At 36.6% G+C, this 72,089-nt stretch overlaps 1 protein-coding gene and 2 pseudogenes across 1 annotated transcript; all 3 read right to left on the bottom strand.

Annotated features, from left to right (window-relative positions):
• Positions 1 to 11,754: 11,754 nt before the first annotated feature.
• Znf300 (zinc finger protein 300) lies at positions 11,755 to 21,475 on the bottom strand. The gene is made up of 6 exons (XM_076856696.2): positions 21,392 to 21,475; positions 20,640 to 20,765; positions 20,037 to 20,077; positions 15,283 to 15,409; positions 14,918 to 15,044; positions 11,755 to 13,771 (listed from the first exon to the last, which is right to left on the bottom strand). The coding sequence occupies exons 2-6, from the start codon at positions 20,671 to 20,673 to the stop codon at positions 12,226 to 12,228; spliced, it is 1,875 nt and encodes a 624-aa protein (XP_076712811.1). The 5' UTR covers positions 20,674 to 20,765; positions 21,392 to 21,475; the 3' UTR covers positions 11,755 to 12,225.
• Positions 21,476 to 29,042: 7,567 nt separating this feature from the next.
• LOC143400394 (uncharacterized) lies at positions 29,043 to 49,516 on the bottom strand (annotated as a pseudogene).
• Positions 49,517 to 62,050: 12,534 nt separating this feature from the next.
• On the bottom strand, positions 62,051 to 63,474 carry LOC143400393 (putative elongation factor 1-alpha-like 3 pseudogene; annotated as a pseudogene).
• Positions 63,475 to 72,089: the final 8,615 nt, after the last annotated feature.

Below are 72,089 nucleotides of genomic sequence, written 5' to 3'. Positions count from 1 at the left end.
GAATAATGGAATAAATATAACCCAAATCAACATAGAATGTCACATTATTAATACTGGATGTCTGCTGCTTGCTTAGATTGGAGAGATTGAGAAATGGGTTCCACCTCTCATTTTTTTTTCCTTTCAGTGGCAGGAAGAGAAACAAAGCGAGAGCTTTCAAAGATTTCACTATTCAATCCAGGGCTCTCCCAGAGATAATCATATGTTTCTCTTTATAAGGTCTCAGTTACAGAATTGCTGAGGGTGTCAGTTCCTAAAGTTAATCTTCAAAAAACCCAGCCCTTTGAGGGGAGGCCTTCAGAAAGTAAACCAGAATCGGGGACACTTCTCATTCTCAAGGGAATTCTTCAATCCTGATGGAGATGGGCAATGGCTCTTGCCAGTGAGGTGGTGGTGGTGACATTAAGTAGAAGCATAGGTTATCGTGGAGGCAAATTGTGGGTTTTGACTTTGTACAAGTTAACTTCCCTAATTTTCAGACTCATCCTTTGAAAGAGCATCTGGCTTGCTACCCTCTGTTGTGATAATCTCCTGTGCATGGAATCCTTTTCTAATGAAACAGCCTTATACATATGTTAGCCTTACTATTGTCATTAACTTTCTGATAGTAAGTGCTAATTCCTGGGAGGTTCTCAGGGACAAATTTCGAAATGGTCTTTTCCTAGTTGAACATTCTACAGAGACTCCTTAAAGATCCCTTGTTACTTTCTTCAACCCATTCGTTATTTCCCTAATAAGAGCTTTCCTGAAAAGCATCAAAATGGCCCTAGACCAACTTTCTCTTCAGAAATGATGATTAAATCTCTACAATTTCCCCTCATATCACACTTCCAGGATTGCTCCTTGGAATTCCAGGATCTCATAGCAGCCTAGGGGATGGCATGAAAAGGAGACCCACGGGTAGGGGGGGCGGAGTGAATTATGAAAGGAAGCCTGGAGTGGAGGGATAATTGGAGTATCATGAAGTCAGGAAGGTGTAGAAATGTACATTGTCAGACCTCAAGGCAAAACCGTCCCCACTCTCTCCTGGATGCCCTTTTTTACCTTGTCTTTTATAGGCACCTACACAAGCTCTCTTGAGGGTAGCTTTCCAGAGCAGTTAGAACAAGATCCATTTCCAAGGATCTTGAGCAAAACTATGGAAGCAGACATTCTGTTGTAGGAGGATCTGGGGAAAATGCTGTTCTCATTCTCATCTTTGGGATTCACTGAGTTGTGATTCACTCTGGTCTCCAATCACCTACTAGAATGAACCATCTTACTTTTCTTGTTTTCACTGTCCATCCTGGGTGCCTTTCTTCCATCAGAACTGCATTCAACATTGTTCGTGTGCCCTGTCACACTACCTCCTGATTTTTCCTCCTATATCCCTAAAGACTACTCAATTACTGGATCTTATTCCTCAACTAGTCCTCTTTTCTCTCTGGGCTTTAACTCCTCACTTGGTCCTACATTTTCCCAGTACACTTTTCCTCTTTGGGTATGCATATTGCAAAGGCAGACTTCATGGATGGGGCCTCATATCTCCTTGAAGAAAACCCTTAAGGGAGGATATCAGAAGAAAAATTCAGTATCTGGCCTGCGTAGGTCACTTCCCAAATCCTTTTCTCTGTGTTAAGAAGGATGTATGAACATAAAGTCATTGTCCTAAATTTTTTCTCATACCTCATAGTCTCAGGATAAAGAGGAGAGTAAACAGGATAAGAATCTATCGCCAATTTAAGAGAGAAAGGACCATAAAACCTCAGGTGACCTGAGCTAAAGCATGTCAAATAGGGAATGCAAGATTGGAGATCTTCTACCTAAAAAAGATTCTTCTTCTTAGGGGAGACTGTCAGAAGAGAACCCTGTAAATAAGTCACCCTGGTTCTTACTATAGGACCTTCAAAAGAGCACTTAAGAAATAGAAGTGTTTGTTGCAGTGCCTTCATCCATTATAAAGAGTGAAGAGACAAGAAGATCATGGCACGAAACCAAGACTGCTGCTGTGCAGAGCTCAGATCCCCTAGAAATCAGACTTGCCTCATTGGACAAAGGGGACATTGAAACTCAGAAGAACAAGCCCAGTCATTGGCCAGATCTTCCAGGAGAAAACCAGTTTAGGTATGAAATCAATGTAAAGAAAGCAAGTCCACCTGAGGAGGAGCTTAAGACTAAGGCAAATTTCAACCATACATTTTCCCGTGATTACCAGGTTTGCTACATTCTTGAGGAAAGGGCTGCAGATGACATCTTGACACCTTCAAGTATACTCTTAAGCTTCTGAACAGTCTAAACAATACTAGACAGATAACAGAATAATTAAACCTATGAAAAATAAAGGTTACAGGATGAGATACTATGACTGAAGCAACCCAACTTCATTTTCTTCAGGGAGGTTTCTTCTGGGTAAAGTCTTCCTTCACTCCCACAAACCCAGCAAAATTCTCACATTAACACTCTTCTGAAGAAGATGGGTTTGGTTTCAAATAATAAGCAGTTTTGTTCTTCTCAAATATATTTTTTCCACTAAAAGGAGAATGATGGCTTTGTTGTATTTGGGGGGAAGTTTAGAGTACCCCAAGCACTGGGGCTTAGAGGGAAAAAGGTAAGTTTGTTTCTAGAGCTGGCTTCGACTTCTTGTGGATGAGGATTAAGGAAAGCAAGTTTGCTCCATTTTCTGTCTGAGGAAATCCTATTTAAATTGGTCATGAGCATGCTGTTCTTATAGAAACAAAAAACCCCATAAATTTAAAACTGATTAAAGAATATACCCCTGGAACTGGATTCTTAGTCTTTCCCCTGTTTCATCATAGTTTTGAAGTGTACACCACCCTAGGTTTGAATAGCTGGAGTAGAGTTACACAGGCATCATAGGGCCAAAATTTCCCACGGAGTCAAGAAACTTTTCACATATCTCAACAATTGATAATGGAGTTTGAGCATCTTGGGGTCTTTAGTACAGGAAAGTAAGGGCAATTCTCCATGACCACAAATTTTGGAAGAGAATAACTTCCATCTCTTCCCACGATCCCCTGACATTTTTGATGGTAGCTGGAAGAATGAGCACTGCTACTGAATTTGTGGCTTTTCCTTAAAGAAAATGTAAAAGTCACAACTGTTCCTTCCTCTGTCTATGACAAGCTCTGGATTAGGAGGAGACAAAGAACCCTTGGCTGTGTTTTAGTGGGTAGGGGACAACAGGCTTGACAGAAGGGTTAGGGTCTTAGAAAACCTGAGTTGAACATATTTTTATTAGGCTAGAAAAGAATTTTCCATGTATCTTTTAATTTGTTCTCAGTTCTCCCTCCAGCCAGTTCAGAGCTGAGGCATAAAAGTTGATCCATATTGGGTTACCTTTTCCCATCCGGCAAAAGATAACATCCCTCTGAAAGCACCTGGGAATAAGAGTTTTCCAAAAAGCTGTGGATATGAGTGTTAGAAAAAGTGGCTTCTGTCCATTGGACATAGAGCTGGATGACCTTCAAGGTGGCAGATGTTTGGGAGCTATACTGAGGTAGACCCATCAAATGGATGTGGCAAGACCAAAATATGTAAGCACTAGTTAAGGAGCTACTGTGTCTATGGGGTTCAGTGATCTTGAAATAAAATTTGAACTCAATTCTCCTTGATGAGTGTGTATTATGGGAAAGGGAACTCCCTCTCCCATTGTGCCTGATTTAATGACATTATTTCAGGGCAAAGGGATTGCACCATTTTTCATGATGTGATGGTTCAAGTACAGCCACTTAGCATCTACAGGAAAATGAGATCAAGAGTTGGGAAAGGTTGGGGACTGAGAGGGAAAGGAGGAAAGTCAGTGAGAAAGGGAAAGAGTAACCCAGCTAGTGGGAAGGAAGGAAAGAGAATGTTTCCATTATCAGTAAACATGGTACTCTCTACCTGCCCCACCCAAACTAATCTATTTGTTTCAGACTCTACAGGGTGTGCCTCAGAATAGTTTCCATATTATAGAAGGTCACACACAGCAGCCCTTCCTGAGTGTTCTGCTTTCACAAAGATGATATGTCCACACAAAGGGAGCTGTGGCACAGTATTTTTCAGTTTTTGATGTACTGATTCCAACTCTGCAGAGATATGTGACATGGTCAGAGAAAATTTTATGCTGCCTAGTATAGATGCCTTCTCTGAATTTCAGTAGGACTGAAGCCCATGGTCCACATGAATTTCTCTTGGATTTTCGTACTGTGCAACCATTCCACAGGTCAATAATAGACCTGATACTTGTACAAAGTTGGGCACTCAAAGGCTCCTGAGTTGAAAGCCTTCAAGGAGTCTGTGTGGAAATGGATTTGGAACATGACCTTACTGGGGGTTGCTGGGTCCCCCTCGCTGTATTGGCTCTGGACCCCTCACCACCAGAGTTCCTTGCTTGCCATTCCAGGAATGCCAGAATAGGTGACCTGCTCTTATTAAAGCTTCCATTAGCTTTCAGAATGGTCATCACTGGCCTCCCAATGACTACATCTGGACCAGGATGTCTTTCCTTTGCACGGTGGCCTTTGTGAATTGTGCCTGGGGAAGCCATGTTCATCTCTGCTCAACTTGGGAGGCCAATTCTCATTTGTGTCAAAACGCCTTCCCAGATTCCCCTTCCTTAAAAGACGTTGAGGACAGAAGCACTTTTTTTTTGAGAGAAAAGAGTTTTTTAATATTTTTTTTTTGTTTTCGGCGGACACAACATCTTTGTATGTGGTGCTGAGGACCAAATCCGGGCCATACGCATGCCAGGCGAGCGCGCTACCGCTTGAGCCACATCCCCAGCCCAAACACTATTCTTAAGATGACAGACAATGGTCACAAATGGCTCCTGGAATAAAACCACTGTTGAGAGGAGGGCTAGAGGTGTGTTCTCCTGGTCTTCCTCACTGAGGTCTTCTATCCTGAAAAGACACTTCTGTCCACTGGCTATGAGTTTCTGGCTTGGGGGCAGGACAGTGGAATGAGTTGGTCTAGCCAACTCAGGGAGGTTCTTTTTTATAGGTCCTATGGCCATTGAGGACATTGTCCACAGGTTGAGCAGAAGATTGAGGGACAGTCTAAAAGGCCCCTTGAGTGGCCCTCAGGTGATCCTCAAGGTCCTGGAGAGCATCGATTTTTTGATGGCCATGATGAACACATGAAAGAAAACCCATGTAACCATACCCAGACTTTATAAGAACATGAATATATTTAAAACTGGGACAAAATTCACAGAAGGACAGGAGGATAGGGAGGAGAAGGGATGGGGAGGAAATAGGGGCCTTGCAAACCTAATAAATATCAGCAAGGACTCCAGAATAACTCATGGTTCAGTCTGTGGCTTATTGGCCAAATGAAAAATGTTAGGGGAAAAAAGGAAAAATACAACTACCACGTCTATAGAAAAGTTTTATACTATAAGAAAAGTTTATCATCAAAGTAAAACTTGACTACATGTGTTTGGTTTTTGCTACTCATATTCTTCTGGAATTTCTAGTTCTCCCAATTACATGAGGTGTAAGAGTATGGTATTTTCCAAAATAAATGAAAACAGTGAAATTTAAAACAATGAAATGAAGTCACAGTATACTGTCACACAAATCCCTTCTTCCTAAATTAAAAAGCACACTTATTGAGTTAAATATAGACAAGCATATTTTTTAAATACCCATGTGAGAATTCCGATAAATTCATTATTAGCAACATTCACCATATTTATTTATATTTCTCAAGCTGGAGTCAACAGAAAGCTTAACAGCCAAAGAAGACAACTTTTGAAAATAAAATCCTCAATAGTTTGTTTTAAATAAACATCTTGAAATTCTCAACTGTCTTCTGGGGACAGTGGATGACAAGGATTTTTAAAAAGACTTTTACACTGGAAATTTTAATTTTCATACAACTTTGTTACCCTAGAAACCAAATCAAATATATAGCTAAACAAAACAAGGCAAAACAAAAAACTCCTAGGCATTCACAAGATATTTTCTCTCCATCCCAAAGCCTTATTCTTCTCTTAAGGACAGAGTGGGCAAACATGTTAGAGTCATTGCTTGGTACTCTAAGAAAGTGAGTGTATAATTTTTTTTTTTTTTTTGGAAATCAAGTGTCTTTGGACAGGTCTTCTGGTCTCCACTGACACAAACTTTCCATGATGCTAGTGGTCCTGAAAACCTGCACACAATGAAACTATTTCCAAAGAATTGTATGAGCAGCCACTCACAGGGGAAGCCCTGCATGGCAAAGAGGGAAGCTCAGGCAGTGTGTCTAGACCAACCAGAGCAGCAGCTGCTCAGTGTGAGGACAAGGAGGGGCACAGATCTGACAAATGTTCTTCTCTGCCCTCAACACTCCCAACTAAAACAATCTCATACCTCATCCCCAGAAACAAGATCCATACTATGGTATCGCAGCTATGGTATCAGCTTCACACTCCTGGGCCAATGACTCTTATGTGGGTAAATCACATCATTAAATAGTTCATGTTTATTGGGACTTACACTGTGATGGACCAAATAAATGCTCATTATAGCCACAACACTGTGATAAAATGACTTATCATAATGAAAGAGTAAAAAGATTGCTCACAATTACAGGTGTCACATCAACATTATGGTTTACACTGACCATTTACTGGAAGCCAGACATTGTGGTGAGAGCTATGCAGGATTAATTTGGTCTTACAACAATTCCACAAGTAGGTGTTATTATTATCCCCTTTTCAGAGATGAAATGACTTCACAGAGAGGGGGAGGAGCCTGTCCAAGGTCATACAGGCTTGAAGTCAGTGGCATCTGATGAGAGGTTGCAAAACCTGTAGGGCTGTGGCTTCACTCTGCTACCCATGAAGTGCTTTGAATGATTACCTCATTATTTTTAGAATTTCAGGAGTGATGTGAATAATCATTGTGTGGGGATTTTCTCTTCCACTTAGCACTTTTGCATAGTTCTAGCTTTTGAGTCTTTAAATTTCATTTGCTCTTTTTTTGTTGATTTGTTTAAATCAATTTAGCTTCTTATGAAAAATAAGCCTAGTTTTTCTCAGAGCCCTGGAAATCAACAAGTATATTCATATCAATAGCTAATATCAGTAGCTACTTATTTCTTGTTTGTTGAAAGGATCCTGAGAGTAAAACAAAAGAAATACAGGCCAGGTCTGCAAATCCTAGCAAAATCAAGGCTCAGTTTAGGTGAGAAAAATGCCACTGATTTTAGGAGGCTTAATATTTTGAAATAGCAAACTTTTTTAACAACCTTTCCTTATTATGTGAGGCAAGAGAGTAAAAAGAGTAATCACTGCCTCTATGATTCAGCTTCCTGATCTGTAAAATGACAGTAGTAATACGTTGTGGGGAGACATATGTAAAGAACTTGAAAAGGGTTCTCTGTGTTTGTTATGAATTTTTCACCATCATTATCATCTTCAGTAGTGAATGATCCTCCCTTTCTTCCCCTTTCCTTCTGTTCCTTTTCCATTTTCTTTTTTCTTCCCCATTATTCTTCTCATCTTTTAATTAATTTTTTTTTTTTTACCGTAGTTTGGATCTAATGTTCCCCCCCAAAACCCCTGTGTTAAAGGCTTGTTTCCCAGCCCATAGTCCTCCTGGGAGGTAGTAGTCAAGTTAACTTGGCTATGCTTGGGGGTAAACGTGACCACATAAAGCTGGCAATAAGAAAACAAATATGATGCCTAGAATATGAAAGCTTCAAATTAGGAATCAACACAGGGAAATAAGCCAAAGATTCACTTGCAAAGATGACTTAAAGACAGGATATTGGGGTTGGAAAGAAGAGGAAGTTGAGCTTTCACAGAACATCCGATCTATATGCTACACTTTTTTGAACTTACATATTTGTGTTTGAGCTTGTTAATGTTATCATTTTCAACTTGGTTGAATTTTTATAGTCATTCAACATATGATTTGATTTTTTAAATTTGTTTTTGTTTACTGTTACCCTAATATTGACAATCTGAGTTTGATTAGGTATAAGATAAAATAACTATATATTTGCTAATGCGAGTGGGAATCATTTTGTTTGATACCAAAGTTATACTTGCAAAGAATCAAAGATTTTATGAAAAATATGAATAGGAGAGATCAAAATAACCTCATAATTTATGATATATGGTCAGAGTCCTCAACCTGTCCTTTGGAGGTGGCCTATATGCAGTGATATCCCTTCAGTTGTGAACACCCAAATACCTTTCAAATACCTTTGCCCACCAAGAGTAGCAGTGTTCCATGGAGAAATGACTGATTCTGTGTCTGACAGAAAGGCTATGAAGGACAAATCCAGAGTATTTCAACTTCATAACAGTTTATTTTGAAAAGCAGACATAATCATAATGAACCAATTTTCAATGCTTTGTGGCTTTTGGTCTTGTGTGAAAAGACAAAGCCACAGTTTTCTTCTGGATCTTTGTAGTTTCTAGCTTCATATTTATGTCCATGATCTATTTCAATTTGCATACCGCATGAGTGAAGGGTTAAATTTAAATTTATTTTGGTATATGGAAACTCTCACATAGCTGTTTTTCCATTTTTCTAAAATTATTTGTTGAACAGACTACCTCTTGCCAATTAGATTGTTAAAAATCAGTTGCTATATACGTATAGCTTGTCTCTTCTTATGCCAAACTAAACTTGGTTATTGTAGCTTTATAAGCTACAGGTAATGTGAATTTTTCAACTTTGATCTTTGTTTTTAAAAATTGTTCTCTCTATTCTAGGTATTTTGTATTTACATATGAATTTTTAAAACAGCTTGTCAACCTTCACAAAAATGCTTTTTTTGTGTGTGTGTGTGAATTTAGTATACAGATCAATTTGACAGAAATTGACATCTTAACAATACTGAACCTTTTAGTATTTAAAGAGTTTGTCTCTCCATTTCTTTGGATATTTTGCAAAACCTGCTAATTAGGTCTAGTAAGACTTTTTGTAGAGTTCTTGGGATCTATGAAGAAGAATATGGTGTCTATAATTAAGGACACTTTTATCTCTTCCTTTCTAGATTGCAGGATCTGCCAACTATCTATCTTTTTGCTTTCCTTATTGTACTGGCAAAGACTACCAGTATAATGTTAATTAGAAATAGTGAAAGTAGAGTAGATACTCTTGCCTTTTCTCCAATTGGCAACAAGCATTTAGTATTATTAAATATGATATTGATTATAGATTGTCTACATAAGCCTTTTAACAGTGTAAAGAAAGCTGCCTTTTGTCCCTAGTTTGAGTTTTTACTAAAAATACATGTTGAATTTTTGTCAACTATTTCCTGCTTCTATTGAAATAGTTAAATGATTACTTTGTTTCAGGCTACTGATATCATGAATTATACTCACTGATTTTGTATGTTGAACAAACCTTCATTCCTGATCTATTAGGTCATAATGTATCTACTTTCAAAATAGAGCTGGGTTTATCTGCAATATTCTTTTAAGATTAGTGTCCATGTCTAAGAAAAAAGTTTGGTCATTAGGATTTTTTTTCCATATAATGTTTCTGACTGTTTTAGCCTCAATATAATCCTCTTCTCTTTCCTGGAAGAGACATTGTAGAATTAGTATTTCTTTTACTTAAATATTTGGTTGTACTCAAGTCTTCCTAATGTCTTTTAAGTATCTTTAGACTGAGCATGTTCTCCTTCATTGCTTGTATTAGGCATTCATATTTTTCATTATTATGTACCTAAACTTTATTTATTTTGATGTGTATTATCATGGGATTACTAATTACATTATTTTTTGAATCAACATTTCTGTTTTGTGGGTTCCTCCCCCCACCCCATTTCTTCATCTTGTTATCTTTTCTTATCATTTTATTTTTACTTTCTTGGAGTTTTATTCACAATTTTGTATTCTCATCTATTGAGAAAGATGCTTTGATATTTTCAGGCTTTCATTTTACCCGATCTCTACTATTGCTATATATTTTCCTTTATTAGAGATTTAAGTGAAATTGATTTTATAAATGATATGTGATAAATTTAAGATTTTTTTCCTTTGTTTTACATAGATAAATTGAGTCAGAAATAGTATGGAAAAGACTACTGTTCTCCTACTGCTCTAGAGTGTATCTTTATCATAATTCAAGTGTCTACGGCTAAGAGTTTTTCTAGATTCTCTTTTACCCTTGGTGTATTTGAGTACTCATACATAATACCACATTTTCTTAAATGCTATCATTTTATAGTAAGTCTTAGTCTGATAAATTCCTCAATTTGTCCTTCAAAAGTGTCTTGAATATTCTTGCCATAGACTGTTTCTATACATAATTTTACAATCAAATTTTAAGATAAAGAAAGCCTATTGGGATTTGGTATGGAATGAATTAAATATTGTAGGAAACTAAATTGATCTAACTTTACTGAGGACTGATAAGGGACATGACAAAGCATATGTGTTAGATACACTGTCAGGAGCAACAACAACGTGTGTTGATAAAGAAAGATGAAAAGCATTATATGTTATACAAAACAGAATATCAGAGTAAACTCAATGTAACTACTGGCAAAAATGAATATGTGCTATTTGCTAACTAATAGCAGATTTATAAAAATTACAGCTTTAATTCCATATAACCACAGTTTATTGGAATTTGGTATGGGATACATCAAATATTGAGAGAAACTAAACCAATCTAAATTATTTGAGAAATGTTGAGGGATATGATTAATCATATCCACTAGAACTTTGCAGCCAGATGCTGGCTACCTGATAGCTATATGATATTTTTATTATTCAGTAATAAAATTAACTAATTCTATATAAGTGGGCTGTTCCTTTGGATTTTCTGTCTCCACCTTTAACAATAAATACTTAGGGGGAAAACTAACACCCTTAACATTGAGTTTCTATACCCATCATTTAAACCTGCCCTTTATGGAGGTTCTCACCCAGACAAGTCCAACTTTTTCATCAGACATTTCAGCCATGGGGATCAGCTGGGCTGGAAATGTGAAGAATGTAAGCAGAATTGTACACAGATACTGGCCTAACCCAAAGACCATTTCATCTTTGCCAAAACTGCTCTCCTGCAGGTGACCTTCAGCAGGGATGCTTGTCTAAAGCTGCTCAAGAAGGCTAAGAGTTAGGTAGGAGATATTTGAGAGCTATCAAGTTCTCCAGGCTAGGTAGGCACATCTCTTCTCTTACCCCAAGATTTTTTTTTCCCTGTGAACTGTCCTCAGTTCCCAGGTAAGACAATTGGGACTGCAGGGTAAGGGTGAAAAAGGAGCTAAAGAGACACAAGAATAGTTTTTATGTTCAATCACTATGTTAATGTAGAAAATAAGTGTATTTTAAAATACCAATATATCATAGCAAGAACATAGCCAACAGGGTCAGAGACAGTAAAATGAACCAGTTGCAGAGGTGGGCAATCAAAAGTGGAGTGTTGAAAGTGTAGAGCAAGTTCAAATGTGAAGATGCACATTTGTCTTAGTATTCTGTTGTGTGGGAATAGAAAAAACAAAAATTAACTGAAAATGTATTCTACATTGTACTTTTATTTGCTGATAAGAATAACATCCAGACAAGTGAAGTAAGCTTGTCTGAATTCACATAAACTGTGAGCAGCTGAGTCAGGACTAAAACCCAAGACTGTATGGCTTCAGTACAAAAGTCTTTCACCAAACTAACTTCCCAGTTAGGGAGAGTAAAGGGGAGAACTTGTAAAAATCCAAGACTTGGGGTCCTTTCAGAGATTCAGTTCAAATTATATGCTTGAGATAGAAAATGCATAAATGTCAACATTACTGAATCAACTCAACCTACCTCTGTACTTTTATACAGGAGTTTTACATGCAGCTTTAGGGCTTACACAAGTTAATATAATACAGGTTCTAGGAATTGATGTTTTGTGTTATTCTTTTTTACTCAAATTTTCTTTCATGTCCTTTATAAAGAATTACTATATGGTCACAATTATGCCAACGAGATATTAATGATTTCAATTTCTGATTACATTATGTGGTATAATAAGGAATATGTAAATTGATGCTATTCTGTATACATACTTTATTCTACTGATCAATGAGTTCATATCTTCAAAAAATTTTCACACCATATTAAAAATGCCTTCCCATATATAATTATGTTTGTTGAAAAAGGCATCACCATACTAGAAACATTTATTCCCTAGGAAAATTTTATCTATAAAGATGCTATAAAGATGTTGTCCCATACTCATCAAGTTAATCAGGTTCCTGGTTATTATTAAGGCTAAAGCTAATACTGAAGGCTTTTCTGTGGTAAGTTCATTAAGATTTTATGGCTGTATGAATTCTCTGATGTACAGTGAGTTGTGACTTCTGAATGAAGGCTTTCCCACATATCACACATTGATAGGGTCTTTCCCCAGTATGGATTCTCTGATGTAAAACAAGGTCCGACTTCTGGGAAAAGGCCTTTCCACATTCAGCACACATATAAGGTTTCTCCCCTGTATGAATTCTCTGATGTCCTGGGAGGTGAGACTTCTGAGAGAAGGCTTTCCCACATTCATTGCACACATAGGGTTTTTCTCCAGTGTGAATTCTCTGATGTCCAATGAGATGTGATTTCTGACAGAAGGCTTTACCACATTCACTACACGTATAGGGTTTCTCTCCAGTATGTGTTCTCTGGTGTATGATGAGCTGTGACTTCCGGGAGAAAGTCTTCCCACATTCAGTACATTCATAGGGCTTCTCCCCAGTATGAATTAACTGATGTGTAATGAGTTCTGTCTTTCTGCTGAAGGCTTCTTCACATTGAGCACACTTGTAGGGTTTCTCACCAGTGTGAATTCTTTTATGTATAATGAGGTGGGACTTCTCACAGAAGGCTTTTCCACATTCAGTACACTCATATGGTTTCTCTCCAGTATGAGCTCTATGATGTATAATAAGTTGTGACTTTTGGGAAAATGCTTTCCCACATTCTCTACATTTATAAGGTTTCTCTCCAGTGTGAATTCTCTGATGTATAATAAGGGGTGATTTCTGGGAGAAGGCTTTCCCACATTCACTGCACTCATATGGTTTTTCCCCAGTGTGAACTCTCTGATGTATAATGAGGGATGATTTCTGAGAGAAGGCTTTCCCACATTCAGAACATTCATAAGGTTTCTCCCCAGTGTGAGTTCTCTGGTGTACAATGAGATGAAACTTTTCACTGAAGGCCTTTCCACATGCACCACAATCATATGGTTTCTTTCCAGTATGAATTCTTTGATGTACAATAAGCTGTGACTTCTTAGCAAATGCTTTTCCACATGTAATACAGACACAGGTTTTCTCCTTAGTTTCAACATTCTGATATTGGATAAGGGATTGTTTATTGCTGAAAATGTTTTCACACTGATCATCGTCACAGAGTATTACCCCATTGTGAATTCTCTCAAGATCAGAATTGGACACACTGTGACTAGATAATTTTCCAAAACCCAAACTCTCATTAAGGTTTTTTCTTGAATTACCCTTATAAAAATTTGGTAGGCCAATATTTGGTTTTAAGTTCTTTTCAAATGTATTATATTTGTGGAGTTTTTGTTCTGATGTATCTTGTTCTATGTACTCATCAAATACTCTTCCAAATGCATTATATTTATGACCCGATGCCTCAGTTGCTATATTGCTACTGACAAATGTGACTTGCCTGAAAAGTTTGTCTTGATTTCCCTGACAACTCTGCAGCTGGCTATCACGTTGGCAGACTTTTAATATGGAGTAAAATGATCCATCTTTTGTGACTCCTTTCAGTATCTTATTATGGAAGGAAACAGTCTTCAAAATATATGATTGGGAGTTATGAGGGTTACTCTTCCTTTCTAAAAGAAGGAAAGATAAAATCAAAAAGTCATAAAGAACAATTAAAAGAGTCAAAGTAGCAGAACAAATGTATAATCCAACATAATTGATGAATTTAGACTATGAGTTCATGGTCTGGCATCTCAGAAAATAGTCCAGCACATAATGATTGGGTGAATAGATAAAGTATTGAAGAGAAAGTATTCATATAAAACCTAGACTTGAAGGAGATAGAAAAGAGACTTTGACCTTGAATTATTCTTCCAAGATATTCCTATTTCCCCTGCTTTCTGAATAGAAATTATTTTCACTTTTTGTATTCTTTTTCTTATCAACTATTTGTTATTTATAAATTAACCATTATTCTGCCACCACTTCAAAGAAACCAGGTCTCTTATGTATTTAAAATACTTTAACTCGCCTCAGTTTTCCTGACTAACAACTAAAACAAACAACAGACAAACCCAAGTACTGCTATAGATTCAGTATCAGATTCATACCAAGAATACACATGGAATTTAACTACTCCCAATAAAATGCCTACTATATGCATCAAGTAAAACTAGCAAAGTTCTCCCAGAAAAGCCGTATCTTATTAATTCCAAGGTTTTATGAACAGCTCTCTTCCACAGTTTCCCTTCATCCTCTTCCTTCAATCTCAGCACTTATGTCATTCAGAGCAATCATAGCTGCATACTCAAAAAATGCCTTTTCAAATTCTGCCACATCTCTTTAGATTCTAAATTTTTTCTGAGCCTTAAAATATAGTAGGTGTATTTGTTGTTTAATTGTGTGTTCACGTACCCAGAAGTCTTACCTCTTAAAGTACTTAAACTACTCTTATGTATTTGTAAGGGCTGTTTTCTGTTGCCTTTATAGCTCTTTCACATCATAAAAGGCATAATTACATAATTTACACACAAATACACAAATAACCATATACATATTTATAAATATAGGGGGAATTAAAGAAGAAATAGCTTTCCACTGAAAGGCTCACAATTACTTTTAGTAATTTCTTAAATGCTTACTAAATGCCTATAATTATTGGTTGAGTAAATATTAAATTCTCAGCATAGGAGCTGAGAAAAGATTTCAATAAGAATAATATATAAGCCTCAGGCACCAAACGATTAAAAAACAAAACAAACTGATATTGCACTTTCCTTGTCTCTCATGTGCATGATTTCCATCTGGATAGATCCAATTTGGTATTTCTCTCTTTATGATCCATGGATCTTCTCCTTGTTCCAACTTTGAGATGACATCTGGTTTGGAAACTGGATATCCTATTAAATGGAAATCAGGAAGGAACTGGATTGACTGCACTGAAGGAAGAAAAGAAGGTACAATTTCAGGTGTTCTAAAATGAAGTTGTCTATTTAGCCCTTAACAAAGGGATGACCTCCATTTGCAAACATATGAAGGTCATGAAATTCATATGTATCAGGAACCAACTAAACACAGTAACTGATAAAGAAAGGCACTTGATTATACAACTGAATTATACAGGGAAGCCATATTTACCCATTGAGACCAGATGGCTGAAGTTCTCTAGCATCACATCCCTATACAGGGTCCTCTGAGCAGGATCCAATTGCTGCCACTCCTCCTGGGTGAAATCCACAGCCACATCTTTGAATGATACTAACCCCTGTAACAGTACATTCCTATTCAATGTGAAGCGTTCATTTTCATCATTACTACTATAGTATACAAAACTATACCCACATCATAGTTTTTGAGAGAAACAATGTAAAGCTCTATTTTTAGCAAGAAAATTCAGAACAGGAAAATGAAGAGATAAACCATAAAATGCCTATCTAATATATATGGTAATTTAATAAATGATAAAGATAGCATTCAAGTAACTGGGAAGAAAAAAGATTATTCCATGAATGCTACTGAAATGACTGGTACAGTCAATAGAATAATATTAAAGCAATATGTTATTGGTTGAAATGTTTTTCCTAAAAATAGATATGCTGAACTAACCCCTAATACCGCAGAACATGGCTTTACTTAGAAACAGAGTCCTAGTAGATATAACTAACTATATGAAGTCATTAGGGTTGGATCCTAAACCAATATATTTTATGTCCTTGTCAGAAGGAGAAATTTGAGCAGACAAGGACAAAGGGAAGATGATGCAAAGAGATGCAGAAAAAAAAAGTGGCCATGAAAAAGTAAAGGAAAGAAACCTGGAATAGATTCTTCCTTCACAGTCACATAAGGAAATAACCCTGAAGACATCTTGATTTTGGACTCCAAGCCTCTCAAACTAAGGCAATAAATTTATGTTATTTAAGTCAACCAGTGTGTGGTGTTCTGATATGGCAGCCCAGGCAAACTAATACATTATATCTTATACCTTAGAAAAGATAATAAAATAAATTGTGATGGAAAAAAAAATTTAAACTCTAAGATGTCCTAGAGATCATAAAGTCAGAAAAAAGAAATCCTTTTTATTTATAAGTATAGGGCAGAGAAGTCCTTTTGAAATACCAACATTAAAAAAAAAAAAACAGAAAATAAAAGAAAAACTACATTTACAGAATCATAGAAGACCAGTGCACTAGAAACTAATTAACTGACTCTCATTTTTGTGAGAAAAAGATCTTAGCTTCCTCCAAACCTAACTGCTCTTTTATAGACATGCAACAGCTAGCAATATAATGAAATATACCAATTACAATAGTAACAAAAGATAAGAAATCTCAAATAACAGGTACAACAAGAAATGTGCAGAAAACATTTATGAAGAAAACTACAACAAAGTTGCATGCCATCAAAATAAATGATTTGGGTAAGTAGAGAGCAACATAGTGTCTCTGGAGGAAAAACTGTCGGTGACTTATGTCACCATTATTTTCACAATAGTTTGTCATCTAATAGTGAAAAATAATCTCATAGTGGAATGATTTGTTATTATTTTAAGCAACTTTCAGGATATTTCCTAAATATTTATTTTCTAAATACTCCATTGTTATTAAATGTTGCTTTCAGAATGAAAACAAATGAAGTATTGTTTCAAATATCAACACTTCCCTTCTTCAAAGCCTCCGTGGTTTCCCTCCTGGCACACAGAATTAGTCTCATCTCAGCCATCTCAGTTGTAAACTTTCTCTCCTCCCACATCTGGTTCCCTATGCACACCGCCAAGCCGCCAAGCACTTTGCCCCTGACAGCCCCATTTAGTTTCCTATTGTACATATGAGAAAACTGAGAACTGTAGTCATTAAGAAACTACTGGCCAAAGATTATATACAGAAAATATGATTGATTAATTTTCAGATTTATAAGATTTACTCTGAGTCACCAGCTTGGTTCTTTACTACTCACTTCAGACTGCCTCCTTGATATGGAAATCACGGTCTTTCAAGTTCTATCACTTTAGTCCCATGCATAGGCAATCTCTCCATGCAGCACTTACCTCTTTAGTTTTCCTCAAATCCTCAGCTTTCCTAAAATTATTTTGTACCTGCTACTTTTACAAATGCTGCCTCCCATCCTCACCCTATTTCCTTCATAACCCAGAGGTCAATAATCTTTTAAGCCTCTTTCCTGCCTCCTTACAAAGCTGTTGGCCCCTCCTCTCTGTGATAACAGCACACTGCTTCCCTGCTGTTACAGAGCTTTTCTGTGTTAAACATCTCTTCATGCCACTTTCTTAGCAGTGCTCTCAGTAAAGAAGAATGCCTAAATTTTCTTGAGATATTCAACAGCTACCCAGTGCCTATGGCATAAATTGAGTGCTTGAGAAAAAATGTGCTTAAAATGAATGAAGATTATAAAATTTAAAATAACTAAAACTCATGGTCAGTTAAAAGTAGTTTTGGGGCTGGGACTGTAGCTCAGTGGTAGCGCACTTGCCTCACATGCATGACCCTGGGTTTTATCCTCAGCACCACATAAAAATAAATAATAAAAATAAAGATATTGTGTCCATCTCCTACTAAAAAAAAAAAATTTAAAAAAGTAGTTTTGTACAGCAGTTGGTCATATTCTTTTGATCTGAAAAGTAGTAACATGAGAAAGATAATTAATGTAGAATGTAGAGGAAATACATTCTTATAGCAAAATGTATGTTATAATTCTAGCATTCTGATTGTGCTTTATTAATGTAATTCAAGTGCTTAATATACTAAATAGATATATATTTTGTTAATTCTGAGAAAAATATGGTGTACAATCGGTGAAAATTTATACTTTTGTCATCTGTAAATAATTTTTACAGCTTGGGTGGCTGGGAGAATGGAAATGCCATTTAGAGAAGAAAAGTGACAGAGAATTGGGGCAAGTGTTAGAGGGAGAAAGGAAGGGGAGAGGCAGAAGCAATGCCTTCACTTCTGGATGGTACAGAAGATGAAGCCCTCTTCCTGAAGGAACAAGCATTTATTCAGCAAATTAGCCAGGGTAGTTGGATTTATTGGGCTAATAAAAAAAATCTATTCTTATTCTTTAAAGCAGTGCTAACTAAAAGGAATATAAAACTAAAGAGAAAAACTATTTTAGATTTTCTAGAAGTTACATCCAAAAAGTTATTTTTAATAGTATATATTTATCCCTGTATACTGCCTCAAATATCATTTCAATATATAATTAGCTTTAAAAACTATTAAGTAGGTTTTCTGGAATTTTATCTTCAAATTTCAGTACATACTTAACACTAAAGCATTTTAATTCAGACTAGCCAGTTTCAAGTGCTCAATACCACATGTAGCCACTAATGGCTACTATATTGACCAATAAAACTCACTGCTCCTGACATCTAGGAAGGAAAATTAACTCATCTTTTTGCAACAGAACTCAGTTGAACTTAACAATATGCAAAAGGACTACTAATGTAAAAGCTGATTTCAAGATTTGATAATCACAATGATGAGATAACAGCTAATGCACACAGTAGAAACCATGTCCCAGTTATAGTTCCAAGCATGCTGCCTGCTCACTTAATTCTCACAACAACCCCATGAGGACTACCATCTCCATCGTTATAAATGAGGAAAAAGTTCCAGTCAACCAGGTCAGAAGAAATATTATGCATTTGATAAAACAACAAAGAAGAATGCTATGTACTGACATGGGCAGATAAACAAAATGTATGTGAAAATCTTATACTGGACAGTAAGTCGAAAACCAGGTTGTGAACAAAATGTTCGTTCACTATAACATCATTTTACCAAAAGGAACATACAAGAAAATAGGAGGCATTAAGATTTGCAGGGTTAGAAATAATAACACTGAATATCTCAGGGAAAGGAGGCATTAAGTTAAATAGACTCTGTTTTTAATTTTTATTTTCTTATACAGTTTAAAATTTTTATACCATGCATAAGGCGAATGTGGATTAAAAAAAACACATATTTTTAAAAATGGAAGAGCAGAAAAGAAACAATCAAACTGGAGAGTAATCCTACAAATTCTGAAATCACAACAAAGAACACAGAGCACAGGGAGTTTTGCCCTCCAAACCTCTGTCAGTTAAATACAATTTAAGAACTATTTTTTTTTTTTTTTTTTTGAGAGACGTAGGTATTTTGGAAGAACGTTCAAAATGTGTCTATCTTAAATTATCTAGATTCTACCTCTGGATAAAGTTAGCCTCTAGACAGTCTTTATAATCATTTTCTCCTCTAAGGCAGGTGTTGACAAATTTTTTTGGTAAAGATAACATTTGTGACATTGTAGGCTATCTAGTCTCTGTTGTAACTACTCAACCCCACCACTGCAGCTGGAAAATAGGTATGGATAATATGTCAACAAATATGACTGTGCCTCAGTAAGACTTTGTTTGCAAAAACTTTGGAGAACTGGATTTGGCCACAAAATAAAATCCAAGTGTTTGGCTAAAAAATTATCATATACCTCCCATTCTAAAAAACATAATTTTAAGACACATGTACTGGTGCATTTACCAAAGGAGTGTTGAACACTGTGTACCTATAGACAGACCCCAAAATAGCCTTTTTTTCCCCCTTCTTTTTGTCTTATTCAGCAAGAAATATTTTCTTCCCATAGGAAATTGATCTGCTTTAGGGAAATGCAAATCATGAAATCATATAACTTATGATGTCTATTTCTGTAAGAAGGGTCAGAAAAATTGATATGAATTTAGAAAAACAGTTTTGAGCCAGGTTTCTACATATTACTCAGCAGCTCTTTCTAGGTCTTGATCTTTATTATTCCTACCTTTACCCTAAGCTAAATTTTAAATACTTGTGCTTTTCCATTTGACTGTGTAGAAAACCAAGGTGGTAAATGTTTAAAAAGCAACTTACCTGGGACTTCATTTTCTGCTGTCTTCCACAAGAGCAGATGCCTGAAAAAACAAAACTGGTGATCAGAGTCAAAATTTCACAGTCCAAATCCAGAATGTTGCACCGCATTCAGCATTCTAGAAACCACCACACCATGTGAAGTCAGGTGGGTAATGGTCCACCTTGTGGGAGAAGTTTGAGAAGGTTATTTGAACCTTACAGAACTATCAGCAAACACCATTTAGAGAAAGTATCAACCATTAACTTTTATTTGTTTTGTGTCTTTAATATGATCACAAAAAACTCAAGACAAATTTTTTTCTTTTTTAAACTTTGATTCATGTAAGGATATGTGTTCAGTTGATTTACTAAGAGCATATTGTTCCCCCTGGAAACCAGCAATTCTACTTAATAATCATGGTTAGTTATCTCCTAAGGGTTCAGATATTTTTCCCAAACCCAGCAAACTCTCTTGCCAAATCAATATTGATGAACTAAAATGTTAATTTGAAGACATTTTCTGCTGAAATTTTTATTGCTGATTTTCAACAGTGTGTACAAAAATGGTAATAAGTTGAATCCACCGATAAAAGGAAATATTCCACAATTCAGGATGGTACAAACCTGGTAAATATATATCAGTCCCAGGAAGAGTCATGAGTGCAGGGCTAAACTGGTTCAGAGCAAGTGGGGCTTCTATGAGAGGGAGACTATTTTATATAGGGTATCCCAGGCTTTATCAAAACAGACCTGGAAGGAAACAAGACAGTTATTCATATCCTGAAACTCAATGTCTCTTGAGTAAAATATAAGATGATTTCAATGAAAGAGGGGGGCTGAAATTACACTTTTCATAATAATCCTCTCTCTTTAGGTTTATTTGGTTTCTCTAAACGATCATTTCTGAGGAAAGGCATGAGGTTATGGGGGACAATGGGAGATTGAGAAGATGCGACCAGAGCTTGACTTCTACTCAACAGCTGCCTATGACTGGAAATTTAATGTAAAGGAGAGCCTTTCTTAGTAAATCGCGGCTACTGGGTCGCCCTGACTCTATCATTGTTTCTTCCAAATTTGAACCCCAAGCAATCACATGCTCCATATGGACTCCCCCATCCTTTAGTCCATAGCCCCCCACCAAACAGATTCCTCAGAGCGTTCTAAGTCATTGTACCCTGTTAGCCCTCCTTCACAGCATTCCTGACCCCATAGACACCCCGTCATCCCCCAATTGTTAATCAAACAGCTCATCCATCCCTGACTCAGAAATGAACCCAACACTAACCGTACGCACCTCCCACCCTGTGATTTCATAAACCTCCCATCACAGACCCGGACTGACGCGTCCCTTCCCATTATCAATCCCACCGACTCACTCATCACTGGACACGTTCCTTTTCTGACCCCCAGCTCGATTATCAGGTCCCGAAACGCTCATCACGGCTTAACCCGGATGGCTGTCACATCCAAAGTAGCAACTCTCCCGCTTCCTGTCGGTGAGCACCTAGCCGGGCTCCCGAGCCTGCGCCTTTCCGTACCAGGCGGCTTTGTTCAGCAAGCAATATGGCTGCCCCCAATTGCTCTTTGTCAGGGAGCCGCCATCATGAAAGTCGGATCGGTTCCGTACAGACACCGGATTGGCCTGGAACTGGGCTCTACCACCACGCTAGAGAAGTGGGGGAAGAGGGTGAAGATTACCATAAGAACAAAAGAACTGCGCATTTTTGCAGAGAGATTTTAAGCGGAGACTAGGAAGGAGTTTGATTCTTTTGTTGAAAGAGGAATAATTTGGAACGTTAAAATATTTTCTTTAGCGCATCTACACACACGTGTTTGGTGAAGTCCTCTCCCGGGTGATAACACATTTGGGACCAATATCTGGGTGGAGAAGGGATAAATAGTCTCATCAAGACTTTGGTTATTCTAATACTAATGATAGAAAATTGTTCTAGGGGAAATTCCAAGTGCAATTTATAGTTATATATTTATTTATCATAATAAAATTTGGGGGGCAGAATGAAGGAGAGAGAGGATACTTGAGAGTTAGGGAAGAAGAGGCTGAAAAACTAGGGCAAGGAGAAGCAGAGAATTTGACTAATCAGCAAAGGAGAGGCAGGCTAAGAACAGACTGGCAATGGGTTGGGGGGAGGGAGAGAAGAGAGAGGAGAGAGGAGGAGAGAAGAGAGAGAAGAGAGAGAAGAGAGATATGCAGGGCAAGAAGAAATAAAAGGTGTAGTAGATAGATATGCAGGGCAAAAAGATATAAGAGGTGTAGGAACAGAAATGGGAAGCTAAGGAAACAGACTGCAGGAGACTGGGAGAGAGATTGTGATACAAAATAGACAGTACAAAATAGGGAAAGAAAATGAAGGGAAGTATTGTTGAGAATTTTAACAAAATTTTTAGAAAATGTGATTAAAAAAAGAAATGAAACACTTGATGCAAAAAGAAAATATTAAAATTGTTATCTTCACCTTTAGTCCTTACATAGAGCATTTATACGTTTTAGAGATTCACTGTTAGGGGACAGATAGGTGAGGACGGTGGGAACATGAGATTAAAAGAATAATTTCATAAAATGGGCCTGCTATGCTGACCCCTGCATGCTTTCTTTTCTAAGAAGCAATCAACCTGCAGCCCTGCCTGGTGTAATTGTACAGTCTATGTCACATTCCTCAGCAAGCTACCTGTTATCTGTAGGAGAAATGTAGGACCCAAATAATGTTGATAATAGGACCCCCAAGTAACCCTGAAGGGGGAGACTTTTGTGACTCTTTCATAGACCAGATCCTGAAACTCAGGGAGCTGAGGATAATCCTTTCAACCATAAAGCTTGTAACACTTTATGTTTAAGAATCAGAACCAATCAGCATGAGCCGAGGTGACCTAGAGTTGTCATGACAGCAGGTACTTGAAATTCTGATGTCATCCTGCTTTGAGTCAAAAGTTGAAAGGTGGACCTGGGCAGGACCCGGGAAAATTCTCCGGGATTCCCAGTAAAAACTGGAGTGCAGGCAAGGCAAGGTGACTCTCCTTTCTGAGAGGATACAATCTTTTCCTTGAAAGTGTTCCCTTTTCCTTTTCCTATTCATTCAATAAAGTCACTGTCTGGTATTTTGAGCAAAATGTCTAAAATATTTCTGAATTGATGGCAAGAATCAGGGTTTGAAGTGGGGGAGGGGTCTTTGCTCTCCCTCAGTTTCCCTGAAGGCCTGAGCCCTGTAACAATTTGAATAGACATGTTTTCTAGCTTTCATATGGGCCATGATTTTTTGTATGTAATTAAATAAGGAGCAAGTTTACATTTAGCAGTTGTATTTCTCATGTCCAATAAAAAATCTGAACTTAGATAAGAAAGACGTTAGAACGACATGGAATAGGAAGAATGCTCCAATTTCAAAATTCTGAAAGCATCTCAATATCAAACAAAAATGCTCTTTTATAGGGATGAGTAAGAAGAGTTAGCAGGAACTTTGTGGGGGAGGAGGAAAGGGTGGAGGTGTGCAGGTACCAAAACCAGGGCATTTCAGTGAGAATGGTTGTTATGGTTGTGGGATTCTGAGCATAAGCAGTTAAGGGGAGGCAGGATGTTCAGCAGTCTAATGCTTTGGTGTGTCTTTAAATTCTCATGTGAGCCAAAGCTTAGGAGTCTGTTAGAGGAGAGAAGCCTGACTAAAATTTGGTCAAGATGGAGAAGAAGATAAGAAATGGCTGATTGTGAGCATGTGATCACTCACTTCGATTTAAACTTTCATAGTTCTATTGATAGTTACTGATTGCTTTTTGCTTAAGGCAATATATATTTGGGAGCAGTTCTATCCAGCTGGATCTCTCCAAAGGACGAGCCCATCTGAGTCTCTGTGACAGGTTTACCAAACTTTGTTCCACAGTGAACCCTGAATCTCAGTCCCAAACTGTCCCAGTTATATACTGAGAACAGTTCTGTCTGTCAAAGGAGCCAAAGAGAGTACCACCGGCAATTCCCCTGAAGGCTGAGATCAGAGTTGACTTCAATTCCATTGTGGATCTTGAAACAGCCTCTAAATTACCTCTGGTTCTTCTCAACTCAAATTTCAGAGCAGGCTTGTTCACCCAAGAACCCACCTAGAGGCAAACCTATCTCATGTCCTTGAATGAATACAGGACTGAAGATTTCATTTTCTGTCATGAACACTGAAAAAACCCTGAGTCTTAGTTTTAGACCCTGTTAAGCCACAGACGGGCAGTATGGCCAGTCCAAGGACCTACCCAGAGACTCAGAGGAAGCCTCCCTATCAATGCATCTGGTAACAGACCTGCCAAAATCTGAACTATGGAGCCTCATCCCAGAACCAGTCCCACAGATTAAGGTCTTGGAGATAGTCTAGTACATCCCCAAACCACATAGAATCCATGACTGCACTCAACATCAGCACCAACTGCAAACCCTGGATATAACCCCATCAATTGTAATCCTGAAGATAATTCTAACAGGACATGACTTCAACTAGCCAAAATCAGTCTGTAAAGACCAAAAGAGGGGTTTGCTCCTTCAAATGCACATATATCAATGCAAAGCTATACAGAAAACAAAATATCACATAAATATTATACTACCAAAGGAAAGTAAGAGATCTCCAATGTATTATCCCAAAGAAATGAAAATATATAAGTTGCCTGAAAAAGTGTTCAAAATGATCATCTTATGCATAATGATTTGTAAGAAAATAACGAGACAGTTAAAGGAAATTAGCAAAAAAAAAAAAAAAAAAAAAAGTATGAACAAAAGGAATTTAGTAAGCCAAATAGAAACTATAAAACAAACCAAACAGAAATCCTGGAGCTGAAGAAATCAATGATGGAATTTAAAAACTCAATAAAGAGCTTCAACAGCATACTTAATCAGGCTGAAAGAAAGAATTAGTGACTTAAAATCAGGACATACGAAATTAGCCACTTAGAGGAATAAAGAGAAAAAATGTCAAAAAAGGGTGAAAAAAGCATAAGAAACTATTATAGTTTAGATATGACATGTCCCCTAAAAGATCATGTGTGAGACAATACAAGAATGTTCAGAGGTTAAATGGTTGGGTTATGAGAACCTTAACCTAATCAATATATTAATCAACTGATAGGGGTTAACCGGTGGTAACTGTAGGTAATTAGGGTGTGGATGGAGGAGGTGGTTCACTGGAGGCATGCTTTTGGAGCTTACAATTTGTCCTTGCTTAGTGGAGCTCTCTGGTTCCTAAATGCCATGTCCTGAGCTGCTTTCCTCTGTCACATTCTTCTGCCATAATGTTCTGTTTCACCTTGGGCCCAGAGCTGTGGAGTTGGCCATCTATGGTTGAGACCTCTGAAACCATGAGCCAAATAAAGTTTAATATCTCCAATTGTTCTTGTTTGGTCTTTTGGTCACAATGAAGAAAAGGTTGGCTAAAATAGGGACTTATGGGAAAACATACACTGTATGGATGGATGAACTATGGGAGTATCAGAGATAAGAAAGTATAGAAAGCTTACTTTATGAAATAGTGTCTGAAAATTGTCCAAATCTTGGGAGGGATATAGATATTTAAATCCAAGAATATTAAAAGGACTTAAAGAAGGATTAATTAAAAAAACAGAACCCCAACACTGAAAAGCATTTAATTGAATTGTGAAAGTGAGAGACAAAAAGAGACTCTTAAAAGCAGTGAGAGATAAGAAATTTATTATACATAAAGAATCTAATATATATATCAATATATCTATATATATATATATCTATATATATACTGTTGATTTACTATCAAAAGCTTCTCAACAGAAACCTTGAAATCAAGAGGGAGATAACATATTCAAGTGCTAAAAACAAATAAATCTGTCAACAAAGAATACTATACCCAGAAAAGCATCACTTTTTTAAGAAAGGTGTTACAAAGACATTCCAAGAAAAATAAAAGCTGAGCGAGTCTATCACAAGAACAGGTTTATAAGAAATGCTTAAAGGAATTCAAGTTAAAACAAAATGGCTGGGGTTGGCTGTATCTCAGTGGCAGAGTGTGTGCCTAGCATCCGTGAGGCACTGGGGTCCATCTCAGCACCAATAAAAATAAATAAAATAAAGACAGTCTGTCTATCTACAAGTACAAAAAAAATTTTAAAAAAGATTTGAAAAAATTATAAATAAAATGTATAAATGTATAAAGCTTACTTGTAAGGAATAATAATAAAGAGGAGACAAAGACAAGATACAGAGGCAGGGAAGGCTGCAGAGTGGCTCATTGTCCAAGCGACCACCTTTATTTATACCAATAAGTTACATTAGGTCATTAGTAACATAACTACATTATTGTTTAGAGTATCAGTAAGGTTGCTTATTGTGCAGGTACATTTTACAGCATGTAATGTTAGGAGTTTCGTGTAGCTCTCAAGAAAGTCCATTGTCTGAAGTTACTGTTAGGTGGGCAGATCCAGGAGCACCAGAGCTTGGTGAAACATTGTAGTTATCAAGCAAGCAAGTTCCTTTATTCCCAGGAGTTATGTGCTTAAGATTAAGGTCGAAAGTTGATAAGACTCTAGCATGGAGAGCATTACCATAGCATTCAGGCATCCTAGGCACCAAGCATGCCACAGCCATGAAGTCAGCAGGGACCCAATCCCAAACACAGAACTCCTACACTTACTCGTATACATATACAGTCAGAATATGCTAATAGTCAAAAGATTGTCTATTCTTAGGTATTAACTATAGTATAAATATTAAAAGATGGCTATATTAAAAATAACTATAGTTATATATAATTGTTTAATAGATATGCATCATAGAGAGATACAAACTGAGACATCAATAGCATAAAATGTGGCAGGCAAATTTGTAGAGTTTTTATATGCAAATGCAGTTAAAGTGTTAGTTATGTTATTTACGGTTATATTTTATGTAAGCTTCACATTAGCCACAAAGCAAAATTTCTAATAGATATACAAATGTAAAGAAAAGGAGTCAAAGCATCCCATTATCAAAGCACAACAAACAAACAAACAAACAATAAATAAAATAAATAAAATAAAAGCAAGACTGGAAGAAAGTAGCAAAATAACTATAGTCAGTAAAGAGTTAAAAAGTTGTCAATAGTAAGTGATTTTCTATCAGTAATTATCTATAAGGTTAATAAATCAGATTCTGCTAATCAAAATACAGAGTATCTAAAAGGGTAAAACAAGACAAAATTCAACAATATACTGCCTGCAAGACACCCATTTTGGTTTTTGAGAACGCCCAAAGACAGAGAATGAAGGGATGGAAAGAAATTCTCAGGTTATAAACACAAGAGTAGTGGTGGCTATATTAATATCAGATAAAACAGACTCTGAGTAAAAAACTAAAAAAATTAATAATAATAATAAAAGACAAAATAAATCATTGCATAAGGATAAAGGGGTCAATTCAAAAGGAAATACCAACCACTATGAAGACTCTTCAGAGACCACTGAAGATATGCCTTCAGGTGTTATTTCTCAGATCCAGTTATAGTTGGTATCAGTGCCCTCAACTCACTGTTAATAATGATGCAAAGAATTTGCTTATACAGGTTTGCACAACTTTTTAAGGTGTGGTCTATTCTATTCAGAGGTTCTCATGCTGGGAAAGTCTCACTTTAGAAAGTAAATATTGAGACCCTGCATGGAAGAAGTTAAGCAGGCAGGAAATATGGGAAGAAATTTATGTGCAGATACCATATTTAGACACATAGGCTTCAGTACATCCCTGACAAATGTTGACTTTTTATTAGAGATGCTTACTGAAAGTTCTCATAGAAGAAGAGTTGGGCTCACAGCAAAGAACATAATGGCATTTTAGAAAATATAAGGTAGAATTTTTGTGTTCTGCTTTAATACTTTGTATACAAACTATTTTAAACATGTCTTACCTACCTCCCAAATGTTTTTCTCTGAGGCCTGCTTGATTTTCAGTGGATATAGTCCAGGTTTTATGGAGGCAATAAAATAGGAGTTCTAGAGATATAGTAAAAGGTTGCAAATTTGTATGTCTTTGCAAGATAAAAAAAATGAAACATAATTAATGTCACTTTAACATGGCCTGAGTTAGGCCAGTGACATAATAAGGACAGTGAAATTCTAGAGAAGAGGATAGGAAATCCTCTGTACAATCAGAGGCAGAGAACCTGCTATGCAAATGAAGTTTAAATGCATGAATGTATGAATTAACAGTCTACAGCTGGAAAAGAGAATGATAAAGGGGACATACATTATCTAAGAATATACTGTCAGGATTTCATATATAGTTGAAGAAACAGAAACTGAGGGTTAAAATAGGCTTCTTAAATTCAGACAATCTGTAAACAATGGAACTAGGATTAAAATCTAAGAAGATATGGATTTAGACTCAGTTTTTCACAACATCAAGCTCTTGGTGAGGTAGAGTAAAATGGTGAAATGGGCAAGAAGAAGAAGTTTCATTCTGACATCCTGGATCCATTCATAGACAGGTCACCTTATAATCCTGAAATGCAAAAACATAAAAGGTCACATTTATTCAAACTAATCAACACATCTATCTTTATATATGAGGAATTTTACATCTAACTTTAGGAGTAAAGATCAAGTTCCCTCCCTCATGTACAGTCTCAGGATAGTGATACTTTAAGTCTAAGTTCTCTTCATTTCCTCTACAGGGAATGAATGCATGGCAAAAGTTATGTTAGTATAACATTAACAATACTACCACATGTCTGAATATGCAATAAAGCCTAATATGTATTATAACCAGAAACACAGAACTTCAAAATAGCCTGTATATGTAATTTGTAAGCTCATTAGGCTAATCATTTGGTTCCCAATTTTAAAGGGTTTATATGCCACAGTAAAAATGCCTATTATTTATATATTAAGACTTTCTATTTTCTTTATAAAAATTATAACAGTAGGGACATGGTATTTCTTTAAAAATTTTTGGTTTTGACTGAGATGTACTATGCAAACTCATCAAATCAACGAAATATCTATTATGGCTTGAACTGACCCTGAAGGATTTTGAGTCCATTCTTATGATTTCATTACTCTAGGAATTCTCTTGTGTGCTGTGAGTTGTGACTTCTGAATGAAGGCTTTTCTACAAATAGAATACTGGTAGGGTCTTTTCCCATGGATTCTCTGATGTAAAATGAGGTCTGACTTCTGGGAAAAGGCTTTTCCACATTCAGCACACATGGGGTTTTTCTCCAGTGTGAATTCTCTGATGTCCAATGAGATGTGATTTCTGACAGAAGGCTTTACCACATTCACTGCATTTATAGGGTTTCTCTCCAGTATGTGTTCTCTAGTGGATGATGAGCAGCTACTTCAGGGAGGTCTTCCCACATTTGATACATTCATGGGGTTTCTCCCCAATATAAATTATCTGATGTATAATGAATTCTGACTTTCTGAGGAAGGCTTCCTCACATTGAGCATAGGATTTCTCACTAGAGTGAATTCTTTTATGTATAATGAGGTGAGACTTCTCACAAAAGTCTTTCCCACATCCAATACATCATATGGCTTCTTTCCAGTATAAGCTTTATGATGTACAATAATTTGTGACTTCTGGGAAAAGGCTTTCCTGCACTGATTTCACTTAGATGGGTTTTCCCCAGTGTAAATTCTCTGATGTACAATGAGGATGATTTCTGAGAGAAGGCTTTTTCACATGCACCACAATCATATGGTTTCTCTCCAGTATGAATTCTTTAATGTATAATGACCTGTGACTTCTTAGCAAATACTTTTCCACATTCAATACATACACAGTCTTCTCCCTGTTTCACTATTCACATATTGAATACCATTTTTTTTACTGCTGAGAATCTTTCTGTACTAAGTACCCTTGCAGTGTTTCACTCCATCATACTCAAGAGCAGGGAGAAATGTAGCTGGGTGTTCTCCTTTATCCAACATACTCATTGATATTTTTTCTGATATAACTTCTATTAAAACACAGTAAATTCATATTAGGTTTCAACGTTTTTCCAAGTGAATCATTTATACAATCTTTGTCTTGAAGTATCTAGGTCTGGGAAGTCATGAAATCATATTCCAAATGCATTATATGAATGGCTTGACTTTTCAGTAATTTCTTTGTTATTAATAAGTGTTACTTACTGAGAAGTTTGTCTTGGTTTTCCCAATCTCTCTTCAGCAGGTCATCTTCTTGCCAGACTTCTAAAAGTGAGTATAATGCATGATCTCCTGTGACACTTTCTAGTGTCCCCTATGGAAGGAAACATCTGTGAAGATCCAGTTGAATGGAATCAAGTTTACTCTCTCTGTCTGAAAGAATGAAGAGAAAAAATAAAACATACAAAATTGAAGATGTGAGGCAGTACAAATGGATTGTAGGATAGACCAGGAGTACAATGATTTGGGAGACAGCAGGACTATCTCAATTCCAGTAAAACACATAACAGTTTCAAGTGAATAAATAAGGATGGATGTTATTTTCATTGGTGGTGGTATGAAGTAGTCACAGAATGATTCTCCTTAGAAAACAAGTACAAAACTGAATAAAATAATATAAAAAGCTACCAAAAGCACACAAATTGAAAAGTGTTTAATTATTAAAAACATTTCTTGAGTAAGAATAGAAGAGTTCATGGCATTATTTCTTAGGATTTTCCCATAAACAAACAAAGATATCATCAAAGACACACTATGGGGGGACAGAGATGTTAAATTTGAGTCCAAGTAATTTTCTCTAAAACAAAAACAACAATCATTATAAGAACAAGAAGAAACAGATACCACAAAATGTTATCTTAAATGCACCCCCAGATGCAAAAAAAAACATGAAAATGTGACCATATCCAGAAACAAAATCAGTCCATAGAAAAAAAATTCAGGAAGGTTTATATTGGTTTTAGCAAACAGCAACTTCAAAGAAAATATTGTGAATATACATGAAAAAAATATACAAATTTCAACCAAAGAGGCAGTAAAGAAGAAATTTTGAGAGTAATGGAATTGTTCCGTATCATTATTGTGATGGTACTTAAATGAGGCTGTGCATTTGTCAAGATTTAAAAGTTAGAAAAAATTTGGGCTGGGGTTGTGGCTCAGTGGCAGAACACCTGCCTAGAATGTGCAAGGCCCTGAGTTCGATCCTCAGCACCACATAAAAATAAATAAATAAAAACAAAGATATTGTGTCCAACTACGACTAAAATAAATATTTAAAAATATATAGCTAAAATAAAATATAGCAAAAATTTATTTTATGTTAACATAAAAATAAAAGAGCTAAGTGGAAATTTTAAAGCAGAAATAAAATTTTTGCCAGATGAATTAATATAAAGTTTCTATGTTTTTCCCAAGAAAAATTCAATATTAACTTGAATTAGGTTATAGGAAATTAAAGATCATATGGAGAACACACACATACACACACCCCACATGGGAATGAGGGGAGAGAATTACAGCCAAAATCTCCTGAGAAAAGTTAAAATGGCTTGTTAAAAATATTATTTTAACACAAAAGAAGCAGCAGAAAAAGCAGAATGGAAACAAACAGAGATTAAATAAATAGCAAAATGGCAAACATAAATCAATAATTATATTAATTGGAAATGCAATAATACTTCAAAAAAAAGAAATTTCAGGCTGCATAAAAAAGTAGAAACTAACTACATGTTGTAAAAAGAATTATTTTAAGCTCACAGACAAATGAAATAAAAAAGGATGGAAAAATATCCTTATAAATTGTAACATAAGAGAGTTGGTATAGTTATGTTAATAGCAAATAATATACATGTAAAGAAAATAAATAATATTAGAAACAAGAAGGAACATTTCAAGATTGCAAAAGAATGAATACAGAATATAGCAAAAGATATAACAATTATAAATGTACATTTACCTATTAACAAAATCTCATAACACATGAAGCTAAAACTTACAAAAATGAAAGGAAAAATACACAAATAAATATTATGAGTGTTGATTTCAATACCCTTCATTATATTTATTAACCATGCATGAAGCAAGTATAAAAAAGTAAATATCAACAATTCTGGTTTAATCAATGTCTATATACATATAGCAAATAATAACAAAATATACAGTTATTTCAAGGAGACATGTATCATTCACCAGAATAGATAATAAGGTCGGTCAACATGTAGCAAAACTTTATATGGATGGAAATCATGCAGAGTGAATTTTCCAACCATAGTAGAATTAAATTAGAAATAAGTCACAAAATAAATATCACAAATTTTCCCCAATATTGGAAATTTAAACAAAATATTTATAAATAACCATTGCATCAAAATGAGTTAAAAGAGAAATTAGAAAGTAACTTGAATTTAATAAAATCAAAACCACAAAATATCAAAATTTGTGGAATTGAGCTGAAGTAACAACCAGAGGAAAAATGAGATGCAGTTAATTCTTGTAATTTTGAAATGAGGAATTTCAGTTGCCCTATCACAGTTTACAACATCAGCTTTCCCATTACATAGTTCAAACTCCAATATTGTGATATGTAATTTATAAATAATGACATAAAGTACAAACTCATTGTTAGCTTTTCAGTCTAGATGTTACTATATAAATAAAAGATACATCAGGATTGGTGACCTGTCATTTTATTTCTTCCAAAGTCTATTGGTTATAAATAACTGCCTATCTGTTACTCATTATGGCCAAAGTCAGCAAAGTGCATAGTTATGTTTCCTCCTTTTCTTCTAGTGGTAAAAACCCATGGACATTTTACAGAAATGGATACTTAAAAGATGGAATTGGACAAGAAAGATAAAAATTTAGCCAAAACCCCACATTCACAAAATTGTATGGGATTAAAAGACAGCTGAACATGGAAATAAGACATTGCTGCCATTCAAGAGGCTTTATATATGTAGCTGGAGGAACTCAGTGAAGGTGAATTTGTCAAAGTAAATGTGGATAGTGGTTGTGATGAAAAGGATAACATATCCCAGAGAAAGTCATGCCATCAAAAATATTCACATTAAGGAACTCTTGGATATATTTTACAGTATTAAAAAGGCAAAAGATAAAATGTTGAACATGGATCCATACTTTTAAAGGTGTATGCCAAATTCTCAAGGCATAGAAATCATGCTGACTTTATAACATAACTTTTACAATGATAAGATGGCTAGCACTATTCAAACTGTCTTTCATAATTTTTTGAAAAGAAATATAACATTCAAAATGCTGCCAATATTTAAATTTCAGGATAGTAAATAAATACTAGTTTTCATTTCATTAGTTATATATTTTCATTTCCTTGAACAATGACAACCAATAGTAAGACAGTTTTTAATGTTTTCAAGCAAAAATCTTAATGATCACACAATTTTAATTTATTCCCAGTGCCTATGAAGATTATAATGTTCCAACTTTCATAGTCATTGTTATGGTTCATCATTACTATACAAAATGAGGATGACCCATATTTGAATGCTTATATTGAAAACAAAAATGGTCTAAAACTAATGATCTAAGCTTTGACTTAGTAAACTATAAATATAAAAGCCAATTAAACTACAAATAAGTATAAAATAGGAAAAATAAAGATCAAAATGAAACCCAATGAAATGAAAAAAGTGGAGAAAAATAGAGAAAAATAAAAAACTAGTTATCTGAAAAAATTAATAAAATGGCTATTTGTATCTAGTAGTGAACAGAAAAGGAGAGAAGATATTAAATAACAATATCAGTAATGAAATACAGAATGTGTCTAAGGATTTTACAAACAGAACAATAAAAAGGGAATATTATTAAACATTTTAAGCCAGTGAATTTGACAATTTGGAGAAAAATTTTAAAAGTTTCTTGAAAGTCACAAATTACCAAAACTGATGTAGTAAAAGTTGATAATCTGAATCAATCCATATCAAGGAAGGAAATTTAGTAAACAAAAACCTTCCCATAAATAAAAATCTAGATCTAGACTGTTGAATTCTATCACTAGAATAAACCATGCCACAAACCTAATAGCTTTTCTGGGTTCTGTGAGTTCTTCCTGAAAATGAACAACTTTGTAAGCCCATGATTGGTCAACCAGATCCAGTGCTATAGTTTGGATTTTACATGTCTGTTGAACGTCCATGTGGTAAAGTCTTGGTTCCCATTGGCACTACTGTGAAGTTGTGGAACCTTGAGGAGGGACCTAGTAGGAAGTCTTTAGGACATTGAGGGAATGCTCCTAAAGGGGATTGTAAAACCTTAATCTCTTTCTTTTTCTCTTGGTTCCCAGCCAGGAGGTGAGCAGTTCCATGGCATACTGTCAGGAGCTGTGCATGGGCTGTGTGTGGACGGTTGTGCATAGTGGCCTCCTCAGGATAGGTCTGATTTTGTGATCTCCTTGTAGCACCTTGTCAGTCAGGGATTGATCGTCTGATGCAGGTGAACCCCCACCCCCACCTCAAGTTCTGCCTAGGATCCCGCATAGTACCTGAGATGGATGTGACCTGCCAAGATGTCAATTAATCTACTGACCACAAGACATCACGAAGCAAGACTCTGCCCTTGAAACCTTATCCTCACCTTTGATGTACCCGTTATAAAATAAACCAAATGCAGGCTCCCTCTCTCTCTCCCTCCTTCCAGTGTGGAAGCAGGAACCCTAAGGTTGCAGAGCCATCCCACCCTTAATTCCAAAATTACTTCTGTGTCATGTGATTTTTCATTGTATTTCACAGCTAGCTCACTACACATAGGGGAACACACACTATCTTGACTCCCTTCCGTCACAATCTAGCATCTGCCCCCACTTCAACAGACCTAAAAGCAAATGAACAACAAAGGAAAAAAATAAGCATGGTTTTGTTGAAATTATAGATTCTTGTGCTTCAGAGTACACTATTAAAGTAAAAAGACAATGCAGAGAATGGAAGAAAGTACTTATAAATCATACATGTCATAAGGGACACATATTTTGAATATATAAAGAATTTTTATACAACTCAACAATAAAAAGACAAATAGCCCAATTAAAAACTGAAGAATCTGAATATATAGTTATCTAAATAAGGAATAGAAATGGCTATCAAGCACATGAAAAGATGCTCAGCATCAGTGGTCATCAGGGAAACGAAAATCAAAACCATAATGTGATATCACTTCAGACCCACTACTAGAATAAAAAAGTCAAGTCCTAACAAGCCCAGGCAAGGGGATGGGAAAACTGGTATTCTCATATACTACTGCACTGGAAATCTGATGTGAAATGAAAAATGGACCATCCACTGTGGAAAACACCCGGCAATTCCTCAAACAATTAGATATAGAATTACTGTATAACTCAGCAAATCCACTCCTAGTAACCAAAAATAAAACAAAACATGTCCACATTCATACATGAATGTTTGTAATAGTATTATTCATACTAGCTAAAGGTGAAAGAACCCCAATGTCTATCAATTGAATAATAGATAAACAAATGTGGTATATCCACACAATGAAATATTTTGGGCCAAAAAAGAAATGAATTATGATACATGCTATAAAGTAGATGAACTTTGCTAATATTTTTCTAACTGAAAGAAACAAGTCACAATAGATCATATATTATATGATTCCATTTATATGAAATGTTCAGAATCAGTAAATCTATAAAGACAGAATGTAGAACAGTGGTTGCTTAGGGGTACTCCTACCCCTAAAGTCAATAGAGAAGTGATAGCCAATGGTATCATCTCTTTGAGATGATGAAAATTTTCTAAAATTGGCTATCATGATGGTTGCACATATCTGGGAATATACTAAAAGGTAATGAATTGTTTAAATGAGTAAATTAATTGGCATGTGAATTATATCTCAAAGCTATTTAAAATATAATAAAAAGTTTAGTGTATGGCTGAAGAGACATTAACTATCTACAACCATTCTGTACATACAAACTCACACTCTACTCCTCTCCAGTAAATATCTCCTACGGAAGTCAAGCAAGCCTAGCAAATTTCTGTCAGAAAAAGATTCCTAGCTCTGAGGATTTGTACAAATCCTTCTTAGAGCTTTCCCTCCTCCTTCCTCTGCCTAACACACACTTAAGGTATACTTTAGGGCAGGTGAGGAGGGGGGATACTCCAGGGGCAGTGTACTTAGCATGCCCAAGGCCCTGGGTTGGATCCTCAGTATGGAAGTGGGGGAAGATATCTTTCAAAACAGATTTTATATCCTCTGAAAAATGCCTTCTTAAATTTTGCCCCATATTTCTATACTGTAATTTTAATTGAACATCGAAAGAAATAACTATATTTGCCATATAATTTTATACAGCCACAAATCTTGATGATGTGTCTTTAAGTACAGTCTATATTCCTGAAAAGAAATTGCTTTCTATTGTCTTTGAATTTCTCTTAGAATACGGTTATTGAATGGATCAATAAGCAAAACCTTTCTGTGAATGGCCCACTATCAAAGGATGGGTAGTTGAATGTCTACAACATGCTCAGCAAGTGAGCAGGAAAGACTAGCAGATATCAGTCTGGGTGGAGATCTAAGCCTCAGCCACCAGTTAAAAATAAAAATAAAGCAACTAAGCTTTTGCTTCCCTTTTCTCCCTTGCATCAGATTTTCACCTGGATGCCGGGTTTCTGTTCTCACGATTAAAAGGCTCAGGGGTCACTCCAGTTGAATTGGGCTGACTGGGCTGTGCAAAACAACCACACAAGAGACACAAATATCTTTTTCTTTGGGGTCACTGTGACGGCTCCTCTGACCTTAAGGGTCGAGAGAGAGAGAGAGAGAGAGAGAGAGAGAGAGAGAGCACGTGCTGACCCCCTTTTGCTGAGGAGAAGCTATTCAAATGAGGCAAGGGGTCAGGTTTCAGAGGGCTGAGTCTATCATCATGATGTCCACTGTCACCAGGTTGACTGACACCTGGGTAGGCCACACCCAAGGGCAGAGTAAGAGAAGGGGACACACACAAGGTACTTCCATGGAAGATTCTATCCTAAACAGGGCAAGGGGTAATATTACAAAGGAACAGGTGAGCATAGCTCCACCCATGGGGCTGTAGGAAGATACACCCATGCATGAGACACTGACCCTCAAACCCAAGAATGGTGAGGAAAGCTCTGCCACATTTCTGTGACTGAGCACCTCAGTACCCAGCTGGGAAGTGTGACTCAGTCACGTGTAAGTTTGGTCTCCCACACCTGGATATATCTAAATTGGCATGGCTCACTTTATGATCCATGGCTCTTCTCCTTGTTCCAATTTAGAGACAACATCTGGTTTGGAAACTGAATATTCTATTACAGAAAAAAAAAAACAGATGAATTGGGTTGGCTATACTGGAGAAAGATGAGAAAGTGCAGTTATAGGAGTCCACACTAAAGTTGTCCAGAAGCCAATTAACAAAGGAAAGGGAAAAGAGAAAACACAGTCACTGTTCATAAACCCACCAGACCCTATCAGATGATAAGGGAGAGAGACAGTGAAATGGATAACACTGTTATGTAGGGAATTCATCCTTACCCATTAGACCATGTGACTGTAGTTCTCCAGCATCACATTCCTATACAGGGTTCTCTGAGCAGGATCCAGTTGCTGCACTCCTCCTGGGTGAAATCCACAGCCATATCCTCAAACAACACTGGACCCTGTGACAGTACACTTCTGTTCAATGTGAAGAGAGCATTCTTGTCATTTTTACTGTAGAAGGCAAAACTAATGTGTCCAGTTCTACATCATGTTTTTTGAGATAAGTGAAGTAAAATACTTTAACAAAAAGAGTAAGACACAGCAGGAGAACAGAGAACAAAAGGAGACCTAATCACAAAAGAGAACTTAATAAATAATAAAGTTAACATTTCTTTCTTTTTAAAAATTTTTTAGTTGTAGATGGACACAATACCTTTATTTCATTTACTTTTATGTGGTGCTGAGGATCAAACTTGGTGCCCCACATGTGTGAGGCGAGTGCTCTACTGCTGAGCTATCACTCCAGCCTCTCAACATTTCTTTTTAAAAATTTTCAGTCCTAATTTGTTATATATGACAGTGGAATGCATTACAATTCTTATTACATATATAGAGCATAATTTTTCTTATCTCTGATTGTATACATAGTATATTCACACCAATTCATGTCTTCATACATGTACTTTGAATAATGATGTTCATCACATTCCATCATCATTTCTGACCCCATGCTCCCTCCCTTCCTCTCCCACCCCATTGCCCTATCTAGAGTTTGTCTATTCTTCCCATGCTCCCCCTCCTTACCCCACTATAAATAAGCCTCCTTATATCAGAGTAAACATTAGGCATTTGGTTTTTTGGGATTGGCTAACTTCACTTAGCATTATCTTTTCCAACTCCATCTATTTACAGGCAAATACAAAGATATTGTTTTCTTTTATCGCCAAGTAATATTCCATTTTTTGTGTGTGTGTGTGACTTTTTAAAAAAATCCATTCATCTACTGAAGGGCATATAGGTTGGTTCCACAGTTTAGCTATTGTGAATTGTGCTGCTATAAACATTGATGTGGCTGTGTCCCTGCAGTATGCTGTTCTTAAGTCCTTTGGGTATAGTCTGAGAAGAGGGATAGCTGGGTGAAATGGTGGTTCCATTCCCAGTTTTCAAAGGAATCTCCATACTGCTTTCCATATTGGTGGCACAAATTTGCAGAGTCCACAGCAATGTATGAGTGTGCCTTTTTCCCCACATCCTCACCAACATTTATTGTTGTTTGTATGCATAATAGCTGCCATTCTGACTAGAGTGAGATGAAATCTTAGAGTAGTTTTGATTTATATTCTCTAATTGATGAGATGATGTAGCAGGATATAATATCAACACCCATAAATCAAAGGCATTTCTGTATATCAGTTACAAATCCTCTGAAAGGGAAACAAGGAAAACTACCCCATTTACAATAGCCTCAAAAAAAAAAAAAAACAAAACAACAACAACAAACTTGGAAATCAACTTAATGAAAGAGGTGAAAGATCTAAACAGTGAAAACTATAGAAACCTAAAGAAAGAAATCAAAGAAGACCTTAGAAGATAAAAAGATCTATCTTGTCCTTGGATAGGCAGAACTAATATTATCAAAATGACCATACTACCAAAAGCACTATACAGATTTAATGAAATTCCAATCAAAATCCCAATGGCATTCCTCATAGAAATAGAAAAAGCAGTTATTAAATTCATTTGGAAAAATAAAAGACCCAGAATAGCTAAAACAATTCTTAGCAAGAAGAGTGAAGCAGGTGGCATCACTATACCGGACCTTAAACTATACTACAGAGCATTAGTAAGAAAAACAGCATGGCATTGGCCTCAAAATAGACTGGTAGACCACTGGTGCAGAATAGAGGACATAGAGACTAACCCACATAATTACAGTTATCTTATATTAGACAAAGTTGCCAAAAACATACATTGGAGAAAAGATAGCCTCTTCAGCAAATGGTGCTGGGAAAACTGGAAATCCATATGCAACAAAATGAAATTATGCACCTATCTCTCACCATGCAATAAAATCAACTCAAAGTGGATCAAGGACATAGGAATTGAACTAGAGACCCTGTGTCTGATAGAAGAAAAAGTAGGCCCTTATCTCCATCATGTTGGATTAGGCCCCAACTTCCTTAATAAGACTCCTATAGCACACAAATTAAAATCAAGAATCAATAAATGGAATAAATTCAAACTAAAATATTTCTTCTCAGCAAAAGAAACAATCAGTGAGGTGAATAGAGATCTTACATCTTGGGAACATATTTTTACCCCTCACACATCAGATGGAGCACTAATCTCTAGGGTATATAAAGAACTCAAAAATCTAAGCACCAAAAAACCAAATAACCCAATCAACAAATGGGCTAAGGACCTGAACAGAAATTTCTCAGAAGATGATATACAATCAATCAACAAATATATGTAAAGGCAACTAACAATACTGGGAACATTAGATAGAGTTATGCAATAAAAGTTGGAACTTTACATTTTAAAAACAGTAAAATTGATAATGTCCAGATAGAGAAAAAGTATCTAAAGAGAAATGATTCACACTGAATATCCCAGGAGGAAGCAAGAAATTTAAGGCTCTTACCTTATTATATCTACATTTATATAATATGTGAATGTTTTTCTGCAAGTATACATAATTTGGGTCAGGAATAAAATAGTAAAGCATCTTTATTAAAGAACAGAGAGAACTGGGGTTGGGGAATAGACTCACAGACCTAAGGTCATATCAAAAGCTATGGAGAAAATATTCCTGCTCTTCAAGCCTTTGTCAGTGAATTCTAGGTAAAGAACTGCACAGTTGAGAAAAATATTGGCTTTACAGACCTCCACCAGGCGACCAGCACGCTGGTTTCATTAAAGAAGTTCATGGCATAGAAGTTAACTAGTGAGATCAAAATAAACACACAGACTCAATTACCTTTTTCTATGACCAGGTCTGAGATGGCTCTCCCCTCGAACCACCCGATGGGGCAGCAAGGCTTACTCAGGACTAACAGGAGAGAGAGAGAGAGAGAGAGAGAGCACGCCAGGAAGTGGCCTTTTATTGGGGAACAAGAAATTTAGGGAAAAATTCCATCCAATGAAGGTCGAGGGGGGCAGCATTCCAAGGTTAGGCTCAGTGATTGGTCTCAGGGTCAATGGTCAGTCACACCCCCACACGGACAGGCTCTCGCACCTGGAGAGGGTGGGTTTAGCTCTGACACAGTTTGGCCAGAACGCCTCACACCCAATCAGGGAGGTGCCCAATCACGTGCGAGAATGGCTTCCCACATATGTTCATATATTTGTCCTCCACTAATGGTTTGATATGGCTGAAACCCACATAAAATCTGCATATTACATATCAGCTCCTTGCAAGACTTTACTTCTGTTCTCTCTACTTTTTCTTAATCCTGATTTTTAGTTTTCTGCACTTTTCCATTTAAATGTATGGGAACCAAGTACAAAATAAACAAGCAGCTAACCTGAGACTTGATCATTTTCTATTTCTCTTCCAACAAGACAGAAGTCTGAAGAATCAGAACTAGAGGAGAGAACGGAGTCTCCAGTGGCCAGAGCTGACATTCACCAGTCTAGAGACAATCTCCTCCAGAAGTCAGGTGGGTAATGGGCCATCCTGGGGGACAAGGCCATTTGAGGCTCACAGAAACATCGGGAAAGACTGTGTGAAGGGGCCATCAACTCCTTCCTTGACTATAATATGATCACATAAAACTTGGACAATTTACTGTGGGAAGCCGTTTTGCACGTGATTGGGCACCTCCCTGACTGGGTGTGAGGCGTTCCAGCCAAGCTGTGTCAGAACTAATCCCCACCCTTTTTAGGTGCAAGAGCCCATCCTTGTGGGGGTGTGACTGACCATTGACCCTGAGGCCAATCACTGACCCTGGCCTTGGAATGCTGTCCCCCTCGACCTTCACTGGAAGGAATTTTCCCCTGAATTTCTTGTTCCCCAATAAAAGCCCACTCCCTGGGGTGCTCTCTCTCTCTCTCTCTCTCCTGCTGGTCTGTGTAACCTCGCTGCCCCACCAGGTGGCTCCAGGCAGGAGCCAAAGGGGAGGGCTGTCTCAGACCTGGTCAGAGAAAAAGGTAAATTGAGTTTGTGTGTGTTTATTTTGATCTCACTAGTTAACTTCTATGCTTAGGACCTCTAGTATGAAGCTAGCGTGCTGGCCGCGCGACAGTTACATTTTTAACTGGATAAACACAGAGATATGTTTCTGATGGATTTATGAAAAACTTATTATTTCCCTTTGAATAAATGCTTTTATTCAATTTGATGTTCTGTTTTTGTAGCATTCTATCTTAAAACAAAAATCATGAACATAGAGGTAACTGGAATGGGAAAATAACCAAGTGGAAGACTGAGGAATGTATTTCCATATTCCCAGCACTGAGTTCTGTTACTGTTTGTCCCTCAAAAATTCAAAAGTTGACCTGCAATGTGATAGTACTAGGAGGTGGAGTCTTTAAAGAGTCCTCATCAGTGGGATTAATGCCCTTATAAAAAGAGACACAAGAGAGAAGAAGTATCTCTCAGGAATGGGAAGATAATATGAAAAGACAGCCATCTGCAAACCAAGAAGAGTGCCCTCACTAGATATGAGATCTGCCAGCACCTTGACCATGAACTTGCCAGCTTCCAGGACTATGAGAAACAAATGTTTGTTGTTTAAACTGTCCTGTCTATAGTATTCTCTTATGGAAGGTGTTTACCCCAACCCAGCAAATTCTCTTGGTGCATCACTATTCGTGCATTAAAATTGTTTAAATTGTTTTTATTTAGATTATTATTAAAGATTTTCAACAGTACGGATGTCTATATAGGAACTCAAAAAGTTAAACAACAAAAAAATAAATAACCCAATCAACAAATGAACCAAGGACCTGAACAGATACTTCTCAGAGGAGGATATACAATCAATCAACAAATACACAAAAAAATGCTCACCATCTCTAGCAATCAGAGAAATGCAAATTAAAACTACTCTAAGATACCATCTCACTCCAGTAAGAATGGCAGCCATTATGAAGTCAAACAACAACAAGTGCTGGCGAGGATGTGGGGAAAAAGGTACACTCATACATTGCTGGTGGGACTGCAAATTGGTGCAGCCAATTTGGAAAGCAGTATGGAGATTCCTTGGAAAGCTGGGAATGGAACCACCACTTGACCCAGCTATTCCCCTTCTTGGACTATACCCCAAAAACCTAAAAAGAGCATACTAAAGGGACACAGCCACATCAATTGCTTATAGCAGCACAATTCACAATAGCTAGACTGTGGAAGCAACCTAGATGCCCTTCAATAGATGAATGGATAAAAAAATGTGGCATTTATACACAATGGAATATTATGCAGCTCTAAAAAATAATAATATCATGGCATTTGCAGATTATGCTAAGTGAAGTTAGCCAATCCCTAAAAAACAAATGTTGAATGTCTTCTCTGATATAAGGGGGGTGACTCAAAATGGGGTAGGAAGGAGACCCTCATCTTTATACAAAATACATATATGATGATGTGAGGGAACAAAAAAGAAATGTGTCACATTAGACTGGGTAGAGAGAGGTGATGGGAGGGGAGGGGGGAAGGGGGAATAGGAAGGGCATTAGAATAAGATAGACACTAGTATTGCTGTATGTATATACGTGGCTCTATAACCAATGTGATTCTGCAACCTGTACACTTGGAAAAATGAGAAATTATACCCCATTTGATTCAAGTGTGTGTGTGTGTACACACACACACACACACACACACACGAGTTTCTTCAAACAAAAAAAGTGTGATCTGGACAGCTGAAAAAAAAGAAGTTTTGAATAAACATTTACTAAAAACAAAAAAATTAGTGATAGGTTGGAACCACTGATAAACAGGAGTATATCACAATACAGCCAAGGTATATACTTGGTAAATTTTTCCCGGTCTAGGATGGGTCATGAAGACGGGACTGAACTCATTCAGAGTAAGTAGGGCATCCCATAATAGGGATATTGCTTCATGTGCTATGCCAGGCTGTGTCAAAATAAAATTGGTAGGAAACAATCAAATAGTCATGCTTGTGTTTGGATACCCAACCTGCATCAAGGAAACAGCATGTTCAATAAGTATTTGTTAAACAGAAGGTAGAATGAGTTCAATAAACTTAGGACAGAGAAGAACTGAAATTATTTATTTATTCTAACTTGTTATACACATGGAGTTAGCCCCTCTGGAAGGCTGCAGCCTAAATAAATCTGCTTCCCTCTAATTCCTCAGGTGTCCATCTTCATCTGTCCTATATCATGTCAACACCTTTTAATCCATAAAATCCGAAAAATCCTGCTCTCCTCTGGACTGCTACTACTTTACCTATTTAGCTATCCAATCTGGTCATTTCTCCCTTTAGAAAAGATTTATTAAAATGTAACTTCCCAGTCATTGAATTACATTTCCTGACTGCATCCAATCCAGAGCAAGGCCCACTTCCTTGATTCCTGCCTCAAATCACCGGTCACAAACCCAAGTTCTACAGAAGTTCTGAGCCCCTTGTTAATACTATTCTCCGTGGTTCCTCACTTCAGGAACATTAAATCTAACTTATTCAACTACAAGGCCTTCCCGGTGGTTTTTGGCTAGAGGAAATGGACAAGCTTATTCCTTTATATTTATTTGGTTTTATGCTTGCAGAACATTTTCTTCTATAAGAACACAAGTGAGGACCAGGAGATGGTCTGAAAAAAACTTCTGAAAAGGGTCTTCAACTTAAGGGTGGTCTGGGCCCCGCAGAAATTGTGAAGTGAAGCCTTTCCCAGGAAACTGGGACCGAATGTTGTAAGCCCCTGTCCCCATTAATAATTCCTACAAATCAACGGATCACCAAATCCAGAAATCGCGAACCCCACAGGGCACATCCATTCCCCATTCCCATCATAGCACTAGCCACACAGGTCCACAAATCAGTAGCCACTGAGACTCCACCCCTGACCCGCAGATTATAATACTCTCTTTATTAAGGAAAGCTGCAAGTCCCCAGTTCCATCCCAGAGACTTCCAGTCTCTGACCTCATGGTTCTCCAATCTCTGACCTTCACGAATTCCTACCCCAATCCCAAACTGCCCAATGACTCAACCCATAAATTCTTCTTCTAACCCCCAGCTGGATTATCAGACCCCGAAACGCCCATCAAGGCTTAACCAGGACGCCTGTCACAAACGTAGTACTCTTCGGCTTCCTGTCCGTGAGCACCACTCGGGCTCCCGAGCCTGCGCGGTTGCTTAACCTGCGGGATTGTTCAGGAGACAATATGGCTGCTCCCAGGTTCTGGTTCGCAAGGGATGCGCCATCTTGAAAGTCAGGTAGGTTCCGTACAAGCGAGGGATTTGCCCAATTCCTCACCTGGGAGTGAACTGTACCATCATGGCAGCGAAGGCAGGGGAGCCTGATAAAAGGATGCCCACGATAGGAACCAATCACCTGTGCACTTTTGAAGAGAGCTTTTTATTTGCGGGGTGGGGCGGGGAGAAGTGGGAGGTGAGCGTGGAGAAGGGTCTATAGTGATATTGTCTTTATTGGGAGAATGCACGTGGTTTAAAGAGGAAGAATTGGCAATGTTACGATATTTTAGCGCTTCCACACAAACGTATTTGTAAATGGTACAGCCCTACAGGAGGCAATTCCTCCGTGGGAGCCGCCAAGTGACGGAGAGAGGGAATGGCATAATAATGAAATTTAATGATGTTTTAATTAAAAGAAATACTCCAAGGCGCGGCGGCGGGCGCGGGGGGGGGGGGTGGTGGTGGTGGTGTTTGAAACACAGTAATAAGTTGCAAGGAGGACTGAGAAAACGGAGGAAAATTGAAAGGGAAGAGGAGACTGAGGCCCAAAGTTAACAGAAAGTGAGGGACTGAGAGACTGGGGACAAGAAGACTGAAGACAAAGGCACTGGGAATGGGAGACTAAGGAACCACGTATCACCCATTGGACCGAGGCCTGGGAACAGTGAGGGAGAGGGGAGATCAAGGGGCAGGATGGGGGGGAGGACCCAGGCGGAATGGAAGGGTGAAACTGCTGTAGGGTGGCCAACAATCCCGGTTGGCCTGAAACTGTCCCAGCGTTTATGATGAAAATCCTGCATCCCAGGAAATACCTTCCCGAGACTTCGAAAGTCCGAGTTTTCAGGGATGTGGAGAAAAGCTGGAGGGAAAGTACAAAACCCATAACGTGGACCTAAAGTAGGGCTGAAGCACGATTTTACTGTCAAGTGGATTAGGCATCAGACAGGAGGATTAGGATAGGTTTTGTGCCTTTCCTAGTCACTATTACATCTCTCCTACACTTGATGTTGGCGGTCACAACATGTTGGGGTTTATGATAATAGTTGTGTTACTCCAGAGTATTGCGATTTATGTAACAAGTGCCTTGCAACAATAAACATAAACAATCAGGTTTTGTTTATGGATTGACTGTTGTGCTTTGTAATCATTATAGTGTTAATTTAGTTTTTTCACATTAAGAATATTCTGTCTGTGTTTCTTAGATTTCAGATAATAAAAATGTGTACCATTTTAATACTGTTAAAACCTTATACAAATTAAACAGAATTTAGTTAATGAGAAAAGAAAAATTCACGAACTGGATGACACAGAGGGAAAAAGCCAGTCATAGAGCTCTGCTCTATAACCTGCAGGGAATATTTATAGCCCCCTAAAAGAAGGGCTGTTCAGAAGTCAGGACCATGGTTACAGTTGTGTTGGCCTTATTGGGACATGGTTTGGAATTTTTGCAGCCAGTGATTGGTATGAAGCTCAGATGCCATGATTGACTAAGAGTTGGTTACTTTATACCAAAACATCAAGTTATTTTGCAGTTTGTTTGCATATGAGTTAGGTTATTACTTTCCTGTCTGGAGCATTAACAGATGGGATTTAAGAGGTCATTAGGTTATGAAAGCTGGGCCTTCATGAACATGTTAATGCATTTTTGTCGTGGTGTGTCAGTTATTGTGCAGTAGGCTCCTGATAAAAGGATGAGTTCAGTTCCTTTTATCTCTGTTCATGTGTTCTCTTTCCCTTCTGCCTTCCATCATGCACAAAAATGGTGTGGCCAGATGCTGATATCATGCTCTTAGACTTTCCAGCCTTCAAAATTGTAATTTAAATAAACTTCTGTTGCACACAGACCACCCAGTTAGAGCAACACAAAACTGAATAAGACAACCATATGTGAATGGGTTTATTGCTGGTCTATATTCTGTTCCATTTTTTATGTGTTTTTTTAATGCCAATACCATACTGTTTTTATTATTGTAGTTCTTTAGTATATTTAGAAATCAAGTAACTTGATGCCCTCAACTTTGTTCTTAAGTTTATGTTTGCTATACAGAGTCCTCTGTGGTTACATATAGGTTTTAGTGTTAATCGGAGTATTAGTCATTGGAGTTGATATGGATTTCATTCAATGTGAAAATCACTTTGTGTAGCATGGGCATTCTAACAAAAGTTCTTCCATTTGGTGAACATGGAATTTCTTTTTATTTATTGTGCCTTCAATTTCTTTCACCGGTGTTCTATAGTTTTTCTTTGTGAGTCTTTCATCTCCTGGTTAAACTTATTCTTAATACCTCAGTTCTTTGTAGCCATTATAAATGGTGGTTACACCATTTTGCAATAGATAAACTTTGGAACCAACCTAGATGCCCTTCAATAGATGAATGGATAAAAAAATATTACTTAGCCTTAAAGAATGAAATTATGGCATTTACAGGTAAATCGATAGAGCTGGAGAATATCATGCTAAGTGAAGTAAGCCAAACCCAAAAAAACAAAGACCAAATGTTTTCTCTGATAAGTGGATGCTGATCCATGATGGGGGTGGGAGGGAAGAATGGAGGAATTTTGGATTGAGCAGAGGGGAGAGGTATGTATGTGTGTGTGTGTGGGAACATGATAGAATGAGATGGACATTATTACCCTATGTATGGGTATGATTTAATGAATAGTGTGATTCTACATCATGTACAACCAGAGAAATGAAAATTGATGTTATTTTTGTGTAAAAAATAAAAAATAGTGGTCTTTTCTTGGTTTCTGTTTTGGATAGTTTATTAGTAATTTTTATATAATAATAAAAAACACAACTTAATTGTCTAAAACAATAATCACTTAGGATTATCCTTATCATCATTGTAATTTATGTGACTATGAGTTGGCTATGAGCCAGGTGACACCCATTTGTCTTAATTTGTGTCAGCAGCCTGCTTGGAAGTCCCTCTGTAGTCTGGCCTTGATGGAGAAGGCTCTCAGGGTCAGCTGTAGTATATGCCTCCAATCCTTCTCATGGAGGCAGTGGAATAGCCTGAGCATATTTTCATGGTGCACAAAAATGGAAGCCCAGACATAAACATACATTGGATAAAAGATAGTTTCTTTATCATATGATGCTGGGAAAACTGGAAATCCATATGTATCAAAAAGAAATTAAACCCCTCTCAAGCCTGCACAAAACTCCACTCAAGTGGATCAAGGACCTAGGCATTAGAACAGAGACCCTGTACCTACTAGAAGAAAAAGTAGGCCCAACTCTCCATCATGTTGGCTTAGGAACTGACTTCCTCAATAAGATTTCTACAGCACAAGAAGTAAAATCAAGAATCAATAAATGGGATGGTACACTAAAAATCTTCTCCACAGCAAAGAAAACAATCAAGGGTATGAATAGAGAGGCTATAGAATGGTAGAAAATCTTTACCACTGGCAATTCAGATAGAGCATCAATTTCCAGTATATACAAAGAATTCAAATAACCCAATCAACAAATGCACAAAGGAACTGAACAGGCACTTCACAGAAGAAGAAATAAGATCAGTCAACAGCCATATGAAAAATGTTCAACATCTCTAGCAATTAAATCTCTCTAAGATTTCATCTGACTCTAGTCAGAATGGCAGTTATCAAGAATGCAAGTAACAGTAAATGTTGGCAAGTATGGTACACTCATATGTTGTTGGTGGTACTCCAAATTGGTGCAACCACTCTGGAAAACAGTATGGAGTTCCTCAGAAGATTTGGAATGGAACCACTATTTGACCCAGGATTCTCACTCTTTGGCATACACTCAAAGGACTTAAAATCAGCATACTATGGTGATGTGGCCACATCAATGTTTATAGTAGCTCAATTCACAATAGCTAAGTTATGGAACCAAAGATGAATGGATAAAGAGAATGTGGTATATATACCAAATGGAATGTTATTCAGGCATAATTAAAAATAAAGTTATGACATTTGCTGGTAAATGGATGAAATTGGAGAATATTATGCTAAGTGAAATAAGCCAGTCCCCCAAAACTGTAGGTCAAATGTCCTGTTTGATATGTGGCTGCTAATACACAACAAGGGTTGGATGAAGGAAGAAGTTTATTGCATTAGACAAAGGGGAATGAAGGAAAGGGGATGTAAACAGAAAAGACAATAGAACAAATCAGACATAACTTTCCTATGTTCATATATGAATACATAACCAGTTTAACTCCACATCATGTGCAACCACAAGAATGGGAAATTATAATACATGTAGGTATACTATGTCAAAGTACACTCTACTGTCATGTATATCTAAAAAGAACAAATAAAAAATGGATAAAAATAAAAGGAAAACAAAATGGAAGCCCACAAATCTTATGGAGCCCTAGAACTGGCAACCCTTTAATTTCAGTCTCTGAACAATGCAATAAATATGGCTGATTGTCAGGAGCTGCCACATAGGAACTGAGCACCCCTAGCTTTGAGTGATGAAAATATGGAGACTGGCTTTCCTGACTAGGAAGCAGGTGTGTGGAGACAGGTGCATGGAGTACTACATACATGGCATACATTAAGGGCGTCAGAGTGACAGGCCACTCCCCTCATGCTAGGCATGTGAGGGGCAGGGCACTTACCCCATAGGCACAGCCTTGGGCGTCAGGCCATGTGCTGCAATCCCTGCTCTTGCTCCATGGCCCACTCCTCGACTGGTTGTTGTGAGGATGGTTAGCAAAAATTGCATTGGTGGCTGCCTGTAATATGCTTAGCTACTGCCTGAATATATATACATGGTAACTGCGCAATAAAATCAGGCTTGCTTCCTACTTTGTCTCCCAGTGGTCTTGATTAGTGACTCTGAGGCCACACTCTCCTCTACCATGTTCCTTAGACCTCCTCACTGGATGAGATAGAGCCCACACACAGGTAGATCCCCATCTCCACTCAGCAGAGGAGTAAAGCTTTGGAAGTGCGTGTTACCCAATGGGGGTGGGCTGCACCTTGTAACATTACCCCTCTGCCTTATATGGATGAAATATTGTTTCAAAGATTCTTCCTCCCCATTAAAACCAGGGTGCCAGGCATGCTCTTTCTCTTTCCAAAGAACCCCTAAGGTCACAGAACCGTCCTAGATTTTGAAAAGGTAATTCTGTGTACTTCCGTGTTTTCTTCGCCATTTTCTTAAGTTATTGAAGTAGTCAAATTTTGTGAACCCAGCATAGCTTACCAGCTCACATAGATGGCAGTAACTGATCTCAGAGTCAGAGTTGAAATTTGCTATAAGTTGACATGGAAAAGAAACTGGGGTAGGTAGAAAAATGTATAAAATGAGCATATTGCATTTACCATCACACAAAGTAAAAAGGTCTCAAGATTCATTAATATTCTTTAGAAGGCAATTTTAAAAGGCCATCACTGACTAAAGATGGGATAATTTTAGCATACAAGTTAATAACTGCAATGAATTGAAATCCACAGAATTTTTAAATACATGAATGTATAAATTCACCAGAAAAAGAACCAATTAATTATCACTGCAGGATGCCAGGAAGTTTGTTCATTATTTTAAAAATAAGGAAAAAAAAAGCATTACCCTATTTTTTCTATATGAACAACACTATAGAAAACAAAAGAATAGCAAAGGACAAACTCCTTTTTATAAGAATAATGAGTGATTAAGTTAGAATGTTACTATTTTGGAAGCACTAATGAACAGATGCATCTAGTCATTTATTATAAATAGCTTTCAGCACAATAAAGAGAGAGTGTGTCTTCTGCTGTAAAAACTTAACATACAACTTCATCTTTCCCAAGTTATCAAACCTGTGTTTGTTCAAACCTTAACATACAATTAATAATTTACATAAAGTTTAGGAGCAAAGGAAAACATAAAACATCTGGAATACAGTAACTGACAAATTCTAAACCATGGGAAATTATTGGAAAATTAGTCTGGTGTCTTCAGTAATTTCAAAAAGTAGAAAACAATGACAGAGAGTCCATGGGTTAAAAGAAACTTAAAAGATATACCCAGTGTTCACATGGTGTTTCTTATTGAATCATTGTACAAAGAAACAAGGTGAAACCAGCATTTTTGAGAGAACTGAAAAAATTGAACATTACCAGATATTATTTACTATTAAGAAATCATTGATAATTTTAAGATATTTTTATGTTAGTCTTCATTATTATAGGTTTATCATGACATGCATATAGTTGAAATGATATGATGGATGGGATTTTCTTCAAAATAATATAAGCAGAGTTAAGTTTTTGTGGAAACATAGCCTCATTTTGACAACTTTGAGTGCTGAATGATGAATGATGTTAACATTGAGTCTTATTATACCAATCTACTTTTGTATATCTATTAAATTATTCAAAATTTAAAGATAAGAATATAAGAAATGCTTTATTTAAGAAGTTTAGTAAATCATGCAATTCTGCCTTTTGCCATGTAAAGGACATGGAATAATACAGTTCTTTCAAGTTTATATTGTTAATATATTTCTTTTCTCATGTGTTACATAAATTAAAAAATAAATCTTTTCCAGACACAGAAACAAAATATAAGATTGTATTATTTCTGAATAGAGGGTTTGATAACAAATAACAAGTTATATTTGCCTGTAAATGAATTAAGATATGATGTTATAATTTATAAATCTTGTTAAAAAAGTCATTACTTCACAATCTAAAATGCTCTCTATTATCTGAAAAAGTTTTAAGTATAAAGTGATGTTGTTTTGTTTAGAGGTTGTTAGTTTGTATTCTTTTATATTGTACCATTTCTATATAAATTAATATTACATTCATACCCACTATCTCCATGTAGTGTACTGATAGTACTATATTAATGGAGATAATCCTTGGTCTGTTTGGGATAGTCCTCAGATTTGATTTGTAATTATGGTATCTCAGATACTTAAAATATAATAGAATTTCTAAGTTACCTTCTATAGAAATGTTTGGTGTCAGGTCTTAAAAGCATATTCCCTTGTGACAATGTATCTATGTAAACATAATTTTCAAATTCATTAAATTTGCATGACTTATTCTCCATACAAATCATTTGTTTAATAAGCCTGGATGCTACAAGCCATCCATGGGCTGTGTGTGTGAGCTATGCACATTTGAGCCACACGAGGGGACTGGTCTGGTGTTGTGTGCTAATTGGGCCATGCAACACAAGTTTGCCTTCCTTTTGCTCTGCTTGTGATCCCACACAGCACCCGAGATGGGTGTGACTAGCCAAGATGTCAGTCAATCTGCTGATCACAAGATATCATCCAGCAAGACTCCACTCTTCAAAATCCTACCCCTAGCCTTATCTGGGTGGAATATTCTATCAAATGTCTTCTCCCCAGTAAATAGGGGATGGGAGTTTCAGGTGTGCTCGCTCTTTTGCTTCTTGCCTCCCTTGCTCCTCTTGCCTTCCAGTGTGGGAGTCATCCCTGACCCCTGAAAAAGGTATTTCTGTGTTTGTATAGTCTTTTAGTTGCCAGCCTAATTCATGCGGAGTGATCCTGAATCTGTTTCCTGTGTGGAATGTGAGCAACACCTGGACATCATGTTGAAAGTTTCTCACATTCAGAACTTTGGTGGATTTTCTTCAGTATGAAATATCTGATTTAGAGAGGGTTGTGAGTTGTGGGTAGTCACCTTCTATGCCATTTCATTCATATACATATTATGTCTAATGATGGCTAAGTTTGGCCAAGGTTTTCACATTTCATTATATATATATGTATATATTTCAACAGTATGAATTATTAGATGTAAAATAAGATGTGATTTATTGGTAAAGAATTTGTCACATTCAGTAAATTCATATTGAAGAACAGTATGAATTCTCCATAGACCACAAGTTGTGATTTCTGGATGAATGTTTTCCCATTTTCCTTCATGAGTTTTTTCTCATGTATGAATCTTTGCAAGTTTTTAAAGTTCTGAGTTATGTCTGATATTTTGTCCATATTCATTGCATTAAAAATCTGTGAAGTTCTGACTTTGGATGCAAACTTTTACACATTCATTGCATTTGTAGAAGATTTTGCCTGTGTGAATTCTCTTTTGTCATGTTGGAATAGAGTAAGACTGAAAACATTTTTATGTTGTTTATAAAAATAGGGTTTATCTTCAGTATAAATTCTCTGATATATGATGTTGGTCTTCCTCCTAGGTATTTTTTTCACTATCAGGGCATTTATAGAAGTTTTTTCCTATGTGTGTTTTTTGATGTGTAATGAGGTGCTGTCCTAATAAATTCTATGACACATATAGTACATGTACATTGTTTCTCTCCTGGATAAATTCTCTGATGTACAATGGAACATGACTTTTGGGCAAAAGTTTTTCACATTCATTGCATTTCTAGGTGTGTTGGTCAACTTTGTGTTGCTGTAACCAAAATACCCAACAAGATCAGGGGAAGAAAAAAGGCTTTTTTTTTTTTTTTTTTGGTTAATGGTTTCAGAATTTCAGTTTGTAGTTAGGTGACTCCATTGCTCTGGGTCCAAGGCAAGGCAGAGCATTATGGCAGAAGAGCAGTGTTGGTAAAAAATTACTAAGATAATAGCAGAGTTAGGAAGCATAGAGGGAGGTGGAGAAGGGTATATAGGGAAGATAAACACTTCAAAGTCACAACCGCAGTGAGTCACCTCTTCCAGTCATGCCCCACCTGCCTATAGTCAACGTCTAGTCAGTCCTTTAAAACTAGGATGGACTGATTAGGTTATGGCTCTCATAATCTAATAATTACACCTCTGAGTATTCCTGCATTGACAGAGGAGCTTTTCTGGGACACTTTTTTGGGGACATTTAATGCCCATAATGCCCTTATAAAAGACATTCTGGAAAGCTATGTAAAGGAAAGGAGCTATCACCTTCTTTTTTTTAAAGATTTTTTTTTTGAGAAAGAGAGAGAGAGAGAGAGAGAGAGAATTTTTAAAAATATTTATTTTTCAGTTTTTAGCGGATACAACATCTTTGTTTGTATGTGGTGCTGAGGATCGAAGCCAGGCTGCACGCATGCCAGGTGAGCGTGCTACTGCTTGAGCTGTATCCCCAGCCCACAAATATACTTTATCACCTTCTTCTGTACAAAGACAAAGATTGAAGCCAGCCATCTGCTAGTCATCTGTAAACCAGAGGATATATTCTCATCAGATCGAGCAGCATCTTGATCTTGGACTTTCTAGCTTCCAAAACTGAGTGAAGTAAATTTCTATTGTTTATAAGCCAAACAATCTACAGTATTCTGTTATAGCAGTCCAAATAAACTAAGACAGAAGAGACCCACTTAAATTCCCTGTGGAATATGCATAAGAAATGTGAAAACAAGAAAAATGTTGAACTATCAAAGGACATAAAGTAGTTCTGGAAATAATGGAAAGACATAACTCATTTTGTCATAGGAAGTCTCAATGTTTTAAAGATTATTATTCTCCCCTAAACCAGAAATATATTAACAAAGAAAAATATTAACAATGTGTTAAAACATATTGCTTCCAAAGTCCATGCTTAACATTACTGTGGGAGAATGCCAAGAAACCTATGAAAAAGTAGTGCAATGAATCAACATTAACTCTACCAGATGTTAAAATGTTTTACAAACCAACAGTAATTTAAAATAATATCACACTGGCACATGCCCAAGGGGACCCTCTCTGAAATAATTAGCCATCAAATCAGTTCTTTCTTCATCAGCTAAGACATTTCCTAAGGGCCCAGTCAGATCCCAGGTTCTTGGGAAATAGTTTAAAGTCCTCCATATATCACCATGACACACAAAGATTTACACAGCAATATCTTTTTCATCCATTGAAAGTCAATACTGAGGGCATTCAGTCAACTCAATGTGGTCTTTCACCTTTGCCAGATTATAACTGCAAAGAAAAATGAAGAGAAATAAAAAAAAAAACTAAAATAAGAGAAGGACAGATGCCACAGTTTTGCTAACAAGTCAATAATATACTTTGAGCCTTTGACCATTGTATATATTAAAGATATAGCATTGAACAGACCATACAATTCCACACAATTCTGTCCTCTTGAGGTTACATGGGGATGGTCATTGGTGAGCAGACTATAACAACACATAAATAAGTACATAGTAGCATATGTAGTGATTAGTGCTCAGTAGAAATAAATTTAATTAGGGTGATGAACAAGACACTGACATTCAAGGAAAATACTGAAGAAAGTAAGGGAATAAATTATGGAGATATCTGAGGGAAGAGCATTCTAGGTCAAGGAAACTGTTAAAATATTGAAGCAGAAAGATGGCATGTTTGAGAAACAACAAGGAAGCCAGTATGGTGGTGAAAAATGAGCAAGGAGGAGAGTCACAAAAAAGGACAACATGATGAGGCAAGCAATCATTGACTTTAATGACTGACTCTCTGAGACACCCCCAATCAATACCTGGAGCCAGAAAACTCCACAGTGAAAGGGGCAATCATCCATCTAGATACCCTGATCATAGACCACCATGGGACTCATTACCACGCGGCCAGCGCAATGGTTTCATTAATGAGGTTCTTGGCATAAAAGTTAGCTAGCGAGATCGAAATAAACACACAGACTCAGTTACCTTTTTCTATGACCAGGTCCGAGACGGCTCCCCTCTCTGGTTCCCTCCTCTAACCGCCCGGCAGGGCAGCAAGGATTACTCAGGGCTAGCAGGAGAGAGAGAGCACGCCAGGGAGTAGCCTTTTATTGGGGAGCAAGAAATTCAGGGGATAATTCCATCCAATGAAGGTTGAAGGGGGAGCCGCACTCCAAGGTCAGGGTCAGTGATTGGGCCTCCGGGGTCAGTGGTCAGTTACACCCCCACACGGACAGGTTCTCTCATCAGGAGAGGGCCGGGAAAGCTCCGACACAGCCAGAGCGCCTCAGACCCTAACCGGGAGTCACCCAGTCACGTGTGAGAATGGCTTCCGACAACTCATAAAAATGATTCCAATCATAAGGCCCACAAAGTGTGTGAAAACTGATTTTAGAAATACCCAATTATGGGGAACATCAAACACTTAATCACACACATAACTCCACAACTATAGTATTCAACATGATTTCCCAAATTAATAATCCCACAGGCCCCAGAAACTGCTCCTACAGACAATCTCTTCACAGACTCTCAATACTGGCACATTGGACTTAAACATCCCTATGTGAGAACCACACATACATACCAGCCCAGTTATGCCCTGACAGAACCCTTCATCCCTGACTCTAACTTAGAGGGAAAGGGGTGAGGGTATGAAGTTAAACTAACTTAGCACCTTTGGAGAACTCTAACCAATAGACTGGTAATTTATGGAAGAATGTATAGACTCAACCTCCTATCTGTATTTAGATAGCTACCCTATGTATAGATAGCAAAAGTTAGGAGGTTGAAAGTGGGATAGAGAGAATAAGAATGAAGAAAAGAAAAAAAATAACAAGGAAGAAAAGAGAAATAAGAGAGAAGGAAAAAGAAAGTAAGAAATAAAGAAAGAAATGGGGGGAAGGTGGGGTATATACAGTTCCTCTATATTAATATTATTTTGGTGATTTGGTTGTTCATGCACAGTTCTTGGTTTCACATATGTTGAGGTTGTGAAAGAGAGAGAAGGAAAGAAAGAGAGAAAAAAAAAGTCTCTTAGAACACTGGTTTCCTTGCTTCCAGTAGGTGGCGTTGTCTATTCCTAGCTTGAGCCTCTGTGTTCAGGGTGGTGGGTATAGCCAGTGTGAAAGGACATGAGCTTCCACCCGTATATTTCCTACTCTAGCCTCTAAGGTGGAAACCAGGTGCCTGTTCAGTTGTTGTTTTGCGTTGATAGCTACAACCCCCAAAATCTTGTGGGAAATATTTTGAGTTATCACTGCTAAGGGTGGGGGAGTTGGAAACCGGGTACGTGGATCAGCCACAGAACCGTGCTGGTAGCCACACCCCCTTTGATGGATTTTAAGGGTTGATGGGCTTCTAGCACGGGGGGTGGGGGGTGGGGGGGGCAGGCTTCCTCCTCTGGTCTGGCTTGGCGCCGGGGGCTTCCTCCTCCAGTCTCTATCCCTACTCTAGAGCTCTCACCCATCACCAAATCAAGCATTCCCTAATGCTTCCTACAGATTCTCAGTATCAACACCACAGTTATGGTTTACTTGATAACCCATGATTGCTATCCACAGCATATCCCACTGCAGCCACCATGAGTTTCTCTACAAACCTCATCACTGTCTCCATGCTCCTCACTATCACCATTCTCCTTAGAAGCCTCAACCTGTGACTCTCAGTCACTAACCCTTATAGAAATAGAAACACACTCTATTATCTTCTGTCATAGATTTTCTTTCCAGTGACCTGGACTATTTTTCCTTTTATTCACATCTTATGTTTTTCAATACAATTATGACCCTTTTTTTTCATCAATTGGACATCTGGTAAAGCTCATTCCTAAGTATTTTGAGGTTTATACTACTAATATGAAAGAAATAATTTTTAACTACTTTTATTTGTTGATGTTATGAAAAATGTTGTTGATTTAAAAAATGTATTAGCTTTCATAATTAACTAGCAATATTTCTCCAAGGTTAAACAGCTGAACTGTACAAAAAAGTATACAATCAAAAAAGCAGGAAAAAAATTTGGTCTATCTGCACTCTTAACCCCAGAAATTCCCCTCAAAAGTAATGATGTTCTCAAGTTTTTCCAGAAAATTTTACAATTTTCCGGGAATTATACTTTATGAAATGGATCATTCTATATACTTGTGCAGCTTACTTCTTCCATGTATTTTTTTCTTATTAAACTTTTGTTTTAATGGGTCTCAAAATTCTGTGACAGATTTTTGGTAAAGTTGTTTCCACTAAAAAGTAATGATTTTAAAAACAAATAACTTAAAACTGCCACACATGAAAAACAAATGGTTCACAAAACATTCTCTTTTCCTTCTGGAATTTTTATGATGCAATGTTATCATTAACCAGTCTTTTACTCTTAAACTTAAATTGCCAATTGAGACAAATAGTTCTGAGACTGGGGTGGCAGGCATTAGGGGTAATATTCACTTAGACTTCTGAGCTTTCTTTCTTTTTTTAAATTTATCTATGACAGCAGAATGCATTACAATTCTTATTACACATATAGAGCACAATTTTTCATATCTCTGCTTGTCTACAAAGTATATTTACACCAATTTGTGTCTCCATATATGTACTTTGAATAATAATGATCATCCCATTCCACCATCATTTCTAACCCCATGCCCCCTCCCTTCCCCTCCAACACCTCTGCCCTAAATAGAGTTTATGTATTCCTCCCATGTTCCCTCTCTCTATCTCACTATGAATCAGCCTCCTTATATCAAAGAAAACATTTGGCATTTGGTTTTTTGGAATTGGCTAACTTCCCTTATTATTATCTTTTCCAACTCCCTCTATTTACCTGAAAATGCCATGATTTTATTCTCTTTTATTGCTGAGTAATATTCCATTGTGTATATATGCCACATTTTTTTATCCATTCATCTATTGAAGGGCATCTAGGTTGGTTCCACAGTTTAGCTATCATGAATTGTACTGCTATAAACATTGAGGTGGCTGTATCCCTGGAGTAAGATGTTTTTAAAGTCCTTTGGGTATAGACCGAGGAGAGGGATACCTGAGTCAAATGGTGGTTCTATTCCCAATTTTCCAAGAAATCTCCGTACTGCATTCCATATTGGCTGCACCAATTTGCAGTCCCACCAGCAATGTATGAGTGCATCTTTTTCCCCATGTCCTCACCAACACTTATTGTTATTTGTCATCAAAATAGCTGCCATTCTGACTGGAGTGAGATGAAATCTTAGAGAAGTTTTGATTTGTGTTACACTAATTGCTAGCGATGATGAACATTTTTTCATATATTTGTTGATTGATTGTATATCATCATCTGAGAAGTATTTCTTCAGGTCCTTGGCCTATTTATTTTTTGGGTTATTTGTTTTTTTGGTGTTTAACTTTTTGAGTTTTTTATATATCCTATTATATACTCTATTATATATATATTTATATACCTATTAAATATAAATATATTATATATATGTATATCTATATGTATGTATGTATGTGTGTATATATATATTAGAGATTAGTGCTCTATCTGATGTGTGAGGGGTAAAAATTTTCTTTCAAAGATGTAGGTTCTCTATCACCTCACAGATTGTTTCTTTTGCTGAGAAGAAATTTTTAGTTTGAGTCCATCCCATTTACTGATTCTTAATTTTAATTCTTGTGCCAAAGGAGTCTTATTAAGGAAGTTGGGGCCTAATCCCACATGATGGAGATTAGGGCCTACTTTTTCTTCTATTAGATGCAGAGTCTCTGGTTTTATTTTTAAGTCCTTAATCCATTTTGAGTTGAGTTTTGTGCATGGCGAGAGATAGAGGTTTAATTTCATTTTGTGGCATATGGATATCCAGTTTTCCCAGCATCATTTGTTGAAGAGGTTATCTTTTCTCCAATGCATGTTTTTGGCACCTTTGTCTAACATAAGATAATTGTAATTTTGTGGGTTAATCTCTGTGTCCTCTATTCTGTACCATTGGTCTACCAGTCTATTTTGGTGCCAATAGCATGCTGTTTTTGTTGCTATTATTCTGTAGTATAGTTTAAGGTCTGATATAGTGATGCCACCTGCTTCACTCTTCCTGCTAAGGATTGCTTTAGCTATTCTGGGTCTCATTTTTCCAGATGAGTTTCATGATTGGTTTTTCTATTTCTATGAGGAATGTCATTGAAATTTTGATTGGAATTTCATTAAATCTGTATAGTGCTTTTGGAAGTATGGTCATTTTGAAAATATTAATTCTGTCTATCCAAGAGCAATGTAGATCTTTCCACCTTCTAAGGTCTTCTTTGACTTCATTCTTTAGGGTTCTGTAACTTTCCTTGTATAGATCTTTCACCTCTTTCTTTGATTCCCAAGTTTTTTTTTTTTTTGAGGCTATTGTAAATGGGTAGTTTTTCTCTTTTTCATTTCTAAAGATTTATCACTGATATACAGAAATGTCTTTGATTTATGAGTGTTGATTTTATATCCTGCTGCTTTGATGAATTCATTTACTAGTTCTAAAAGTTTTCTGGTGGAACTTTTAGGGTCTTCTAGATATAGAATCATATCATCAGCGAATAGTAACAATTTGAGTTCTTTTTTTCCTATGTGTATCTCTTTAATTTCTTTCATCTGCCTAATTGTTCTGGCCAGTGTTTCAAGAACTATGTTAAATGGAAGTGGTGAAAGAGGGCATCCCTGTCTTGTTCTAGTTTTTAGTGGGAATGTCTTTAGTTTTAATTCATTTAAAATGATGTTGGCTTGGGACTTAGCATAGATAGCCTTTATGATGTTGAGATATGTTCCTGTTATCCCTAGTTTTTGTAGTGTTTTGAGCGTAAAAGGGTGCTGTATTTTGTCAAATGCATTTTCTCTGTCTATTGAGATGATCATATGATTCTTTAAGTCTATTGATGCGATGAATTATATTTATTGATTTCTGTATGTTGAATCAACCTTGTATCCCTGGGATGAATCCCACTTGATCATGGTGCATGATCTTTTTGGTAAGTTTTTGTATTCAATTTGCCAGAATTTTATTGAGAATTTTTGTATCTATGTTCATTAGAGACATTGGCCTGAAGTTTTTTTTTTAATGTGTCTTTACCTGGTTTTAAAATCAGGGTGATATTGGCCTCATAGAATGAGTTTGGAAGTGCTGCTATTTTTTTCTATTTTCTGAAATAAATCGGAGAGTGTTGGTATTAGTTCTTCTTTAAAGGTCTTGTAGAACTTGGCTGTGTATCTATCCAGTCCTGGACTCTTCTTGGTTGGTAGACTTTTGATGGCATCTTCTATTTCGTCATTTGAAATTGATCTGTTTAAATTGCATATATCATCCTGATTCAATTTGGGAAAATTATATGACTCTAGAAATTTGTCAATGCCTTAAATATTTTCTATTTTATTGGAGTATAAGTTTTCAAAATATTTCTAATTAATTCTGTATTTCTGTACTGTAATTATATTTCCTTTTTCATTATGTATGTTAGTGATTCGAGTTTTCTCTTTCCTTCTCTTCATCAGCATGGCTAAGGGTCTGTCAATTTTATTTTATTTTTTTTCAAAGAATTAGCTTTTTGTTCTGTCAATTTTTTCAATTGTTTCTTTTGTTTAAATTTTATTGATTTCAGCTCTGATTTTAATTATTTTTCCTGCCTTCTACTGCATTTGGTGTTGATTTGTCTTTTTTTTCCTAGGGCTTTGAGATGTAATGTTAAGTCATTTATTTGTTCCCTTTTTCTTCTTTTAAGTAGTGAACTCAATGCAATGAACTTTCTTCTTAGAACTGCTTTCATAGTGTCCCAGAGATTTTGATATGTTGTGTCTATGCTCTCATTACCTCTAAGAATTTTTTAATCTCCTCCTTGATGTCTTCTGAACTCCTTCTCTGACATGTTATCAACTTTTCTGTCCATGGGTTCTGTTATTATAGTATCCTAGTTTGTTTGGGGCACTTTCCTCCTTTGTTTTTTTCATGTTGTCTATATGTCTTCCTTTCTGGCACTGTGATCTGAGATATTACACTTTCTTCCCTGTATTCTTGTAGTACCCATGCAGATTGTCTGTACCTCACCTTAATGTTGGGCTTCCAGACCCTGCTGGGGTCCCTCAGTGTATGCTACTGCATCTAAGGTTGGTGGCAGCAATAACAGAGATAACTTGAGATAATTGTTAAGTGTTTCAAGACAGAAGCAATGTCTTACAGAAATGGGGCTGCAAGAGTGGGCTTCATACTCCATTTGGGATGCCTGCTCTGAGATGCAGCTGTTTGTAGGCCCTGTCATCAAAAAGTTAGGAGTTACTATGTGGGGAAGGCTATAGCAATAACTGCAGTGTCCCAAGATGGAAGTGGGTTAGGCTTAGGCTTCCAGGTGTGTGTGTGTGTGGGTGAACTTGGACCTACCTTGGACCTGGTTGCACAAGGCAGTGTGGACAGATCTGGGCTGGGCCTGACTCCTGCTGTAGTCTGCTAGTCAGAAGAAGTGCTCTTGTGCCAGAAGATGGGCTCCAGCATATGCCTGCTAGTGAAGGGTTGGACCCAGGCCTACTGTGAACCTGGTCCCCACACAGGCTGGTGTGGGTGTATCTGGGCTGCTGTGCTTGACCTCGTGGTAGTCTGCTGGTCAAAAGGGGTGGTCCTGTGCTAGAGGCTAGGCTCTGGCTGGTGTCTGCCCCACTGGTGGAGCAGTGGGCCAAGGCCTACTGTGAGCCTGGCTCCTGCACAGGCTGGTGTGGGAGATGGTCTGAGCTGGGTCTCAGCTCTTGTGGTAGTCTGCTGATAGGTAGGGGTAGTTCTGTATCAGAGGTTAGGCTCTGGTGGATGTCTGACTTCTGAGCTTTCTAGGCTTACTTGCTGATCTTGCCATCTCCAGTAAACTTCTTGTCTACTCCTTGGATGACATCCACAGCAACTGTCTGCCTCATATCATGAAAAGCAAAACAACTCAGAGGAGGAAAGTCATAGAATCTCTCAACAAATATGGGCTTTCCTGATACCATATCAATTTTGGTAGCATCACCAGATTTCAAGAATTTAGGACCATCTTTCAGCTTCTTACCAGAACCATGATCAATCTTTTTTGCAAGCAGTGTGAGCCTTGTGACAATCCAGCACAGGGGCATAGCCAGCACTGATTTGTTCTATATGGTTTATGATAATCAACTGAGTAGTGAATTAGCTGCTTCTGTTGGTGGAGAATTTTTGCTGTCACCAGCAACATGGCAATGATGGAGATCTTTGACAGACACATTCCTAATCTTGAAGACTACATTATCCCCAGGAAGATCTTCAGCCACACCTTCATGGTGAATTTCCATCATCTTTACTTCAGTTGTGACATGGACTGAAGCGATGGTGACCACCGTGCTTGGCCTACAGGAATAGTACCAATACTGAAGGGCAGATGCAAAGGCTTGTCAGTTGAATGAGTTGGTGGCAGGATGTAAGCTACAGCTTTGAGCAGAGTGGTTCTACAGGCACTGCCATCTTTATGGGTGACTTTCCAAAGCAAATTAGCACTTGTCTCCAGAATGTTATCACCATTCCAACCAGAAATTGGCACAAATGGTACTTTGTCAGGATTGTAGCCAATTTTCTTATTGTAGATACTAAAATAATTTCCTCATATTTCTTCTGACTGTAGGGTGTCTTAGTGGAATCCATTTTGTTAACACCAATAATTACCCAGTGTGTAAGCCAGAAGGGCATGTTCATGGGTCTGCCCATTCTTGGAGATACCAACTTCAAATTCACCAGCACCATTAGCAACAGTCAGGACAGCACAGTCAGCCTGAGACATGCCTGTAATCATGTTTTTGACAAAGTCTTTATAGTCTGGAGCATCAATGATGGTCACATAATACTTGCTGATCTTAAATTCCCACAGGGAGATGTCAACAGTGATACCATGGTCAAGCTTTGCTTTCAGCTTATCCAAGACCTAGGCATACTTGAAGGAGCCCTTTCCCATCTTGGTAGCTTTCTTCTCAACAAAACACCACCATTTTCAGTGGTGTTTTGTTGATCCCACCATATTGTAGATCATATGGTCAGTAGTGATGGACTTGCCCAGATCTACATGTCTAATGATAGTGATGTTAATCTGAATCTTTTCCTTTTCCATTTTGGCTTTGCTTTAGTGGTGTTTTTTTATAACACCTGTGTTCTGGCAGCAAGCACATTGTGGCGGTTTAGGAGAAGCTCTTTATCTTTTAGAGCATTCCATAGTATCATTTACAGATTCACCTCATTTTTAGTGGTCTCATGGCATCCTTTCATGTAAACATATTCAAAAAGTCTCCTAATAATAAACTTGGAGATGACTTCCTGTTTTGTTTTGTTTTTACAAACTGCTGTTAAAACAGCCTTGTAATGTATATTTGGATGGAGTATTTTAGAAAGTATATTCATAGAAAAAATTTCTAGTAGTGTAATTGCCATATTAAAGAATTTGAAAAATAATTTTCTATACTTCTGTACTAAATAAAGCATGTATAAAGCTTTGGTCCTATTTAAAATGACTTTTTTTTTCACATTTCCTGTGTAAAGAACCATATTTTTAAAGATAACATTTTTTTCTCATTTTTTCCCAATAATTTTATCTATTATTTTATTTCCTCACTTTTTGCTTTGGTTATAATTTGGAAATATGACTACAGTGTATGTTGCCATAAATTTCTTTCTATTTATCCTGAATGAAATTTACTCAGCTTCTTGAATCTGTAGGTTTATTCTTTTCTTTATGAAAGCCAAAGACATGAATGTAATATCTCACATTTCCATGAGACATTGTTCATTCTTTATCTTTCTGTTGTTCAGATTGGGCAATTTCTACTGTTCTTTCAGTTCACTGATACTTTTCTCTGTCCCCTCTAATCTGCTTCTGAGTCCATCCACAGAATTTTTAATTTTCAGTCACTTTACTCCTATTCTAAAATTTCTGTTTTTTTCTTTATATCTTCTATTTATTTGCTGAAACTTTCTATTTTTTTTCATTTGTTCCAAGCACATATGTAATTGTATCTTAAAGATTTTTTATGATGGCTACCCAAATAAACTTTTTTTTTTCTGAATAAGCTTTGATAGTTCTGATATCTCTATTATCTTGATTGGCATCAAGATTGTCCTTTTTTTCCCTTTAGTGTGAGATTTACCTGGTTTTTAGTGAGTTTTTTTAAATTTTTTTGAGATGTGGAGATTTTGGTCTTAATGATCCTTCTATTTTAATTGATGTTCTCTGAAAATACTCCAGCAGCAGGGTGGGGGGTTGGGTAGAGTGCTACATTGTTACTTCAAGGTATAGGTAGAAGTCCAGTTTTCTCTATCATAAGACTACATGACTGTTGAACTATTCCCTGAATAGGACAATGAGTTGATTAAAATTATAAGAAATAAGGGAAATAAACAAGTAGAAATAGATAAAAGAGGACTTGGTTTTCATGAGCCATCTGTGGGCTCTATGTGGACTATGTTGCACATTATAGCCTAATGAAGGGATAAGTCTGGCATTGGGAACTTCTGTAGCACCTCCCATTAGGATTTATCACCTGATGAACTTCCCCCCTCAAGCTGTTCCAGAGACCCCACACAGCACCTGAGATGGTGACCTGCCAAGATACCAATCAACCTGATGACTGCAAGACATCATGAAGAAAAACTGTGCCCTTGAAACATTATCCCTGCCTTTGATGTACGCCCTTAAGTAAACCACCAGAGCCACCTTTTCTGTGTCTAGTTCCAGCACTGTGTAGACTAGATATATCAGGGTCTTCACTTTTGTAAATATATTTCTGACTATTTGTGTTTTGTTCTTTACTAATTATTTGGGACTTTAAGTTTTAGGGTGGCTTACACCCTCCTGGGCAGAAATAAGAATCCCTATATGATATGCTAGCCATCACCCCAATACTCAGTGGGAACCCTGATTGGGTCTGATACATCAATAAGCAAGGCTCCATGAGTTTATTTTGTAGGTTTTAAACATAAAAGGGATTCACTGTGAAAAGTCTTCTTTGAGGAAAACAGAATGAAGTTTGTAAGGAAAACAATTTAGTTAGGGCTTATCAGTTCATGCCCATCTCTTCTACTTCTGAGCAGCTGGGATTTGAATTTAAAGCTTTTGAACCAGTATATTCCATGATAAGCATAGAACTCTCCCTATCAACAGTAGTCACCTGCAGTTAGGTGTTTCCCTTGGCAACTGGTACTAAAGGATTCCCAGAAAAGGTGTCTCTATCCAGGATTGCATAGTTCAAAGCAATGATTCATTTGCAGCTCACAACATCTCCCCCTTTTAAATTTTTTAAGCACAAGGGATTTGCTATTATTTGGAGTTCCCAGATATCTTCTCTGAGGATATGGCAACCTATTATGACAGCACAGAAGAGAATTAGTAGCAAACATAACATTCCAAAAAATACCATGTGGAATGTTTTAACGTATTTCCAGGATTAAAGCCATTGAAATCATGAAGCATTTGTTCAGCTAGAGATGCAATATACATGAAATTGTTTCTGCTTTCCTGAATATCCTGAACATGATTATGTAACTCCATAAGATCCAGGTTGCCAATATTTGTATGTTAAATGCCCATTACATGATTTTTAACCTTTTCCCAATCCCACTGGGAAGCATTATATTTGGCTGCAGAAATGCAGATGTATTTATAGGTGGCATGGCACCTAAACCTTATATGTGAGAGTGGCAAATTCATTCCCAATATTTATGACAGTAGTTTCCAAAGCATTTAATTTAGTCTTAATCTTTTCAACAATATTTATATGATTGTGTAGGGCTTTGGAAGTATTTTGAGCCAAATTGCTAAGAAAATGTGTATTTTGAATGTTTTCTTTTGAGGTAAGACTATAGAAGCTGTCATAGTAGAAGCCAAAAAAAGATACTAAAGTGACTACTCCAACTACAAGAAGACCAACAGCATGCTGCTGGGGGCTGCTTAGTTGGGCATGCATCTGTTATAAGACTTGAACTCCAGTATCATTATACCATGTCCCTGAAATGTTAGCTGGGGGTAAAACAAAGAAAGGCTGATATGTATCTTAATATATCTAGTGATGCAATTGGTCAAATTACATCTCTTACAAGTTACAGGATATTTTTCTCCTATTCTTTTTACTTTCACATTTTTATAAATTAAAACATAGGGAGATTGAACCCAGGCCTGCAGACCATTGCAGGAACCCTCTTTGCAGCTCCTATCTATAAAGTCAGGCATGGGGGCATGCGTGTAATGGATAAAATCCAAAGCAGGTATTAAATGCCACAGATATTTTTGCACTGAAAGCCAGGATATTACCAACAAATCCTCCAGAGTCATGGAATCCTGACATAAATGTCTCTTATCAATTCTTGGAGACCAATCCAAGATATATCCACCACTTCTGGAAACTTTATGCTACACTGGCAAGATATTTTCATATTCCATCCATTTATAAAAGGCACAAAATTCTGTTTCAGAATGATAAGGACAGTAAGGTATTGGTGGATGTTCCATGGGATTGTGTGGCTTGTTATGAGACATTCCCACCTTCATAACTATCTGAATATATGATCTTAATTCCCAGGGGCCAGAACGATTATCTCTTCTGGGTTCCCCATATTCCATCTCTTCCTCAAATGTTACTTTTTTATCTTTATTTTGTTTATTTATTTTATTTTTTTGTGGTGCTGAGGATCGAACCCAGGTTCTCACACGTGAGAGGCAAGTGCTCTACCACTGAGCCACAACCCCAGCCCTCAAATTTACTTTTAAACAGCTGGCAGGTTTATTATAGCACCAACATATAGATAGATTCACACTATATCCAGTATAATTAAATCCAGTTACATGAATTGTTGTAATGTGTTTGTCTGTAAAACCTCCAATTATATGAGTATCATTAGTAAATACTGGGATACCTTCTCCAGTCCACGCAGCTGGGTAATAAGGTGGATTGGAAAACAGGTCCAATAAGCATTCCCATGAACTCCATCACCTGAAAGCTCAATATAGCCAGCATAGCCACAGACATAGTGGTTGGAGACTTAATACCTTTCTGTTCCATTATCTAATCAGGTTCATGTGTCAGAGTCTTCATTGTCCCCATGTTGGCATGTTGGCCTTCTGGGATCATGGTGTCCTGTTATCCATCCTCTTCTTCTTTATCAGCTTTCTGTTCTCACTGGAGACAAGAATTGACACCTCTGGTCTGATCTTCAGTCATTTGGCTCCAGGTCCTCCATGTCAATGTCATATGGCACATTCAGGTACCCAAATGGGACTAATTGCACTTCCTGGAAAAATACAAGCATAACCTGTACCCCACATTATCACCACATCTTTTCCTTTCCATTGTCCTGTTTGTAAGTCTTTTCACCAAATTACACCAAATGGGGCTGTTGCAGTGGAAGATGTGTTGTTCAGCAGCAGTGAGACCTTCACAGTCATAATTTTAAAAATTTAAAACAAATATAGGATGATTCAAACAATTTTGTGGAGTTCTATTCCCCTCTTTTTGTTTTTGCAACTGTAATTTAATGGAAAAATAAGATCGTTCCTCAATAGCCTGACCTTGGGGATTATAAGAAATTCCTGTTCAGTGATCAATATGAAATTGATGACAAACTGTTGAAAAGAAGAAGTATTACAGTTTTATTTTGTACAGGAAAGACCAGCACCACGAAAATAACTCAGCAATGAGAAATAACTTGATGAGTATTTTCTCCTGTATGAGCAGTGGCAAAAATAAAATGAGAACAAGTATCAATAATAACATGAACATAAATAACACTGTTTGCCAAATTGAGGGATGTGAATTACATCATTCTGCCACAGTTGATTTGGCCAAAAACCATAGGGATTATCCCTAGTGGATGAAACTGGAGTGTGAACCACATAATGAGGACATTGATGAACAGTTTGGTGAGGTTGTTCTCAAGTAATATAAAGTTTCTTATGCAAAGTGGAAGCATTATGATGATGAAGGAATAAGAGCTTGAGCATAATCATATGTAGACAACTGCTGGTTGGCTACAACAAGATAATCAACTTTAGTATTACCTGCTACCAAAGGACCTGGAAGTTTGGAATGAGCTCTAATATGACCAATAAAACAAATATATTGACTCACTTGAATTATTTTATGCAAAGTATAAATGAAATAACTCATTTGACTATGCATGCCCAACAGTAGCTCTTTTGATGCACATAGTGACTCCTACTCTATAGGCACTGTTACTGTAGATATTAACTGGCTCATTAGCAAAATAAAGTAGGACACAGATAAGAGCTTGAAGGTCTGCTCACTGTGCAGAGCTGTAGTGTCGGAGTCCAACTCCAACAGGGGGTCTCAGGAGACGAACGGATGGTGAGGAGTCGGCAAAAGGGGGTGGAGAAACAACACAGACACCAAAGTGAAGGTCCTGAATCCCAATCTTTACTTGTGAAGTTGATCATATATACTTTTAATTTTGGCAGGCTCACAGTACTTTGTGGTTACAAAACAGGAATCATTATTCAAAGAAACAAAATATTACGTAGCTACAATTAGAATAGAAGACTGTATCTTGGCTTATGCATAAGCAAACATTTTTCCTTTCAGTTCGCGTTTTGCTTTGAGCTGTTTCTGCTTAGTTAACTTTTAATAATAGTTAGAAATGTCCCAAACTATTGGCCTATATCTTGACTATTCTTTCTTGACTTACTGTCTGGAACCGGTGCCATGGTTACAGCAAGTGGTTAACTTGTTATTAATTTTTATCAAACAAGAGTAAGAGCACAAACCATTGTGCACAGGAACTAGAACAAGTTGCCCAGTACTAAGCACTAATCTGTCTTCTTAACATTAATTTTTCTTCTCTAGATTTTAATTTAATTTCTCAAAAACTTCCTTGACAGGAATATAGGGAGTTTTTCATTAGACATTAACAATTTATACTCCACAGCTGAATCATTGCCTTTAGAGCAAGCAGATCTATTCTTAGAAGTAGTTGCATTAATTGGGAAAGTCATGTTTTTTCCTTCATACTTAATGGTCATATGAGAAATCACAACTATACTTATTAAAGGAATACAAAAACAAACCAGCCCATTCCCAGAAACATACTGCACTCCTCCAGAGGATGGACACCTTGCGCTTTTTCCACCTCAGTAGGGCCTTGCCATTGCCTGAGTCAGGGGAGGGGCGCAGCACTGTAGGAAGTTTGTACCACCTCAGTATAAGCAAGGCTGTAAAAGCCAGATTTTCCTCAACTGGAGTCATCAGTGAACACTGTGACTGCCCCAGATGAGTACATATAATATTTGGAAAAATAAAAGAGGTTAAAATAACAGACAGAATAAGTTTATCATGAGGATAATAATTTTCTAACTGACCGGGAAAATTAGCAAAAGCTATTTGCCAAGAATTTAAAGTTTTGCCAAAACTAACTTTATTTTTGAGCAGAGAAAGGAACTACAAGAAGAGAGGGTCGGGATCTTAACAATTGTATAATCTGGGTTCTGCCTTTAATGACAAGTTGAGCAAAAAAATCATAAAATGGGGTCAGTATAGATCCTGAAAGTCAGCTTTATATATCTTTTGTCCAATAGGTAATGGTCTTATTATCTCAAATTAACTTAGGCTGTTATACTTATGTAAAGTATTAATAGACAATAGTTGTAAAGTTTGAAAGGAAAATAGAAAATGAAATTAACAAGAGCAAAACATATTTGATTTGTATAATAGCTATGAACCAGTAGACAAAATATTTTATAATTTTAAACCTTTCCATATATATGTCTCTCTCTGTGTATATATATATATATATATATATATATATATATATATATATATATATAAAGATTTTATATCTATCTATATAGTATTTTTATATCTATATATACTATTTAATACTGTGTGTGTGTATTTAAGATTATAGTAATCCCTATAACAAAAACCTATCATTTGAACTTAGCTTTAAGTGAACTTGAATGGTTACCTTAACATGGAATAAGATGAGAGGTAGACTTCTAACTCATGTAAGGTGGCTCCCTGACAAACCTTTGAATAGGTGTTTTTACTTTTGAAACTAATCTTTGTCTCTTTCTTAAAGTCTTTATTTACCATTTTGAGTCAATATGAATCAGGTAACATAATTTAACATTACATCTAAAATAGGAATCAAACAAATTAAGAGAGCTCTTAACTACCTTTTGTGGGAAAGAGGCAAAATGTTTTTATTTCTCACAATGTTAACCTTTAAATAAACCAGGCTTTCTTTATTGTTTTTAACAATGTATTCAAGTTTATCTCTCAGTGTGGAGAGTAACACAAAGTTTTATAACTTATGCCAGATCATTTTTTATCTCATTACAAAATATTAAATGACATAAATAAATTTTAACCAAATTTATTATTTTTATATATGTCCCTAAGATCACTATTACAGAAAACTTTAGTTTGCAGAGCATTGTCTTGATAAAATATCCTTTTAAACTTTTAAATCTTATACTTTAAATACTTATATACTTGGGAGATAAGAATATATTTAGTATAAAAAAAGTCAGTAGCAGCATCAAAATTACACAGTTGTTTTTACATCAACCAAATTTAGCTTTTAAAGAAAAATTTGGAATCTGGACTGTAATGTAATACTTTAAAATAGCAGTTGTTGTTAACCAGAGTTGTATAAAAATTAATTCCTTTAAGACTACTTTCTCTAAGTAATAAAACCTAACAAACACAAGAGTAGAATGAGAATGAGAGTAGTTAATGTTTTTTTAAAAAATCCTTATTACTTTAACATATAGAGGGTTAAACTTTTGTTTTTTATCCATATATTAATATTTGACCTGTATCTGGAGAAAAAGGCAGTATTTTATTTCTCTCAGCTTTTATTTAGAAAGTCCAATTAGCATTCTGAAATGTGACAGGGGTCTGCTAAAAGACCTTATTCATTTTTGTATACAGACAATTAGAAATTTTTCTTTTTAAAAGAGAAAAAACTTTAAATAACTTTAGATGACTATGTTAATTTTATATAGCCAATTTGATTACATATAAACTTTTTAAAATTTCCAATTTATGAAAACATTCAATGTTTAAATATATTTTAGTTAAGATTGCTTGATTTTATATTTAGCAGTAGATGTTTTAGCACTTTAACTTTTAAAATTAATTAGATGTTTCCTTTCACAAACACATTTTTGAAGATTAGTCCCATTTATGTTAAAACTAATGTACTTAAAAATTGTAAAAGCCAAGATATCAAACAAATATAGTTAACAATATTAAGTACCTCTTTCCTGTTGAAAGGAAATTGTTAGAAGCAATGGATACTACATTTTAGCGTTTTATAGAAATCAGCACTTTATTAATTGTCTGGCCACCCACCTGGAAAAAACTTTTGAGTTAGTAACTTTAAAAACATCCTTATTTTTATTTATTTACCCAATTTAAACTAAACTTCTTTTTATGTCATTTAAATAAAAAAAAAACAAAACAAAACTTGGATCCATTTAAAAAATTTAAATTATGAGTGCTTATTTATTTATATGTCAATTTTAATACCATGTACATAATATATAGGCACAACAATACAATACAAGACACTGTGTACACACATACACAAAACAGACAACAAAGATTTATAACTTTTATACGTGGAGTTCCACAGCTAGGAGGTAACATTATAGATTTCTATTGAAGCCTCTGTTAGATTTAACTTGTTAGAAATTAATATAGAGCCAATTTGAGTTTTCAT

Source organism: Callospermophilus lateralis, chromosome 5, assembly GCF_048772815.1.
Source record: "Callospermophilus lateralis isolate mCalLat2 chromosome 5, mCalLat2.hap1, whole genome shotgun sequence".
NCBI lineage: Eukaryota > Metazoa > Chordata > Mammalia > Rodentia > Sciuridae > Callospermophilus > Callospermophilus lateralis.
Note: the sequence above shows the minus strand (reverse complement) of the source record. Positions and strands in the feature narration are given on the sequence as shown.

What these genes read in the sequence shown, in the direction of transcription:
- Znf300 (XM_076856696.2), bottom strand. Translation starts at nt 20,673, where the DNA reads ATGACTCTTCCTGGGACTGATATATATTTACCAG. An exon ending in GACTGATATATATTTACCAG is followed by an intron (nt 20,078 to 20,639) that starts GTTTGTACCATC and finishes TTGTTTTTTCAG; the next exon opens with GCATCTGCTCTTGTGGAAGA. An exon ending in CAGCCATCTGGTCTCAATGG is followed by an intron (nt 15,045 to 15,282) that starts GTAAATATGGCT and finishes TCCATTTAATAG; the next exon opens with GATATCCAGTTTCCAAACCA.